The sequence below is a fragment of the Crocuta crocuta genome, unplaced genomic scaffold, assembly GCF_008692635.1.
Source record: "Crocuta crocuta isolate KB4526 unplaced genomic scaffold, BGI_CrCroc_1.0 scaffold299, whole genome shotgun sequence".
Lineage (NCBI taxonomy): Eukaryota > Metazoa > Chordata > Mammalia > Carnivora > Hyaenidae > Crocuta > Crocuta crocuta.
Genome location: NW_027532747.1, coordinates 6,428,812 through 6,490,671, shown reverse-complemented (window position 1 = coordinate 6,490,671; position 61,860 = coordinate 6,428,812). Strand labels below are relative to the sequence as shown.

General features: G+C 49.2%; 1 protein-coding gene and 1 pseudogene across 1 annotated transcript in view; one reads left to right on the top strand and one right to left on the bottom strand.

The window, feature by feature from the left end:
• The window catches only part of TUNAR (transmembrane neural differentiation associated intracellular calcium regulator), a 48,908-nt gene extending 26,515 nt beyond the window's left edge, over positions 1 to 22,393 (top strand). Inside the window, exon 2 of the mRNA XM_077780898.1 lies at positions 19,895 to 22,393. Coding sequence (XP_077637024.1) covers positions 19,895 to 20,080 — 186 coding nt within the window. The 3' untranslated portion in view covers positions 20,081 to 22,393. The remainder of the gene's footprint in view (positions 1 to 19,894) is intronic.
• A 6,154-nt stretch (positions 22,394 to 28,547) lies between these two features.
• Positions 28,548 to 50,163, bottom strand: LOC144245453 (large ribosomal subunit protein eL32 pseudogene; annotated as a pseudogene).
• Positions 50,164 to 61,860: the final 11,697 nt, after the last annotated feature.

Below are 61,860 nucleotides of genomic sequence, written 5' to 3'. Positions count from 1 at the left end.
GTTGTCCGCGTAGCTTATCTCCAACATGGGGCGGAGTGGTGAAAAAAATAATATGCTTTCAGGCTGTGATCAGCCCTTCGATGAGAATAAAGTAGGGCATGTGAATGGAGAATGAAAGGTGTCAGACCTTTATCCACAGGGTGGCCGGCAAGGCTTTTCCTGATGACAGGAGGTCTGAGCCGAGCCTCGGTGCTGTGAGTCAGCACAGAAGTTAGAGCAGTGTGAATGCTGATAGAGGAGATAGCAAGTGCAAAGGCCCTGGGGTGATATTTTTCAAGAAAGGTAGAAGGGGGCTGGTCTAGTAAGTGCAGGAATGACTGACAGAGGAAGGAGGAGGAATCTGGATAGGGAGGCAGGAGCCGCAGGGTGTGTGTTTTTTCAGTGATGACACCTTGTAGCAAAATCCATTTGAAACGATTTTTTTTCCCTCCTGTTTGTTTTGGACAAGTATTGGATCAAAACTGTAACCCTGACTTTTCTCCGTATGTCAGGAGCCATTTCTCCAAAAAAAATGCCATCAATTCAGATGGATGCGGTTTCCAGCCTGGACACAAACACATTTGGGGTGATCTGTATGCAGAGATGAGATTGTTGTATCTCCTCAGTGGGTAAAACCCACCCAGCTGTCTGGTTGTGTCGGAAAAAATCACATTAAAATGCAGATGTTCCTGAGTAAGTGGAATGTTGATGGGTACAGCCCTCCAAAGAAAAATATTCATGAAACACACACTGTTGAGCCCCAGCTAGCCAGCTGGGCCATTTGCTCAGCAAGACGGCATTGCTAAGAAATCTCAATTACAGGAGCTGTTAGGAACCCTAGAATCTCCCCAGAGGCGTTTAGAAGTGGGGGCGCACAGGCACTGGGGAATCATGGGGGGGGCTTCTTGGCAGGACTTTCTGGCCACATCCTTTCCATATTCTATTTGGACCTCTCACCATGGACCTTGGGGGGAAGGACTAAACACCGATGCCTCCCTGGGGCGTGTGGGTGGCTCAGTCAGTTAGGCATCCAACTCTTGATTTCGGCTCAGGTCATGATCTCCCGGTTCGTGGGATCGAGCTCCATGTCGGGCTCTGTGCGGAACAGCATGGAGCCCGTTTGGGATTCTTGGTCTTCCCTCTTCCTGCTGCCACCTGGCTCTTTCTCTCTTTCTTTCAAAAATAAACATTTTTTTTTTTTTTTTTAAAAAGCTGATGCCTCCGTATTGCTCAGGGAGGTCCACCTTCCTTCACACTCATTCAGCTTCTGTTTCTGATCTGATGGAGGTCTTCAAGTGAGATTTCCTGAAAAGGAATTATCTTTTCTCTTGTGGGACTTTGGAAGAAAAAAACAAAACAAAAATAAAGATACATTTCCTTAGTAAATATCCTTTATTTGCAACCATGAGTCATTAAGCGCGCTGAGGAGAAATGTGCATCGGGCACCGTGAAGGTCTCATTGAGCCCACACTGCAGTTATTAGGTAAGTGTTATCACATTTTGCAGACGAGGAAACAGGCCCAGGAATGAAAGAAGGGAGGTTTGTGGCTGCTTGCCAGGAAATCACATACCAGGGGCCATGGGCCCAGTCTGATGTGTGGGTTCGAATCCCTGTTCTTATCCTTGCTGGCTGTGCGACCTGCCGGGGACGGTCGCTCCACCTGGCTGGCCCCACTTCGCTCATTTATAACTGTGAAGATATCACCACCCCCTCTTCATGTGTTGTGAGGATCCATTGCTAGTGGATTTGAAGTGCTCAGAACACTGCCTCACCCCCAGGAAGGGCCGGTAGCCCAGAGGCTCCTCGAACTGCCTTCCCAGCGTCCCAGACTGCTTGGCGAGCAGGGAGGGAGGGAGGGAGGATGGCATAGAGCCCAGCGGGGCCATCCATGTGAGGGACGACCAGCCCTGAAATCCAGAGACTCTGCTCGATTCCAGCGATCTGCAGAAAACTCGGAACTGGCATGCAGTGGCCCTTCCCCCATCCCCCGCCCCCTGTCCCCGTAGACACAAACAGTGACACACAGCGACATTATCCCAGACGTAGCCAGCTCAGTCCAGCTCACACGAGGCTCGTCTGATTCCTCAGAGAATCGTGACCCCCACTTTACAAATGAGAACGTTCGTAATCTATGCTGTTCCCCAAAAGGCCCTGTCTGCCTGCTTATCAGATTTTGCTGGAAGCACTTGCTTCTGCTTAAAGAAGGAAAACCTCTCCTTTGGAATCTTAACCAGAAGCCTCTTTCAGCCAGGGTCCTTTTACCTATTGGTATGTAACAAAACCGATCTGAAACTTAGTGGTTTGAGACGAAAGTCGTTAGTATCTGTCGCGGGTCTGCAGGTGGATGGGCTCAGCTGGGCAGCTCTGACGTGGGTCCATCTTGTGGTGGAGTCAGATGGTGGCCCGGGGCTGGGGCGCACAGGGCCCCCTGCTGGGACGTCTGGTGGCTGGCTGGCCTTTGGCCCCACGCTCCTCTCCAGGGGGCGAGCTTGGGCCTCTTCATAGCAGGCAGTCTTGGGGTCTTTGGACTTCTTACCTGGTGACTGGCTTCCCCCAGAGTGGAGTGCTCTGAGAGACAGGAGGTAGACGTTGCGAGTCTCTTAGGGCTGGGCCCAGCAGCTGCCCAGGCCACCGCCCCTGTGTGCTGTCACCCACGGGGAGGGGACTCAGATGCTTGCCGCTCGATGGGAGAGGATGTCAGAAGATTTGTTCTGATCTATAATCACCACAGCTGGGGAGGAGGGGCTTGGCGGGCTCTGTGGGATCTGAATGTGTTTGAAGGCTCGCTCCCTTGTGACATCGTGTCTGCTTAGTCCCTTAGGAAAAATCTGGAGCTTGGCCTGACATACCTTGAGATGGGCTGCGTGGCCGAGGTGATTGGCTTAGACTCGGGTCTGCCGCTTTGGGGAGCTGGGGAAAGGTCAGTCTGGCACACAAACTGAGACCAGACAAGCCAGTCGCTATTTAGGGTTTGTGGGGCCCCGTGCAGTGGTCACGGCCGTAAGATGCAGAGATCTAAGGGGCAAAGGGGCGGAAGAGGTGAGGTAGACACAGGCAGGGCTCAGGAAGGCAGACAGCCTGACCCTCCCTTCCACTGCACAGCCTCAGGAGCAGAGCAGCCAAGGCTCTAGAGTAGAACACTTGTCCCTGAGGATGGGGAACCGGCACAGAAGTCAACAGCCCAGACCCAGGGTCGCCAAGCAGGCTTCTGGGACAGAGACTCACAGAGCCTGCACAGCCAGAGGCTGGTCCTAAAAAGAAAGCCACAGATGTGTGCTGACCACGCCTGGGTATTAGCTCCCAAATGCAGAATCTGAAGTGACTGGAACACAGGGCCCTAAGCCTCAGCTTNCTCAGGAAGGCAGACAGCCTGACCCTCCCTTCCACTGCACAGCCTCAGGAGCAGAGCAGCCAAGGCTCTAGAGTAGAACACTTGTCCCTGAGGATGGGGAACCGGCACAGAAGTCAACAGCCCAGACCCAGGGTCGCCAAGCAGGCTTCTGGGACAGAGACTCACAGAGCCTGCACAGCCAGAGGCTGGTCCTAAAAAGAAAGCCACAGATGTGTGCTGACCACGCCTGGGTATTAGCTCCCAAATGCAGAATCTGAAGTGACTGGAACACAGGGCCCTTAGACTCAGCTCCTGAGCGAGGCTGCCCTCGGATCCCGATTGCTTCTGAGAACCAGGGTGGGCAGGGTCTGCAGGGGGGGCCGGGAATTGGAGAGAACCCCCACAGGGCCCAACTCTGGACCCCTTCCCTTCAGGACTCCAGTCCCGGCTGAGGACGTTGGGCAGAATGTTCCAGAAGTTCCCTTCAGTTCTGGGGATCTCTCTGTAACCAAGGACCAAGCTGAGGCCTGTGACCAAAGGCCCCTGGAAGCTCTGGGTCAGATCTGAGACCCCTTAGCATCTATCCACCTCCCACCCCCACAGAGCACTCACACTGCAACAAATCCTAAGTAGGGCCCAGCAAAGGCCTGGTGCGTTGGCATGAGTGCTAGTGGAATAACTGAGTGATGAATTTAAGTGTTTCCTCTTTTTTTCTAAACAAACACACCAAGTAAGACTTGAAAGGTATAGAAATGGTTCAGAAGGTTCTCCTCACTGCGCTTGTCCTCAGGTCCTCCGCACGTGTGACCAGAGTGGGGTCAGCGGACCCAGAAAGGGAGCCTTGGACAACATGACCGACCGAGCCACACCCCTTGTTCAGATGTCACCAGGTTTTCCGCTCGTGTCCTTCTCTGCCTCAGGACCCCATTGGGACCCCCCATTGCTTTATTTTTAGCGGGCTCACCTGGTCCCTTCCTGTCTGGAAGGGCTTCTTGTACTTTCCCTGTCTCTCACACCCTTGGTGCTTTTGGAAAAGTGCCCATTAGTTATTTTGTAGAATGCCCCGCAGTTTGGGTTTGTCTGAGGTTTCGTCAGGAGTGGCCCAGAAGTGTGCCTTCGGGGCAAGAACCCCACAGAGGTGATGCTGTACCTTGTTCATGCCTCGTGCTGGGGGTTCACGGTGTCTATGTCCTGTCATGGTGACGATGCCCTTGACTGCTGGCCGACGTGGCGTCTGCCAGGCTCCTCCACCATCAAGTTCCCATCTTTTCTACACAGTCCTTGGGGGAGGTACTTTGAGACTCTGCAAATCCTGTTTCTTCTTAAACTTCCACCTGTTATTTTTATTTTTATTTTTTTTTATCATTTATTTGTTATTGAGAGACAGAGCATGAGCTGGGGAGGGGCAGAGAGAGGGGGAGACACAGAATTCGAAGCAGGCTCCAGGCTCAGAGCTGTCACACAGAGCCCGACGCAGAGTTTGAACTCCCGAACTGCAAGATCATGACCTGAGCCGAAGTCGGATGCTTAGCCGACTGAGCCACCCAGGCGCCCCTACTTTACTTTAGTTTTAGCATCTGTCAGTGGATCTTGTCTCCGGCAGTTACTGCCGTGAAGTTTGCCTAATGGCGATTTTCTTAATTCCTGCTTTCCTCCCGCATTTATTACTTGGAAATTATACCGTAAGAAAGAACTGGTCCTTCTCCCCCATGTGTGTATGCATGCGATTATTTATTTCTATCAGTATAGACTCCTAGGTATTTCATTTCTTCTGTGAATTCCAATCTGATAACAGTGATTATTTTCCAGCTCAGATTGTTTCAGACTTAGCCTAATATTAGGATCTCTTTCAGTTTTGTGCTGCTGTCTCTGGCCAGCCCATGCCCTCTGGTCGTTCTGGGGGCATATTCTTGCTTTCTCGAATCACAAGGTGTTCAAGGCTCATCTTTTGTATTCCTTTCCCCAGCCCTGCAATCAGCCACTTCTCCAAGGAGCCCTGGAGCACTGAAGCGTGGTGCATAGAAACCAAAGCCTGGGAGCTGAGTGTGCTCATTGCTCCTGGGGCATCCCTGCTTCTAGGCCCCTTTAGGGGACAGAGCTGGGATGACATGGACGTGCACCAACATATCATGTGTGTTTCTGCATCTGCCGACCTGAGTGTACATTGAGAACCGGGAGTCAGCTCTGAGCTCTCAAATTCTAGTCCCAACAGCAGCAGCCCCACATTACCCTTCTCCACCTTTCTTATTTGTAACTTCTTTCTCCAATTGGGAGAGACTGTTCTCAGTAGCTAAGATGTATTTTCTTAATTCAAGTACGCATGAGTTCCGAATTGCTAACCCATACCCCTGTGGTAAACACTTTCCCAGTCGGTGACCAGGTGACAGTATCTGTGTTCAGTGTTTTGTCTTTGGCTCTCCACTGTTTGGTCAGGATACTGTTTTCCAAAGTCTCTTTGGAAGTGAGTGTTTTTTCTCCCCCTCCCCTTCTGTGTGGGTAAGCTACGTATTTGTACTGGTTTGGTCCATTCATTGGTATGTGTACTTCGCATTGGGTTTCCCTCACGTCTTGGGTGGTTATAATCATTTTTTGTGTGCTGGGTGTATGAAGGCCACATGGAACAGTACAGTGCTTTGAAGTCAGATCTGTACTGAAAGACCTACTCCAAGGGAGGTCACTCGGATGTCCTCTGCCATCCCGATCCCATCCCCAACCTTCCACCCCTTTATTTCCCTCCCCCCGTAGATCTTCCATATCTGACTCCCGCCCTCTAAAGAGCAGGTTCTGTATTTTGTAACCCTTTCTTATGTGAAGGGTAACATACCATGAGTACTCTTTCACTCTTTGCTTTTCTGACCAGATGGTATATTGTGGAATTCTCTCCACATCTGTTTACATCACGCTTCCTTTCTTTACAGCAGCACAGTGTTCCATTGTGTGTGGGTACCAGAGTTTAGTGAGCCACTCCCCTATGTCTGGGCAGTTAGGTCGCCTCTATTTTTGCGTTTACAAATGATGCTTCGATAAATAAATTTGCAGGTGTATTTTTTGTCGAGCTGGGGGGTTAACTTCATGGTAGAATCCAAGGAGTGGAGCTGCTGTGTTGGCCAGCCAGTGGGTATGGACTTTTGTTAGGTGTTGCTCAGTTGCCTTTCTGGTAAGTTTTTTGCTCAACTGTTGGAAAGCATGTGTTTCTTGTTAGAAGTCAACGGTTCGTGTCCATCCCGAGTCCATTACAGATGAGGACTGGAGGGGGCGGGCCATGTGCTTCAGTGACACGCTCACTGGGGGCCAGTCAGGAACCAAGAGCTAGATGTCTAGAGTCCCAGGCTCCTTCCCTATTTCCTGCTGGTCCTGGATAATGGGGGTGGAGTCTACTGGCAGGTGGGGTCCATGGCCAAGTGGATGCTTGGTAGATGCAATGTTGCTGGTGGGGCTGGTGGGCTATACCACTAGCCTGAGTTCTCGTTTTCACCACTTGGTTTAAGCCAACTCATCGCAGAACTACCTCATGACTTGGGCTCCATGGGGAAGTCTAGGCTTATATAATTAATTTTCCCCAAAACTAAAAAATGTGCTCTCATCTGAGCATGGGAAATAGTGATTAATTTACTTTTAAGTGTTAGTATAGGGAGCTGGTTTTTCTCTTGGTAACCAGTGTTTAAACTTTCCTTACTCCACACACAGTAAACCAAGCCTCTTTAGTGAGGGAAGAAAGAGGTCCGCCGAGGGCCCTTGTACCTTAGCATCTGCTCTCCTTGGTCACATGACCAAACTGAGCCCAGGGAGATGTACCCGGGCTCTTTCCCACATAGGAGCAGAGCGGGAGGGCAGGTTCCACTCTGTCCGGGGCTCTGAGTGTGACCTGCTGGGGCCGGAGTGGCCCCTCTGACCTGGCCTCAGAGCAGAGGACCCCTTCCTTGGTCTCCCCACCAGGAGTCCCCAGTCAGCACCCCCAGCACACACACACTAGCCCAGCCTGCCTACCCTGGCGGACCCCTGCTTGCAGCGCCGGGTAAGAGGGCATGCCCATTTGCCCACAGATTCTTCTCACTGGCCGTCTCTTTCTAGTAAGGGCCAGCTGGCTGGGCTGGACCATCCCTGTCCTCCATTCAGCTGCCTCCCATGACTTTCCCTCCCCCGACCTGAAAGCTGGGCCTCCCCAGGCTCACTTGAGGTCCATCTTTTCATTCACCCAGTACACTGGGCACCATCACTGCTCCAGGCATAGGGGCAGGGGCGGGGGGACAGGGAGATGAATCGGATCCGGGCCTGTCCCTCCTGAGGAACTCACAGTTCAATGGGGAAGACTCCAGATAAAGGGAGAGTTACAGGCTCGAGCAGGAGATGCTCAGATGGAGTCCGCAGCAGGCCTCCTGACATCAAGAGGGGGTCCCTGGAGATGCTTCCAAGCGAGCTGAGCCTGGAAGGATGAGCACAGTTGTCCAAGCCAAGGAGGGAGTGTGAGCAAAGGCACTGTGGCAGGAGCTCGGCATTGGTAGGGGGCGGGGACACAGTAAGATGGGATGCGGGTGCACCTGAGGGCAGGCAGGAGATGGGCAGCTTTGGGCAGCAGAACCAGCTCCTGGGTCTGAACCTGACTCTGTTGTTTGAGTTCTTTGTTTTATTCACTGCAGTATCCCCGCTGCCTATCACAGGGCCTGGCGCCTTGTAGGTGTTGAGTAATTCATTTGAGTCTCAATTCCTTATCTCTGAAATAGGAATACCACTTATTTTTGTCTGCATCCCAATGTTCTAGAAAAGGACCCAGAGTGGAGCAGGTGCTGGATAAAGCTCTGTTGCGTGGGTGGCTGGCCGAACGGCACGGGGCTTGGCCCATGCGGTGTGCTTACTAATTAGCAGCTATGATTGGCATGGCCGTGTGTGGCTGGAGGAGCATCTGCGGGCCACAGCGTGACAGAGACGGGCCTCGTGTGCAAAGGCAGACCCGGGAACATCTTGGCAGTTAATGACGGACAGCGCTCTACTTGCTCAGAAGAAGAAGAAGAATCGTGAACTTTTGTTGAGCTGATTAAATGCTTTACAGATGTTCTTTCTCTTCAGTGACTCTTGGGGACTCGGAGTTAATTTCAGTACCCGGGGCTGTCCTGTCTGCCACTCCATTGAGTGGCCATCCGTGGCCCCCAGGCCATTCTGTGGCCCCCGGGCTGGCATGGGCATATGTGGAGGGATTCACCCTCCCGACACATGCCCAGCCCCTCCAGGACCTCACCTGGGGGAGGGGTTCCTGTCCCTTGGAGAGAGGTTCTTGGCAGATTTCCTGAGGCCCAGGAAGGCAAAGAGCAAGACCTCAAATGGTGGCAGATCTAGGAGCCACTGGATGGAAACGTTCCATCTAGAACGTTCCATCTGACCTGGAAAGCAGGTCACCAGCTTCCACTTAATGTAACCTGATTTTAGGAGCCAAATGGGTTTTTTTAAATTGATGATGAGATATCTCAAGCATCCAAAAGAGTATACATGCATACACGTACCGTTGAGAAAATAAATACGAATTGAACATCACGGATGCATTGCATCTGTTGAATCCCAAAATTCTTTTGCGTCGTTTGCAAGAGACGTCCCATGCTGGCCTCTTCTCCACCTGCAGCCTCAGCTCTTCCCACGCTCACCAGGAAGCCTCATCACCCCGCCGCGCTGCAGCCTTCCACACTTCTGCTTTTCCCCTGAACCTGCTCGTCTCCTGAGTGCACGCCCCTCCTCTGCCCCCATCGCCGAGCTGGTCCCACTGGACTTGCACATGTCCGTTTCAACGCTGCCCATCTTCAGGGACACTTCCTTATGTGCCCTTCCAGGCGGGTGGGGACTCCTGCATTCTTTGTGCCCGCCAGTGCCCGCCGCTAGCATTGCCACAGTGATTTGCCTGTCTTGTCCCCTCTCTGGGCCGTGAGGTTCTTGAACGCCAAAGGCCTCGTCTGTTGGTGTTTCCCTGTGGCTTAGTCCGGAGCTTGGCTCAGCATGGGCGCTCCGGGCATATCTGTTGGAAGCACGGCCCTAGGTTCCCCAGGGGTGCTGTGTTTAGGCAGCCACGGAGATTTCTCTCTGGGGAGAGGTTCCCGCCGCATCCCCTCAATGGGCCACCCCAGTGATTTTGAATTTCCAGGCAGGAGTGGATCAGAGTGACTCTTTTCCTCATCCCAAAATACGGAAATCTTCTCGAGACCGAGAAGCACTTGGAGTGGTGACTGAGCCTGTGTCACACCAGGGAGAACACGGTAGTGAGCTATAGAAAGAATTTGGATGACACGGTACCTCCCCTTGTCTTGACTATGTGGTACCTTTCAGTGCAGATGAAGTTCCCAGACTGGCATCGTTTTGAAAAACAAGTTTCTCCTAGAATTCGATGAAACCAAAGCCGACTCCTTCCTGCAGGTCTCTGCTAAGTTCTGCAAAGGCTGTTGGGAACTTTATCACTTTGCCTTCTCATACACAGCCACCGCCGCCCCCTTTCCAGCTCAGATGCCCACGGCTGCAGCAGAGATGTCCCCTAGCATGCTGCATTGGACAGTTTTTTCTTTTTTGTGTGCTTATTTATTTTGAGAGAGAGAGAGAGGGAGGGAGAGAGAATCCCAAGCAGCCTCCATGTTCCACTTTGAGCCTGATGTGGGGCTTGATCTCACGACCTGAGTCAAAACCAAGAGTCGGACACTTAACCAACTGAGTCACCCAGGCCCCTCCTGGATGCTCTGTTCTTGTCCCTGGGGCGGTGAGGTTTTTCCAAAGATTGTAGGAGAGCAGGAGCATCTGGAATCTTCCTATTTTTATTTACGTAAATGTGTGCTTTGAACGTCAGGAAAGTAAAATAACACCAGTGGCTGCATTCCAGATAATTTCTGGATTTTCTTCCGTACAAGTGAGGTTTTGACAGTAATATTTGCAAACCCTAAGTGGACCTGAATGTTATCCTGGGTTTTTTTTCCCCTTCTCAGAGCGTGGGCATCTTCCTATGTGCTGTGTGGTTTTTGTTACCATCATTTTTAACTGCTGTGCAATGTTCAGTAAGTAGGTCATAATTCCATGATTTTTTTTGTCTATTCCTTTCTTTTAACTTTTTTAAATGTTTATTAATTTTTGAGAGAGACAGACAGAATGTGAATGGGGAAGGGGCAGAGAGAGAAGAAGACACAGAATCCAAAGCAGGCTCCAGGCTCGAAGCTCCAGGCTCCACAGAGCGGAGCTTGAACTCACAAACTGCGAGATCATGACTGGAGCTGAAGTCGGGTGCTCAACCAAGTGAGCCACCCAGGCGCCCCTCATCTGTTTCTTACTGATCATGAAGTAGCTTGTTGAAGGAAGCTCTTTGACTCCTAGTAAGTGTGGCTCTGGGAAGTAGGTGTAGAGAAGTAGCAAATAGGGACCCACAAGCCCACAGAAGGCGCAGAGTGTGCCAGGACCCTGCGTGGATTCCTGAGCTGGGACACCTCTCAGCCATGTCTCTTTCTGGCAAAGTCAGCCACCCAGTGGACCTAGAAGGCCTAGCCGGACTTCACAGCACCTTGTAGAAAAGACGGCGGAATGTGGACAGGAGGAGCAGGCAGACAACGGAGTGACGACATCAGGAGCTTGCTAATTGATGAGTTGGTATTAACTGGATTCTGGGTCAAAAGTGAGGAGGGAGTCAGCCAGACAGAAATACAGACGGTATGTGCACCCAGCTGGTGAAAGGAGGGGATTTTCAGCAGACGTGTTCGGCTAGCAGCCAAGATGAACTAACGGGCTGCCAGGGAGCAGAAGTCACCGGCTGGCTGGCCCAGGGGTCGCTGGGTGGCTCGGCTGGTGAAGCGTCTAACTTCGGCTCAGGTCATGATCTCACAGTTCCTGAGTTTGAGCCCCTTGTCTGGCTCTGTGCTGACAGCCCTGAGCCTGGAGCCTGCTTCTGATTCTGTGCCTCCATCTCTCTCTGCCCTTCCCCTTGCTTATGCCCGTGCTTGCGCTCTCTCTCTCTCTCTCAAAAATGAATAAATAAAAACTTAAAAAAAAAAGTCAGCCCGCTGAAATGTAACATGATCCAAATACACACTCCTGTTCTGGGGTTCAAAACACGCTCCCTTTCGTCCACCAGGAAGGGAGCAAGGTGGCTTTGTAGTGTCGTGAATCCTCAGTGTGGTGTGGTGGCCCCAGGGCCCACGTGCTTCCTGGCAGCCTCAGTGGGTGGGCTGCAGTGGGTTGAGGGGGGGGATGCCCTGTCCCCTTTGGGGTGGGGACCCCTTTCCTGCAGTAACGTTTTCCTGATGTATGCTGGGGTTGTAGAAGGGGCCTTTCCATGACAGGGATGGCGATTGGGAAGGGGGGTGCGTGGCTGGTGGAAAGAAGGCTCGTGGGACCGTGAGATGACATTCTGTCAATTGAGCAGGGCAGTTTACAGGCAGTATCTCTAATCCTACAAGCTAATTATTTACTCCTACTTTACAGATGAGGAAACTGAGTCTCAGAGAGCTGAAGCAGCTTGCCCGAGTCACACATCTAGTGACCCACAGGGTCAGGGCTGATGTATTTGAAGCCATTTCTTCACACTGCTCAGTGTTTCAAAACCTAGGTGTTGCCTTTCAGAAGATGAGGATTTGTTTTTGTTTAGTTACCAGTTATACCCGTGATTCCAGTGGATGTCGGTTACAGCGAAGATGTGCCATTAAAAATTTTTTAAATGTTTGTTTATTTGAGAGAGAGAGAATGAGAATGAGTGGGGAGGGGCAGAGAGAGAGGGAGACACAGAATCAAAGCAGGCTCCAGGCTCTGAGCTGTCCGCACAGAGCCCAATGTGGGGCTCGAACCCACGGGTTGTGAGATCATGACGAGCTGAAGTCAGATGCTTAACCGACTGAGCCACCCAGGCGCCCAGAGGATGTGCCGTTTGAAAGCAAGTGAGAATGTTCCGGACTGAGCTGTGGGCGGGCAGAGTAAGCTGGCCTGACAGTGGTTAGTTCCAGAATGACAGGAGGTATTCAGAAAGCATGTGGAGCTCCTGCAGTGGGGATTCCAAGGTCAGAGGACGAAGCAAACAGAATGCACTTGATGCCTATTCTGTACGAGTGAAAAAGTTCCTTGGTCGTAAGTGGCAGATATGGGTAAGAAACGGGTTCTGACTACCTTCAGCAAAAACAGTATTTCTCGGGGTAGTTCGAGGAGGTCATTCATGGGACAGAGGAGACGGGCCACAGAACCTGAAAAAGGGCAGAAGTCAGGTTGGCTCCAGGCCCCCGGGCGGTGGCCGAGATGACCCAGCATCTACAGCAGACCCGCCCTCGGTGCCCTGCCCGGGTTTGGGCTCCGGGAGCTTCTGATGGGCTCAGCCTGGGTGGAGACGTGACCAAAAGAAGGGCATGGACGCCGAGCAGGCCAGGGGGCCAGCGACCTCAGTGCCTGCTGGCCTTGACGCTCTGCGGCTCCAGGGGACACACGGGGCCCTTGACTTCTGTCCAGGCCCCCCCATGTGTGGCTCTGCACCCCCCATACCCGGGCCACACCCAGCACTCTGTACTCCTGTGGCCTCTCTTCCAAGGCCCTGTGGCCCCACTGGGCCGACTATGAGTGTGATTTTCAGAAGCAGCCCAGAGGCGCTGCTTCTGACGTTTAGCGGAGCACTCATACCCCCAGTCTTTAGACGACCATTGTTCTTGCTGTTGTTATTAATACTTTGTTATCAGTATTGTTTACTGTTAATCAGTTACTCCGCTATAATAATAACGAATTCATTGATTGGTTATTAGATAACAGAAGCATCCTTAGTGTGAAGCATAAAGAATAAACTCCCCTGTACCCACTCTCCAGCTTAGGAAGTATTACCTCTACTTCTGGGGTCCCTGAACACCCTTCCCCGACCCCATCCTCTGCCCCTCACTGCTCACTAGTCCTGGCTGCTTTCTTTGCCTTTGTGTTTGTGATTCTCTCGCGTTTCCTTGTAGTTTGATCACATTTATGTCTCTGGATAATGTACGGTGGTTTCCAAACTTTCTATAAAGGGAAACACTTTTCGTGCGGTCTTTGGCCGCGAGCCTTTTCACACGCCCTGCGTTCGTGATCCACACACGGGCGTGATGGCATTTTCACTGCCGCGTGTCATTTCCGTGCATGAGATGGGACAGCGGGTCGAGGCCGCCGTGGATGGGCGTTTGCGTTGTCTCCTGCATGTTGCTCAGGCTGTCTGTGAGCGTTCCTGGCTGTGTCACTGGGTGCGTAGCTGCAGGTGTATTCAGGGTGGGCGCCCCAAGGGCGATGGCGGGTCATCAGGGTCCGAGTACGTTCGGCTTTACGAGACGATGTCCTGCTTTCCAGAGTGACCGCGTCCAGCTCACACTCCTGTGACTGGAGCCTCAGAACATGTGTTGTCAGTGTTGGGTGGATCTTAACGCTCTTGGGAAGCTGATGACTGTTGGGTAGTAGCTCGTTGTATTTTAACTTGCGTTTCTCTGATTACTGAGGTTTAACTTCTTTATTTGGGGAAGTTCCTGAACATGGTTTTTGCCCAGTTTTGTACTGGAAGTTTATCATCTTCTCACTGACTTGACTATAACATGGTGTGTGTGATATCCAGGGAATATAGGGTATATATAGGGTACATGTACATCCTGGTTTGTGATTTAGTAACGTCACTTTTTTATGGTCTTCTTTTGATAAACATGGAGTTTAATGTGATTGCCTCTATTAGTATCCTCGCTTATAGCTTGAGCCTTTATGTCTTATTAAGATACCCCTACGAAAAGATCATAAAGAAAGTCACATTGTCTTCTTTTTTTAAATTTTTATTAAAATTTTTTTTAAACATTTATTTATTATTGAGAAACAGAGAGAGAGTATGAGCAGGGTAAGGGGCAGAGAGAAGGGAAGACACAGAATCCAAAGCAGATTCCAGGCTCTGAGCTGTCAGCACAGAGTCTTACGCAGAGCTCAAACCCACAAACTGTGAGATCACGACCTGAGCTAAAGTCAGACGCTTAACTAACTGAGCCACCCAGACGCCTCTTATACTGTCTTCTAAAAGTTAAGTTTCCCTTTCACAGCTATCTCTAATCCATTGGGAACTGATGAAATACTGGTTCAACTCTAATCTTCCCCCCTGACCCTAGCTGCTTAGTTATCTAGCACTGCTTATCAAAGGCCCATTCCCTCCCACTGATCAGCACTGCCCATGCACATGTAGCTCTGTTTATGTTCTCTTCGCGTAGATCTCTAAGATTTTGTAACTAAAGCAGCAAAGTACTTCTTGAGGTCTTTTGAAGCAAATCCTCCTCCTCTATTCTTTAGAAAAGATCTTAGCTATTTTAAGATCTTCGCATTTTGATACGTTTTAGAATCAGCCTATCAACTAGCACCAAAAACCCTGAGGAAATTTTGCCTGGAAGTGCAGCAGATCCATAGATCACATGGGGAAGAACTGATGCTTTTGTGATGTGGAATCTTGCACTCCATGAAGATGGTATATCTCCCTTTTTATGTTGGTCTAATTTTAAGTCTCTTAGTAAAGTCTGATAATCCTTTATAAAGATTTTACATGTTAGATTTACTTCTAGGGGCTTTTTCTTTCAGATACAACTACCAATGCTAACCTTTCAAGATAGACTTCTGAGACATCTTTACATTTTAAATATTGTTTTAAGTAAGTCTTCATTAAGATACAGAAGGGGTGTCTGAGTGGCTCAGTTTGTTAAGTGTCTGACTCTTGATTTTCACTCAGGTCACCATCTCCCAGTTCGTGGGATCGAGCCATGCATTGGGCTCTGTGCTGTCAGTGCAGAGCCTGCTTGGAATTCTCTCTCTTTCTCTCTCTCTCTGCCCCCCTCCCTTGCTCAGGCTCGCTCTCTCTCTCACACACACAATAAATAAATAAACTTAAAAAAAAAGATACACTCTATAAACCACAAAATTCACCTATTTAAAGCATACAATTCAGTGGTTTAAGTGTATACACAGAGTTGTGCAGCCATCACCAAAATCTGTTCTAGAACATTTTTCTCACCCCCAAAAGAAGTGGCTTTCTCATCCATCAGGCAGTCACTCCCCAATTCCCCTCCCACCCAGTCCCTGGCAGGGAGAAACGAGTGAATGACGGAGTGAATGAATGAATGTATACATGTGCAGCAAGCTTTATGTTTTGCATTGCTCAGCCCCAGACTTTGCTTTCTGTGTCATTTTGGTTTCGTTCCCCTTCCCACATCTATTACTGCTGTGGCTTTCAAGCCAATCTTCCACTCTTCATCTTGCACACACTGGCCAGGCAGTGTTTTCCAAGGAAAAGAATGTTCCAACCCCTTCTCTCCTAGGAAGCCCTCCATAGCTCCCCTGGGAATCCAGCTACACTTTCAACCTGGTTTCTGCAGAGAAATTCAGGCTGATGAGTCAAGCACTGTAGACAGACTTTGGGGCGTAACTTCGGTGAGGTGGAGAAGGCTTCCGGGGCCTTGGTTGGCTGCAGAGCCCTCAGAAAGCAAACACGGTCGACCTGATTTTTCCCCACCACTTCCTCTGAGCCGGAGTTATCTCGGGTTAACTCAGGGAAGAGGCTAAATTAAGCCTTGAGACCAAGCTGCCTCCTTGACAGGTGCTTTCTTTTGCTTGAGTGACTCTGATGATCGGACTTTGGTTTTAAGGACAGCACTAATTGCACCAACCACGGCGATCCATTCCCTGCCCTGCAGAGACTGGAAGATGCCTGTCCGTGCGCAGCACACACTCATTCATTCCGCACGCCTCTCCCAGCGCCCGGCCCACGCCAGGCACCATGCTTAGAGTGGAATTCAGCAGCTCACCCTCTTGGGGCTCGAAGTCCAGCTAGAGAGACTACGAGAAACAAGAGACCCTCTAAGGAGATGACGGCTACTTACTGGCTAGAGGTCTGTCTAGAGCAGAGAAAGGAGTGGATTTCTAAAGTTCTTGCACCTTCTTGTGACTTGGTGCAGAGCCTGGCCTGTGGAGCCACCAGAAGAAAAGAGGCGATCACTCTAGTATCCACAGACAAGCACGTGGACACAACCCTTTTGAGAAACTACGGAGCACTTTCTAGCAAACCAGAACGCACGCGCACCCTATACCCCATTTCCTCTCCTGGGCGTAGGTAGCCAGTAGGAAATGGCACCCATATGAGTTTTATGTCAAAAGAATTGGAAGCACATATTGAATGCTAGTGAATGCTCGCATGCCGCAGTATTTAAGGGGAAGCGTAATCATATTTGTAGTTTATTTTGAAATACACCCAAAAAGGAAGATGGATGGGTAGACACACAGAAATTCGATAAAGCAAGTATAGTAACCTGTTAAAGGTGGGTTTTGATGGTGTGTGTATGGATGCTCACTGGAAATTTTTTTTTGGTGTATGTTGAAAAATTGTATATGAAACGTTGGGGGAAACGCATGCTTAACGTTTGCCAACAGACGTGTACGAGAATGTTCTGAGCAGCATTAGGGCTTCAAACTGGAAGAAATCCAAATGTCCATCAGCAGTAAATAGAGACATAAATCATAGGTCTGTTTATATAATGGGATACTGTTCTCAGTAAGAATGAATGAGCCCCAGCTACACACAGCACAGGTGAACGTTACCAACGTAGGACTGAGGGGGGGAAACCAGACTCGAAAAAGGACATGTTATGATTCTATTTGTGTAAAATTTACAAACACACGAAACTAACCTAGGCTGTAGAAACCAGGGTAATGATTTTGGGGGGAGGAGAAGGCAGAAAAGATAGTAAATGGAATAGGGTGCCTCAGGGGCCTCCTAGAGTCCTAGAAGGTTCTGTGTCTCAATCTTGCTGCTAGCTAAACAGATGGGAACATTTATCAAGCTGTACATTTAAAGTCTGTGCACTTTTCTGTATGTGTATTATGCATCATTAAAAACTATACTAGGAAAAAGAAGAGAAAAGCAAATAGATCCAATCAGAAACTTTGCCTAGCTGAGCTGAAGTGCAAGGGTAGGAACCCCTCTGAGCCTGTCTGGTCTCCCAAAGCTGTGAACGAAATCAGACTTTGCTTTAGGACATTTGTTCATTCATGTGTGCATGCATTCATGCTGCATTAATTCCCCTGTCTTCACTCAGTGTCTGTCTGTCCTTTATGCAGACGTCTGCTCGCATGTACAGTGCTCCAAATCCAGGGATGCCTGAGTGGCTCAGTCGGTGCAGCGTCCGACTTCGGCTCAGGTCATGATCTCACGGTTCGTGGGTTTGAGCCCCGCGTCAGGCTCTGTGCTGACAGCTAGCTCAGAGCCTGGATCCTGTTTCGGATTCTGTGTCTCCCTCTCTCTTTGCCCCTCCCCCGCTCATGCTCTGTCTCACTGTGTCTCAAAAATAAATAAATGTAAAAAAACCTCACAAAAATCCCCCACAAATCTAGACTTGATCTGCACGGCCTTACCCAGCCCTTTTGGGGGTTCACATGCCCAGAGGAAGAGATGTGCAGATAATTCACTTTGCAGCCACACCCCCCACCTTCCTGGATAGTTGCCCTGAGATGTCTTTTGACCCCTGTATTAGTTCTCCAGAGAAACAGAAACAATAAGAAGGATGATAGATCGATGATAGATAGACAGGTAGGTAGAGATAAAAGGAGACTTGTGAGAATTGGCCCATATCGTTATGAAGGCTGGCGAGTTTCAAGATCTGCAGGGTGAGTCAGCAACCGGGAGGCACAGGAGAGCCAATGGGTTTAGTTTCAGCACGAAAGCAAACGGGCTGAAGACCCAGGAAGAGCCAGTGTTTCCATCTGAATTCAAAGGCAGGGAACGTGATGTCCCAGCTCAAAGGCAGGCAGGCAGGCAGGCAGGCAGGCAGGTGAAATTCCTCCTACTTAGCCCTTTTGTTCTTTTTAGGTCTTCAACTGATTAGATGAGGCCCACCCACTTTAGGAAGAGCCATCGGCTTTACTCAGTCTATCAATTCACATGTTCATCTCATCCAGAAACACCTTCATGGAGACACCCCGAATAATGTTTGACAAATGTCAGGGCACCCCGTGACTCAGGCACATGGACACACAAAATTAACCATTGCCATGCTGGATTGTGAAACACTTGCTGGCTCTAAAGGAGGAAGTGCACCCGGGGTGGGGGTGGGGTGCTGGTCTGAGTCCCATCACTTCAGGTAGACAGGCTGCTACCACCACGCACACCTTGATCATTTAGATAGTGACCAATGGAAAACCAGGCTCCAGCTGCCCCCCGGACCCCCCCTGTAACCATGTGTAGCATCTTAAAAGAAAGAAATGATTTCAGTTACTGCAAAATGCATTATACAGAAACAAAGTCTGAAGCCTATGAATACAGTTCAGAGGATAAGGAGAAAAATGAACACCCAGGTGTCCCCACCCAGCTTAACAAATGGAAAGTGACCAGTGTATTGGAGGCTCTTGGGGCTCCTTCCAAATGGCCTCCCTCATTGTCCTTTCCTGTGAGAAGCCTCTCTCCTGAATTTTGTGTTAATCATTCCCTTCTTTTTCTAAAAACCAAATACGGTAAAACCTCCGATTGCGAGGAGCGTGTTCTGCGAGCGTTCCGCAAGACGATAAAAGGTTGCTGATAAATTTTAAGTGGATAAACGAGCGATGTTTTGCGATATGAATCCTACGTGATGTCAGACGTCACATGATCACACCTGAGCCAGTGGTTCTGGAAATTCGCTTTGATACACAAGTGCTTTGGATTACAGGCATGCTTCTGAGATGAATTTTGCTCAAAAACAAGACTTTGTACCTCACAGGTCTCTAAACCGTATCTTGTTTGTTTTTGCCTGTTCTAAGCCTTGGTGAGTTGACTCCTGCTGTCCAAAGTCTTCTCCATCATGCTGTCACTGTGCATTCCATGTTAGGACTTCCTCCACATTGTCATACGGACCCTCAGCTCGTTCATTTCACTGCTGTATAATATTCCATCGTGTCCGGACTTGTCTAGTGGACGGGCCACCACATGCCCATCTGTTCTCTACGTAGTGCACTTAGTTTGGGTGGCTTCTGGTCCTCTGATGTCACAAACGAAGCTTATAGGAGGGTCCCGCCCACGCCCCCAGGTGCACAGGTGCTCAGCCCAGTTGACAGTATGTGTCCCTTTGCTTCTCTGGGTAATGCCAAGGAACTTTCCAGTTTGTACTCCTGCCAGAGTTTCTTGTGGTAGCCTCGTCACCTTGCCGTCCTCCTGACCCCAGCGAATCACCTGGGTCCCGACCACCCTGCCCACAGGGCAGCCCAAGCTCCTGTAGCGTGTAGGAGGCCTTCTTCGTACACACGCAGCACAGGACATTTCTTGGGTGTGATCTAGTACGTGAACACATGTAAAACCCCTGCCGCCGTGGACACTGTTTGCGTTTTAGTTCAACTGCTACGCAGCGGCTTCTGTTTTCTACTTCGAGGAAGAGGAGAGAGAACAAGCTTGGTAGAAGAGGTGGCACCAGGCTGGAGTCCTGGGCTGAAATCTTCATGCCAGTGTCAGGACAGCCATCCTTGACGTTGACAGGCCGCGCCCTGCCTTTTCTCCGTGACTCAGAGCGGCGTGTCCCTGGGTGGGATCTGTGGGTGAGTTTTCGCTCCCACGCGTGGTCTGGATAAATGATCTTCTTTTGTGCTGCCTCTTCCCATTACAGGTTAGCCTGGGGCGGAAGATAAAGACATTTGCCACCAAGATGGTAATCACGAGTGGAAGTGATGAAGACAGAGGAGGCCAGGAGAGAGAGAGTAAGGAAGAGAGTGTCTTGGCGGTGCTGGGCATAATTGGGACCGTTCTGAACCTGATTGTCATCATATTTGTATACATATACACCACTCTGTGAATGGCGCCGAGGGTGCCGAGGGGCCTCGGCGACGGCCGGATGACGGGAGTCCTGTGTGTCGGCAGGTGAGTGACCGGACGCTGCGCGCAAGCAAAGCAGGCTTGACCTGCACGCGCTGCACAAGCAAAGGCACCTTCGAACTTTAGAAAGCGGTCATAAAAACAAGCCACTCCTGCTACGAAGAGCAGACACTAAAGCACAATGAATCCAACAAAACCCATTCATACAACAAGGAACTTAACGTCTTCGGCCTGGGGCCCGAAAGAACACTCCAGAGGCCAGGCTTTGACACCGTCGGTGAGCAGGTGGGCGCAGAAAGCCAGCGTCGCAGATCTCTGATGGATTTCACGCGTCGGAAAGGAGGAATGGGGCGGGCGAGGCTCGTCGGTGCGTCTCCCGGGTCACGCGCTTCACCTTAATGCGACGACCAGCTGTTGGGGATGAGAAACCACGGGGCAGCCCTTTGCCAGAATTCCATCCATCAAAAGTGTCTAACTATTTGATACTGGGGAGATAACTTATTTTTCTTTTTTTCATTGGCTTGACGTGTGTATCTGTTCATATCAAGGTTTATAAATGATATATTTTTAATAAATGTGCTCTATTTTTTAGCATGAACCAAATACCTGGAGAGGCGCTCCTCGAGTCCTAGAGCTTTCGTTGGTTTTAGCTGCTTTGCCCCGTAGACTGCAGGTGTTGTGTGGTTATAGCCATTTTAGTCCTGCTTCGAACATCCTGAATCTTTTACCTTTCTTCTGTCTCTCCCTCTCTGTCTCTGTCTCTCTCTTTCTCTGGTCTGGAGGACATTTTTCTGTAGTGCCAGCCATGGCCCTGATGGATGCATGTTTTAAGATTGTCCGTTGAGCGGCTTTTTGTTGTTATATGGGAGATCTAAAACGACTGTGGGCATGTGGACCTTAGTTGTACCATATCCTTACCGAGAACTTTGCATGAACAAGGGCTGAGCGATAGATCATCTTCGAAGAAATGTAAAAAGGACTATCTTTGAAGAGGGGAAGGCAGCTCTATTCACAGATCAACTCGAGGACGGAATATTCAGCTTCTTACTGTGGCCGCATTATTATTTCATTCTGGTGACCATTGATCAGAGTTTTACTTCAGTGGCCATGTACCGTGCACGTGAGAGAGAACGAGGGGGAAAGGCCGGCACAGATGCGTAATTCCTTCCTTAGTTAGCCAGCCACCTGGGACCTTTTTCAAAGTAGGTGGGGTGCAAATGGCACGTGGACTCCCAGTGTGAGAGAGAGAGAGAGAGGGCTCACCTGGCTCTTTCAGGCTGAGAAGACACCCACACGACAGGTGACCTTTCAAGGGCACTAGAAGGGGACGGAATGATCACCCTAAAGGTTGCTGTGCTTCTTCAAGCTCCTGGTTTACACCCCGGCGAAGCTACTTCCTCCCTGCTGGGGATGGGTGACTATATGTGAATTTGCCCTGTTCTCTCGGCTCCCCGAGATGGGCATGTGCCTGTCTGTGGGGGCGGCATGCCCTGGCCAGAGAGTCACAGCTCCTTTTACCAGTGCCAATCTTGCCCATGGACGAAACTTGCCTAGTTGGCTTCACATCATGCCCAGGAGGTCTCTACCGCCAGATCTCTCCCTCCCCTTGTTGTAGTGTCTGAAATTCACCATTAGAGAGTCACTTCTTGGACTCCGCTAAGGGACCAGGTTCTTTTATAAAACAAATGCCCCTGAGCACCTGACTCTGACATTATTCATCAGGTGTCTTCTTTTCCCTCCCAGAAGGAAGTAGACATGCATTTAGGGCACACTGTGTGCCAGACACTTTATATTCCTTAGGTCATTGAAGTCCCCCTGTAATCTTGTAATCCCCCTGTGAGATGGGGGGGGGGCTCTTTTCCCACCATTTGTAGAAGAAAGGAGGGTTCAGAGAGATCAGGAAACTTGCCCAAGATCATATGGCAGAATCCCCAATCTGCCCGATTCCTTAGCCTAGTGAGGGCTGCTGGAGAAAGGAGATTCACAGGAGCGGAAGGCACAGGAAAGAAAGGGCCCTCAGAGTCAGTCCCAGACAAACCCGATGGCTTTGCAAAAGGCCAGCTGGGCACACCTCAGTCCCCCTCCTCCATAAAAACTAAATAACCCTTGGGAACTCCTTGGACACTGGCAGAATATCATACAAATAAGGATGAGAGACAAGAGGAGATTGGTTAGGAATAAAATGGGCTGTCAGGGGAGGGAGCCATCTACCAGGTGCTGTGTGATTCTAGAAAGACTGTATGAAAATTCTGAACAGTGAACAGAGTAAACAATAAAGGTGCAATGGATTAAAAAAAAAACTATTGATGTCTTTTTTTAACCCCGTGGTATTTTAAAACCTCACTGTCATTCCTTTGTCTATACTTATTTTTTATTTTATTAAAAAAAAAAAAAGCTGAATGTGATTCTTTTAAACAGAACCTGTTTTGTTTGGGCCGTAGAAGCCCCAGTGATTTTTCAGGTATACAGATTTGAAATGTATTGAGGGGAGAAAACTGCCCGTCCCGCCCTCGGAACAGCCTCCTGGTGGCTCTTCTAGATTTTCTTTTTTAAAAATATTTTATTTCTGAGAGAGAGCGTGAGCTGGGGAGGGTCAGAGAGAAAGGGAGACACAGAATCTGAAACAAGCTCCAGGCTCTGAGCTGTCAGCACACAGCCCGACACAGGGCTCGAACCCACGAACCGTGAGATAATGACCTGAGCCCAAGTCGGATGCTTAACCGACTGAGCCATCCAGGCACCCCTCTTCTAGATTTTCTTAATCCACAGCCTGGAAATAAAGCTGTCCATTCGGTGCCTGCTGGGCCACAGGGCAGCGCGCACTCCCGCGTCACCGGCGTGCGTGGTCTTCCTTGCACTCGCATGTTGCAGGACCCAAGAGCACACACTTGAGCAAACTCATAGCTTCCCGGGGATCTTGGGGCACCTTCAAGGAACAGGAAAGGGAGAGGCTGCCCATGGCCTTGGCTTTCAGTCTCACCAGCATGAGCCCAGCCTGGGGAAACAATGACAATAATCACGACCACACCCAGCACTTTGCGCCCATCCTGCTGGGGTGGGGGGGAGGGCCCCCCACAGCAACCCATGAGTGGTGTGTGCTTCTCCCCGTTTTACAGGATGAAGGCAGAGGCGCTCGAAAAGGCTAATCGATTTTTTCCAAGGTCGCACCACGGTTAGGAAAAGCAGAATCAGACCTTCTGGCTCTGTAGCCATGTGCTGTGAGCACCTCGCGTGGCCTGTTGTGTGTGGGGTGAGCTTGCTGGAATCCGGCCAGTTCCGGCTCCGAGCACCCCGCTTCCCACCAGCCCTGCCTCTCTCTGAGCTCCCTGCAGCTGATCCAGGCCACAGGGCTGAATGGATGCCTTTCACTTTGACCCCTGGGGGCGGGGGTGGGGGGACTCCGAAAGCCCAAGCCCGATCCTGGAAGCAGAGGTTTGGAGCTGCGAGGTGCTTGCCTGTGGCCTGAATCCCATTTCTGGCTCTTATGATCTGGGTGACCGTGGGCAGGCCACACCAGCTCTGTGGTCCCTGGTTTTCCTCGCCTGGAAATGGGGGTGATGACAGCCCCCGAATCCCATCAGGTGGGTGTGTTTACTTCATTTAACAGATGCAGAAAGCGTGACCTGCATGGTGAGTTGACTCGGCAAAGGCGCGAAGACTGTGACATCATGCTGAATTCTGGGGATTTCCATCTTCCCCTCTGCAGCGCAAGAACGGCATGAAGACACCCCCCTAAAGAAAGAGCCCTGGGGGAGCCTGAGGTTCAGTGGAGGGCACAGGAGGCCTCCAAGGCCATCTAAGTTCAGTGAGAGGGACCCAGACCCTGTGAAGGCAGAGGAGGCACTTGGGGTCCCTCTGAATCTTCGGAATGGGGGCAGGGCAGGGCAGAGAGACCCTTTCCCGAAGGTTCCCCCCCTTTTTTTTTAAACCGGTAAACCAACTGAAACCCATCCAGGATCAAGTCCCCTCAAGTCATAGCTCGAGAGTCCAGAGATGTCAAGGGAAGTCTAAAGAAAATTTATATAGAGACCTTTTTTTTCTTTTTAAAAGAGTGTCATGGATACCAAGTGAACCATAAGGCCTTTTCTCACTGCCTGTTTCTGTGATTTCTGTGCGAAGCAAATGGCTTTTCCTCGAACCCTGAGTTCTGCCCCCACCTTATCCAGCATCCTACCCCAAGGAGCACAGTTTTGGGGATCCCTCCTTCATAGCGGGGGCTAAGAGAGACCTCTTTATGCAGCCGCAAAAGGGGCCCAGTTGCACCAGCAGCTCAGTCCTGTATTTCATCCTTGTCTGCCTTTCCATGAATCATACATGCATAGTCCCAGTTGAAAAGAATTAAATTTTTTTTTAAGTTTTTAAAAAATGAAAATAGTTTCCCGAGATCCCCGCCCAGAATCAAGACGATGCTTAGTGTACATGTGAGACACCAGGTGGTCTGCACATCTGTTGGATGAGACCATTTTCCTTGAAATATTAAAATGGTGTCCCTTGTAGGCAAAGCGCAGTCATTTGGTCATTGCCCCCACAGTCCTCGCTATAATGGGCGGCTTTGCTTGTTTCTCATACTGACGGGGTCCGAAGGCGTCCTAGACGGCCATGCTCAGCAGCCGTCCAGATGCTTCCTCATGACGAGGTTGAAATTACAACCCACACACATGGCGCCATGCTATGAACCTTGCTCCCAAATATGGTGTCATTAACGACCTGGAATATGTTTGTGCATCAGCGAATCTTGGGATTCTGTTGTTGAGATGGACCTTCACCCATGTCCCTGTGTTCTTACCTTTGGACCTTTAGGTTGTCAACAGTGTTTGCTATGAACCAACCCCCACTAAGCCCACGCATTGCCCTTCCCTTCCCCCGACCCCTTTGAGTGGTCTCAGTGGCATCCTTAACAGCCACAAGGACAGTATCTGGGGAAGTCACTTTCCCAAGCAAAAGAGATGGTGGGAATCCCCTGTGTGCTCAGGAAGCATACACCCCCTCTCAGATCCCAGCTCCAGAGTGGAGTCTGGCCTGAGTCTTTACAAGGACTCGCCGGTGATCAGGCATATTTGGAGGCGGTGAGGCACGCGGAACCCAGGAGGCTGACCTGTGCCAGGAGCGTGGATGCAGGTGGTGGTGCTGGTCTCATCTCTTCAGCGGGGTTCCCTCATCTATCCAAGGCTGACGATAACACCCCGATCCCAGGTCATGAGGAAAAGCAAATGAGACCGTGCAGATACAGCTCCCAGCAGAATGCCTGGGAGAACAAGCACACTGTCTTGGCGCCAACTGTATACTACTTCACAGGAAGTCTTTCAGTTAGAGTGTCTCTCACTGTTGTCCTTTCCCCTTCTGCCCCTCTCTCTCCCTATTTCTCTTCCTCTCTCTTGTGTTCCTCTCTTCTTTCCTCCCTCGCCTCTAAGCACCTGGCCTCATCCCACTTTCCTGTGAACGCTGCCATCAGCCATGCTTAGTCTTAGGGCTCTCTCTTCCAGCCAGCTGCCCGCAGAGCATCAGGAAGCCCACTGGCCTTCTTATTTCCTGGTTCTCTGTGGAAACAATCCCATCCACCATGTAAGCACTTTCCTGATAGCTGCTTCAGGAGCCCAGACTGTCTTCAATACCGCTTGGGAAGAGAAAGTTCCAGAGGCCAAATTCCTGATTCCTCCTCTGACAGTGCTCTCCTAGAAGACTGTGTGGCTTTCACCTCCTTAAAGGAAGAATTTCTATTGTGAGACATCCCCAGAAAGACCCCCTTTGTGAGCGGTGGGGTGGGTGCTGTCTGACATCACTACATAATGACCTCTCTGTCATGGGAAGCAGATGGAATGAACAGACTGCTGATATTTTCCATCGTTCATAAACAAGTTACACAAAATTGCACCCACCCCTGGCAGAAGGGCCACATTGTTGCTATGAGAAACAAGATCACAAAATATCTGTAAACTTTTCCCTACGAGACCCCTTGTTAAGTGGCATACTTGTTAGACAATAATGAGGGAACTTTGCAAAATAAGAGATCAGATACTCCCACAGCAGGGTCATCAAGGGTTAGTACACCCCCCTGTCTGGGACTGCAGCCTGCCAAGTACGTAGACTTGGCCTTAAAGCCTGGGCTTTCAACCCTGTTGTCTGTCTTGGTCACTGGGAAGACAGCACCACTCAATGCCCTGTTCTGACAATAGGAGCATCTCACCTCTTAGCCAAGGGCAGGAAGCTACGAATAACGGCTGAACAGTCCTAAGCATTGCAGTTGGTAAACACATAAAAGAACAATGTCTTTAACTAGCATCTATCTTATTGGGACTAAAGGAATCAAAGTTAGAACGCGCAGAGAGTTGGGTCAGCCTTAATTCTGGCAAGATCCAAAGATCACTCCTCAAATCTTCCCTACCCATGAGCCGCCATCTTTCTCTTAATCAGAATGGGGGCCTGTCATGAAAGGCCAAAGGCACAGAGTGATGATGATCCATCGATGGGGACCAACCACAAATCAAAGCTGCTGAGATGCCTGTAGGTCACTTAACCTGTGGGAAATCCAGCCCAGGAAAGGTCACCTTCAAGTACTTCCTCGCATCCCTTCCTGCATATTCCAGATTACGCTTGTAGGTACCACTGGAGTCCATACATGGTTGGCTTACCCAACCCGAGTCAGCTCCCAAAGAGACTCGCAATTATAATTATTGGAACAGAGGTCCAGCAACGTCCCACAAAGTGGTTGTCCTTTCTGTGGTGGTTATCACCCTCCCTGCTTCTCGCCTTCTGAGCCCCTGTTGTCCCAACCAAGGTCGTTATCTGACCTTGGTTGGCCATGTTTTTTCTTTGGTAGCTTTGCTTTTAGTTCTGAGGAGCCCACGTGAGTGTTTTTAGTTCTGATGACTCTGCTGTAGAACTTTGGGTTCTGAAGTTCTAAGACTCTGCCTCAATATTAAAGAGATGTGTGAACTCAGCTTCATTGAGGCCTTCTGGTGTGATGTTGTCTAGGCCACCATAACTGGGCAATAGCTCTTTCTTATCTTACTTCTCTCTGGAAAACTCAGTGGGTAAGTCCATTGCTTTGGGTATTTGAACAATAAGCATGTGCAGAAAGCTGATTGCTCACGCCTCACCAATGACCACCCCCTGGCTTTACCTGAGAGCCAGGAAGTCATCCAGAAATGAAGGTAGGGTTCAGAACCTGACAAATCTGTGTTCAAGTCCCAAACATGCTACTGATCAATCATAGGTCTTGGACCAGAATCTTGATGTTTTTGAACGTTGATTTTCTTGTCATGAATTTAATAAATCTGTTCTCTCAGTGTAATTGTGTAGATTACAGTGTTTATGTAATAAAAGGTACTTGAGACAAATGACTTGTTGGGGCACATTTTTTAGAGGGGGCAATGTTACCTGAATAGAATCTTCAGGAATAGATAGTGGCACACCAAGATTTACTGTTGGTAGCCCATTCGCATTAGCTAGTTCCCATGCGACATAGATGAGTGCATATTTTATTTTTTTTAATGTTTTATTTATTTCTGAGAGAGGGAAAAAAAGTGTGAGCAGGGGAGGGGCAGAGAGAGAGGGAGATACAGAATCTGAAAACAGGCTCCAGGCTCTGAGCTGGCTGTCAGCACACAGCTCGACGCGGGGCTCGAACCCACGAACCACGAGATCATGACCTGAGCCAAAGTCGGACGCTAAACCGGATGAGTTGGTATTTTAAATATCACTTTGCCTCCATCTGTTGCCTTAGCTCTAAGCTCTCCACGAAGGACCAGTATACTCCACTCTTTGCTTTGTGCTCCACCACTATGCCCCCATCAGCACTCCTCATACTTCCTCGCAGGTGGAAGAATCTTTGAGAAAAGTCTGCTGCAGACATTAACCAATTATTACCCAGCATTGGTTCCCTATCACAGGATATGCCAGTCATGGTGTCAACTGTGCCCAGCTTCCCCTTCTAGCCGAGGCTGCCTCCCCAATATTACTGTGTGATGTAGAGAGGGCTGGGAAAAACTTAGGGACCATATACACGGCCTGAAGCCTTGAATACAGTGATCAGAACAGGCCAATGAAACATATGGACAGTGTGGTAGAGTGTGGACACAGAAGAGAATATACTCTGGGTATCTGCTGCCATTGCATCCTGGGTCTGAAAATGAACCTCCGAGATCAGTTTCTCCGGCCAGCCTGTAGCCAGAGCTACCCTTGTAAACCTGAAGACACTGATGAGAAATATGATATTACTGCTGAACAGCACTGAGCTTCCATGCTAATACAGGCTGAGCAAGGTGGATACGCCATGGCAGGGAGAAGCTTCTATTTCTGACCCTTCCGACTTGGAGTCTTCCTGAACCTGGCAGTGCGCTTATTCCTCCTCTTGGGTTTTCATGGAGCTCTTTTTTTGTATGTGTGCAATAAACTCTTTTTTAAAGGGTTTTATTAACACAAATACAACATGCACATAAGCTGCCTGTCTATTCATTTGCTTTGCTGCGCAGCCTGGCATCAGGATTGTTGACTCTGACAGCCAACTGGGCTGCTCTATCCGCAATGGCTTTGCGGTCCTTGGAGGAGGCACTGTGAGAAGTCTCTGCACGGTAAGATTTGTTGCACATCAGTAGCACTTCAAGCTCCTTGATGTTGTGGACTAGAAACTTCTGGAAGCCACTGGGTGGCATGTGCTTTGTTTTCCTGTAGCTCCTGTAACCAATGATGTTGGGCATCAAGATCTGGCCCTTGAACTTCTGCACACCCTATTGTCAGTGCTTCTGGGTTTCTGCCAGTTGCACTTAATTTTGACATATCAGTCTCACTGGTGCCACATGAACTTCTTGATCCTCTTTTTAATGACCTTGAGCCTCACCAGAGGTCTGAGGGTGGCCGTGATGCCAAGTAAGAGATGGCTACCACTTCTGCAGGCAATGCCAAGGAGGAGAGTATAAACTCTTATTTTCATTCAAGAAAATAGTCTTTTAAAAAAAATGTTTTATTTTTGAAAGAGAGAGAGCATGCATGTGCAAGAATGGGGGAGGGGCAGAGAGAGTAGGGCAGAGGATCCAAAGCAGGCTTTGCACTGACAATAGAGAGCCTGATGCAGGTCTCAAACTCACAAACCATGAGATCATGACCTGAGCCGAAGTCGGGTGCTTAACCAACAGAGCCACCCAGGCTCCCCAAGAAAATAGTCTTATGAGAGACAGATTCAGTTTTGAGAGTCTGCAGTTTCTATACTGCAGGACCCTCCTTTAGAAAAATAACACAGAATTACAAAGGCAAAATCAGGGGCTACAGTGAACCCTTATTTATAATGAAAAAACATCCCAACAAATTACTGGATTTTAAAAATTTGAGCAAACTTCCTACTTCTGGCCAGATGGAGTAACTGATATCAGACCAGCCTTCTTGCCATAAACAACTAAAAACTAGACAAAATATATAAGCCTGTTGTCTTCAACATCATCAAGCAACAAGCGACGCTCGGCTGATCCCTAAGAGAAGGGAAATACAGAGGATGGGCCCCTACCCACTATTACCTCTCGTAAACATAGATGCAAAAATCTTTCTAAAATTATCAAATCACATACAGCAGGATATGAAAAAAATAACATACTATGACAAAGTAAAGGTTTTTTTCAGAAACGCAAGGTTGGTTTAACATTTAAAAATCAATCAATGTAGTTCATTAATGGAATAAAGGAGGAAAAACATGATCATCTCAATAGATGCAGAAAATGCAGTTGGCAAAATTCAACACACGTTCATAATTTTTTTTAGAAAAAGTATTGGAAAATTAGGAATACAAGCAAACTTTCTTAATGTGTTAATGATGTGTATAATAAAAAACTATAAAATTATAAATAATGGTCAAAAACTGAATGTTTCTTCCTAAAATTAGGAGAAAGTGCCAGTGCAAAAAAATCTGAAGCAATTAAGACTAAATTTAAAGCTAAGGTCAACATCTGCTCATTGAAATTATGGAGTTATGCTAAGAGACATCTAACTAAATGGAGATATTCCACATACATGGATTCAAAAACTAACATTGGTAAGATTTCAGTTTTCCCTAGATTTGACATACTCATTCTCACAATCCTTATCAAAGTTCAGCAGCCTTTTTTGGTGGTAATGGACAAACTGATTCTAAAATGTATATGGAAATTCAAAGGACATATAAAAGCCAAAATAATTTTTAAAAAGAAGAACAATTCTTAGGATTTAAACTAGTTAACTTCAAGACTGCTCAAAATGGCAGTTAACAAGATGTTGTGGTTTTGGTATAGAGTGAGACAAAGGGATCAACAGAAGAGACTAGAAAATCAGAAATAAACTCATACTTAATAGGCCAACCGATTATTTAGAGAGAGAGAGCATGAGCAGGGGAGAAGCAGAGAGAGAGGGAGAGAGAATCTCAAGCACAGAGCCTGACATCGACTGGAACCCACAAATCACAAGATCATGACCTTAGTCAAAACCAAGAATTGGATGACTAATCAACTGAGCCACCCATGTGCCCTCAGGTGAACTGATTTTTGACAAAAGTACCAAAGCAGTTTCATGGGGAAATTAAAATCTTTTCATCAAGTACTTCTCTATCAATTGAAAATCCACATTGGCTGTTGATGAGAATGTAAACTGGTGCAGCCACTCTGGAAAACAGTATGAAAATTCCTCAAAAAATTAAAAATAGAACTACCTGATGACCCAGCAATTGCACTATTGGGTATATAGCCAATGGATACAAAAATGCTGATTCAGAGGGGCACATACACCCCAATGTTTATAGCAACACTATCAACAATAGCCAAATTGTGGGAAGAGCCCAAATGTCCATCAACTGATGAATGGATAAAGATGTGGTATGTATGTAGATGTATATACATCTAGATATATACACAATGGAATACTATTTGGCGATAAAAGAATGAAATCATGTCATTTGCAACAACCTGGATGGAATTAGAATGTATCATATGTAGAATTTAAGAAACAACAGATGAACGTAGGGGAAGGGAAGGAAAAATATGATAAAAAAAGAGAGGGAGACAAACTATAAGAGAATCTTTACAGAGAACAAACTGAGGATTGCTGGGGGGGGGGTGGATGGGCTTAATGGGTGATGGGTATTAAGGAGGGCACTTGTTGGGATGAGCACTCGGTGTCATATGTAAGTGATGAATCACTGGGTTCTCCTCCTGAAACCAATACTACACATATGTTAACTAACTTGAATTTAAATTTAAAAAAATAAATAAAATCCATATCAGAAAAAATTGAAATTTGACTCCCTAGCTCATACAAATAATACAAAATTCATTTGGAATGAGTCAAAGGCCAATGTAAAGACTAAATCTATAAAGTTTCTATAAGAAAGCATGGGGACTATCTACTCAACCTTAGAATAAGCAAAGATTTCCCAGAGAGGACACAGAATGCACTTATTAGAAAACAGTAAATTGATAAATTATACTTCATAAAATTTAAAACTTTTATTTATGAAAAAACATTATTAGAAAATGATAGTCAAGACACAGAGTAAAAGAAAATATTCAAGATACATTTATGTGGCAAAGGACTTGCAGTCAGAACATATGAAGACCTTAAACAACTCAATAATAAAAAAAGACAACCCATTTTTAAAAAATAAGCAAAAGGCTTGAACAAACATCTCACAAAGGAAGACCTACAAATCACCAGTCATCATAGGAAAACTTCATTAATCATCAGGGAAATAAGAACTTAAAATAACAACTGTTGACCCATATTTTGGACAAAGCTTTTGCATCTTGTTTGTGTCCTCTGAGCCTCCAAAATGTTCACCAGGTCGACATGTCACCCACAGTGCAAAGGTGGATTTTTATCATGTGTGCTTGAAACCATCCAACTATGGGGCGCCTGGGTGGCTCAGTCAGTTGAACATCTGATTTTTGGTTTGGGCTCAGGTCATGATCTTGCAGTTTGTGGGTTCAAGCCCCACATCAGGCTCTGCACTGACAGCTTGGTTTGCCTGGGTTTCTCTCTCTCCTCTCTTTCTGTCCTTCCCCTGCTTGTGCTCTCTCTTTCTCTCAAAATAAATAAATAAACTTTAAAAAAGAAAGAAAGAAGAAAGAAGCCATCCCATTATGAGACTCTGAAAGCTTGAAAGGGTCAGAAATTTTGCAGATACGCTCCTTTCTTGTATATTTCAAACCTTATTTCTACTCCGTTAGCCATATACTTCCGGTGCTGGTGCCACAGATCATGTTCACATCAGGAATCCATCTGTGGCCTTGCACTTTGGGTCATAACGCCAGTTACATCAGTTAAATGAGTGGCAATTTTCCTCTCCTTACATCCTTACATTTTACTTTCCTTACTCATCAGTTAAATGAGTGGCAAGCTTTCCTCAAAGCTCTTCCTGCACTGGGCGAGCTATCTATGGAATCTAACTATATATGGAAATAACTGTGAATGGCATACATTTATTTCACAAAACTAAAAATAAATCTGTCCCTAACTCAACATCCTTGTAGCCAGATACCAAAAATGTTCACAGCCACTCCAGTGTCACCTCTTGCAGAGACGAGTGTGACAGATGAGAAGTCAGATTGGCAAGAGACAGCAGTGTTAACCCATTGTGGTTAAAATACTTTACTTTTATAAAGTACATATGACCCTGTGGAAACATTGTTAGCACCTTGCCAAGGGCCTGTATGAAGCCCGTTCTGGTCTGAGAGGTCCTGAAATGTTGGCTTTGTTAGTTTCTGGTGAATCTGCTCCTGGATCTCATAGCAGATGCCTACAGTGTTGGATGCAAACACAGACTTGTTCTCAACAGGACTCTTCTCCTACTTGATGTGGTTCTAGAAGGACCTACCATCTTCTTCCTGACCTCACCTCTCTGCACTCCCTCTTCCTCTTGATTGGCTCCTGGGTGAGCCAGTCAGAGCAACCTCCCACATGCCCAGCATTAAATGGCCCAAGGATAGTCACTTGACCCAAGCAGGGGCAATTAGAACTAAAGACTGGGAAGCGTATCAGTCCCTTCAATGCAAAGCTGTGAGATGACAGCAAACATCATTGTCGTCATCATCATCATCACCAAAATTTACTAACCACTCCATAGTATTTGCAATACTATTTGTAGTTTATGCGGTGAGCTCCAATATTATCCCCATTATACAGGTGGGAACACTGAGGCTTGAAGAGGTTAACAGACGTGCTAATGGAACAGAGCTAGTAAGTAGAAACGCTGCAACTTGAGCCTGGGGAAAATTGACATGAGGGTTCCCATGGTTACCCTCTACTCTACATTGCCCATTTGATTTCTGCTGTGGGAGGAAGCTGATCTGAGAGAGTGGGGCCCATATGCAATAAGACACAAAGATGAGTAGGAAGTCTTCAGTCTCAGATGCATCATTCCCTTCCTGGGCTGTGGTTGGGAACTTAGAAAAAAATTTATGTTACCATAACTAGCAATCAAATCTCTTCCCATGATCTGTCAGGGTCTATATGCAGTAGGACAGGAGGAGGAAAAGATATGAGCCTATCCTCAGATCCTGATAACCCAAGCATTACCTTCCCTCCCAACCATGTTACACTTGACACATCTGATTACAAAATGCTGATTTCCATTTTGCTGGCATCCTGTGGACTTTCCTCAGCATCTGAACCCTTCACTGCCCAACCTGCATGGACCCATGAATTGACAATCATACATCCCTAGGGGACCTTCAGCAGCCTCTAGTCCAGCCCTTCTATTTTACAGGTGGGGAGACAAGCTCAGGCAGGGGAAATGACTAGCCCAGAGTCGCATTCTGTGTAGGTGGCATGACCAGATGTCGTAGCTCCCCAGTGACACCAGGTGGAAGGGCCAGGCTTGGTGTGGTTCCTACCGTGCGGGCTGCTTTGGGCTATAGGCTGGCTACATCTGAAGAGGACAGCTGGTGGAAAGAAGACACAACCCATTTTTCTGATGTCACTTGGAAATGTGGCACTCCTTCCTGCCAAGTAATGTGAAATATTTATCTTCTTAGTTAACAGCTGGCCACTAGGTTTTATGCCCTGGAATCCGTGTCTCAGTGAATAAATATTGGCTTTCTAAGTCTGGCATGCACACTGTCAGTTATATAAAGAACCAGATTTGTTCCAAAACCAGATTTGTGCAAACTCCTCTAAATGTCCATCCATGGGCTATAACTCCCAAGTTTTTTGGCACAATCAACCTCACAGGGCTATGTTGCTTGTCAAGCTACAATGAAGATAGAACTGGGTGTAGAAAATATGGCATGGAGGACTGGACAAAGCCGGGTGACCTCAATTCAAGGGGCAGGCAAATGGAGCTGTGACTGATTAGGAGATTGTAGAGGACAGTGAGACCAAGGTCTTGGAGTTCAACTCTTTGGTTCAGATCCTGTATTTACTACTTACTAACCAGAAAACCTTGGCAAATTACTGAACCTCTTTGTGCTTTAATGATCTTGCTTGTGAAGAGGGAGTATTAACAATAGAGCCTGCTATATAGGCATATTGTGAGAACCACATGAGTTTTCCTATGTGTCAATAACCAAGAACAGTGATTCACTGCTATGATCAAGGACCTGCCATGGCAGGTGCAACTCACAGCCTCCTTGAATCTTGATCACACTTCATGAAGTGTTTCTGAAGTCATATTGATGAGAAAACAAGATCTCAGGGATGAGGTGCCCTTGCCCCTAATCCCATGGGCAGACCTTCCAAATCTGCATCATTCACTACTATCCTTTCTAAGGTATCTCAGCTCTGAGATCACGCTATCTTACAGTTGGCTTCCATTTCCAACTTTCCTCTATACACAAAAATTATATAATGGGATGTCTAATAGCTTTGACTGAGGCACCAAGGTGCAACCGATTTTAGATGTCAAAGTGGGTGCTGGAGATAGTTCCTTGGTCACACTGGGGAATGAAAGGGTCAAGCATGGAGTTTGGGAGATAGTGTTCAGGGAGTATGTCTTTGGAAAGGACAAGGGGCAGTGAATCCCGCTTGTCTGGAGAATGGGCAGTGTCTCCCCCTTCACTTCACTTCTAAAGACAGGCTTCAAGGAGGTGACTCAGATAGTAAGCAAGGGCTCTAGCAAGTTGTAAGTGGGTCACACAAAGGGCTGATATCTCAGGGACAGGGGTTTAACTGACTGACCATTAGCACACACCAACAGAGTATGGCTACGTTAGGACTGGCTGCACTTAGACTTTGTCAAAACATAGGAAACACAGAACATGGGAACATAGGAAACGCCAGGGGAGCCCATTTCCAATCCTGCCCAAGAAGACCACTTGGAGGGGCAGTGGACTTCTAAGAAGGGAGCCCTGTGCAGGACACCGCTAAAAAATAGAGGCTGGGGACAGCTGAAGGAAGGTGCTCTGGTCCAGAGAATGAGAGATAAGCGGGCCTTCGTTCTGGAATGGGATGGAGTCTCTGAAGAATTCATAGAAGTGCCTCCTGCGAGGAAGAACCAGCTTTAGGTATCTTTCAGGCTCAGCAAGCATGAACCAGTTCTTTCGAAGGTCTGGGCCAGTTAAGAGAAACAAAACAGAATGGGGCAGTAGCTCAGGGCTAGCAAGAGTGAAGAGCTATTACTCCTGCTAAAACTGAAAGCACACAGGAGGGAGGAGTCTCCAGACCCCGGATGGAGTAGCTGCAGTGGGGGGATGTTGACAGGAGCTGTGGGGACTCGGCCAACCCAGGCAGTACGGCCGGGAGGGAGCTGGTGGGGAGGGGAGAGGCATCTCCTCTTGACTCCTCTCCCGCTCCCTGGCCTCCTGCTGGAACTTCCCATCGGGTGGACCAATTGGAAACCAGAGGCAGAAGACAAGGACACCTGTTGATGGTCCATGCAGGTCAGTGAGGGAGGTGGCTGGAGGACGGATCTAAGGGGCCAGTGGAAGATTCCAGCACACACAGCATCACCCTTGGCCTGGAGCTCCTTGGGCCCATCATTCTACCACCTCTGACCATAGCAGGTTTTGAAGGTCCTTGACTGAAACAGAAGCACCAGAAAAGCAGAGACTTTATTTTTTTTTTATTTAAAAAAGAATCTTTTTTTACAAATAGTTTATTGTCAAGTTGGTTTCCATATAACACCCAGTGCTCATCCCCACAAGTGCCCTCCTCCATGCCCATCGCTTCCCTTCNCTGATGAGGAGGGATGCTGAGCATCGTTTCATGTGTCTGTTGGCCATGTGGATGGGATGTCCTCTTTGGAGAGGTGTCTGTTCATGTCTTCTGCCCACTTCTTCACTGGGTTGTTTGTTTTTCGGGTGCGAAGTTTGGTGAGTTCCTTATAGATTCTGGATATCAACCCTTTATCTGATGAAAAGCAGAGACTTTAAATGTCTGGTGTATACTGTGTCCCCAGCATCAGGAACAGTGTTTAGCATATAGTAACCATTGATTGATTGAGGGAGTGAGTGACAGATTGAATATTCTCCCTCATATATGGAAAATACCTCCCAAGCTGAGGGGATATGGAATCTACTGCAAATAATATCCATTAATAAAGAACATGCTTTGTCATTTCAGGAGAGAGGAGGGCCATTATGGTGCTTCTGGGGGATAAAATATTCAACAAGCACTTGCCAATCACAAGAGGACAGAAGTTTGGCTAAAAGGAGCCAGAACAGGGATGGATGTCCCATCAGAGCTTATAGGAAGCTCTTTACATAGAGTATCACCTTCTTTTGGTAACTATTGTCTCTTCAATTCAACAAATACTTGCACAGCCCCATTTGGCCCTGCCAAGCACTGGAGATAGAGTAATGAACAAGGTAGTGCAGAATCTGGGTCCTCTGGGAAGCAGGTGCCAAAGTCAAGTTAGGAATTTAAAAGGCTTATTGGGGTGGAATGTCATGAAAGGTAGAGGAGAGGAAGCAGGAATGGGCAGGGAGAGCCTTGGACCCAGTACAGATCTGAACATCAGCAGTGGGCTCCCGCGCAGGCTGCCCACTGGGGGAGCTCCTGGGTGGGTAGGAAAGGCAAGACCCGAGTACCCTTGCCGAGTTCCGTCACAGGCTGTGTCTCAGATCAAAAGCTGAGGTGGAGCCTAAAGGCACTGGAGCAGGAGGCTGTCAGTTTCCTGCACCCCTCCCCAACCCCCCACCTCCCTGCAGTGGAATGAGAGCTCTGTCCTACAGAGTGATGCAAATGGCACCCCTCCATGGCTTTCCCAAACAGACCTGGCACCACCCTCATGTTCTGGTTTGTACTCCACTTCACAGAGCTGGCCATGGGGTCCTTGGAAGAGCAAGGGCCATGCCTTTTCCTCCTTTGCGGTCTTCCATGCTAATTCTACAGTACCTAGATAGCCTTGAATCAGTGACTCACAAACTCCTTCTTTCATTCATTCACTCACTCACTCAATGCACGTTTCCTGGACACACACCCTGTGATGGATATAGGTTGGGCTTTGGGATTGGATACAAAGACCACACAGATTTAACTCTGCCCTCAAGGTGAGGGCATTCAGCCAGGAATGACAGAAAGGATGTATTAAAATAACCGTAAGAAGGGATGTCTGGGTGGCTCAGTCGGCTAAGCCTCTGACTTCTGCTCAGGTCATGATCTCACAGTTCGTGGGTTTGAGCCCCGCATCTGTGCTGGCAGCTAGCTCAGAGCTTGGAGCCTGCTTCTGATTCTGTGTCTCCCTCTCTCTCTGACCCTTCCCTGCTCACGCTGTGTCTCTCTCTCAGAAATAAATAAAACATTAAAAAACAAAATAAAAATAAAATAATAGTAAGAAGTAAAGAGAGAAGCAATGATGATGATTGATGGTGCTGCTGCTGTGGTGGTGATTGTCTAAATCACTTCAAACTGCTGTAACTGAGCGCTTAACTAAGAGAAATTTATTTTTCACAGTTCTGGAGGTTGGGAAATCCAAGACCAGGCGTTGGCAGATTTGATGTCTGGTAAGAGCCCGCATCCTATTTTTAAGACTGCGTCCTCTGGGGGATGAAGAAAGCCAGGGATGTCCCAGGGGCCTTTATTTATAAGGCACTAATCCTAACACCAAGACTCCACCCTCATGACCTAATTACCTTCCAAAAGCACCACATCCAGATACTGTCATATTGGGGGTCAGGTGACAATAGACATTTTCTGGGGGACAAAGGAATTCAGATGATAGTGGTGGTGGTGACGCTGGCGGTGGCGTGTGAGTCACAGGGAGCGACACAGAACCACTTGATAGGGCCAGAAGAGGGCAAGGTGACTTCTGTTTCTAACTCTTAGATAGTGGTTTCTTGAAGACCAAGTTGCTCTGAGAATCCCGTGAAGAGCAGAACAGGGAGACACAATTCTCCAGAGCACTGGGTGAGCGAGAAATTAGTGCGAAGCAAGGGAAATAGGAGCCAGGGGTCAGCAAGAGTGGAATGCCATCTTAGGGGGCCTGGGCTCAGCTCAGCTGGGATCATGGAGCCATGGATGGATTTTAAGCACAGAATAGTGGCTTGGTTTGAGTTGTGCTCTGGGAACATAATTCTTGCTGGAATTGTGGAGATGGGTTGAGGTGGTAGGAATCAGGCCCAGGGAGGTAATGCAGTCTGGGACTTGGTTGAGGTCAAAGGCACTGGGGACGTAGACCAGGTACAGAGCAATGAGAATGAAACACACTGAGGGAAGAGTGAGAGACATGTAATAGCCTGTTGACCGGCTCTCCGGTAATTCTTAGACAGCCCTCCGCACACTGTCCGAGTGTGTAGCAACAGTAGCGTGCAGAGTCCTGCACTTGATGTTCCTGACTTCAGGTAAAACAGCCTGAAGAGGGAAAGAGGAAACCTTATTCGTTGTTGAATATGTGCCCAGTATATTGGCATATATAACACCATTTAAACCTTGCAGTAGCCCAGAGGGCTAGGAATGGTCAGCCTGATGTTACAGACCAGGAAACAGGGCACAAAGAGAGCGAGTCAGTTACCAAGTGAGCGACAAGGCTGGAACTTGAACCAGAATTGTCTGATACCAAAGGCTTTGGGGCTTCAGGCACTTTGGCTTCATGTTGCTAAAAGGTTCCACTAGTTGAAATGAAGACTAGGGCCAGACTGAGCCCCTGGGACTGGAATCATATGCACGTTCCAGGAAAGAGCCCAGTTGCTCAGTGCACATATCTCTTGCATTACTTTTTGCCTTTTTTAGACACTTGGAATTCTGGCAGGTGCCCCACTACCCCCCGTGGCCCCCGCAGAACAAACACAGCAGTGTTCAGTGGGATTTCTTTTTTTTTTTTTATGTTTTATTTATTTCTAGGAGAGAGAGAGAGAGACAGCGTGAGCAGGGGAGGGTCAGAGAGAGAGGGAGTCACAGACTCTGAAACAGGCTCCAGGCTCTGAGCTGGCAGTCAGCACAGAGCCCGACGCGGGGCTCGAACCCACGAACCGCGAGATCGTGACCTAAGCGAAAGTCGGATGCTTAACTGACTAAGCCACCCAGGCGCCCCTTAAGTTTTTCTTTTAAGTAAGCTATATACCCAATGTGGGGCTTGAGCTCACCACTCCAAGATCAAGAGTCCCACGCTCTACCATCAGGTGCCCCGATGATCTTACAATTCTGTACATTATATTATGCTCCCCACGATAAATCTAGTGACCACTGTCCCCATACAATGTTATTCCAATGTTATTGACTATGTTTGCTATGCTGTATATATTTTTTTTATCTCCGTGACTTATTTATTTTATAACCGGAAGTCTGTACCTCTTAATCCTCTTCACCTATTTGCTCCATCCCCTCACCTCTGGCCATCACCAGTTTGTTCTTTGTTTTTAATGTCAAAATTTTCTCAAAGCTTGGGCTTTTAAGTTCCAGGCTTTCCAGAGTCCATGTTCGATGGTCTGAGTGAGCTACCTTCAGATGCCATCCTTGTTCATAAATGTGCCACCATCTTGACAGTCAGCCTCAACTTCTAAAACATTTATGAAACATGCAATAGGCCCTTATCCACCCTCTCAAATACTTAACAGCCAAAGGTGAAGCAGACCTACGAAGGGTGGGCTATAGCCCTGGGCTCAGACTGGCTCCATTCTGCACCAAGACACTCTTGAAATCAGCTATTTTGTTAGAAATCAAACATTCATGTGAATGGCGAAAAATTTATTATTGAGGCTGAGTCCCTGAGAAACTCAGTAGAAATCCCTAAGAGGAGCTTTTGGTGTCCCAGTGACTATAGACCCAACTCTTTCTACCAAGTTCAGAGTGAGAGGCATTGGGTCGAAGCATGGGCCCCAGCGCCAGGCTGCCCGGAGCTGCCCACTAGCTCCCTCACGGACCAGCAGTGCTGAATACCTCCCATTTGCTTCTCTAAACCACCCTCTATCCTTCCCCATTCTGCTCTGTGTTCCAAGAGGCTGAGCTCCATGGACAACAGGTGCCCTTGACCTCCGGCTTCCAGTTGGGGTCAGCCAATAGGGAGCCCCAGTGGAGAATGGAGGAATTGAGGAGGGGCAGGTTCAGGAATCGACTCCTTCAGCTCCTCCCTGATGGATCACTATGGGGTCATGGGAAGGCCACATCTTCTCTAGGGCAGCTTCTCTAGAAGCCCTCTCCAGGCCATGGTACCCACTCTCTCCTCTTGCTTCTTCAGATGGTGGTTACTACTCCTTGAGATGTACGGCACCATCCCTCGTTATTGCCTTAAACTCTGCTCTTAGATTTGTGTTTGGTTTAATCTTATAAAATTACCATTTTGAAGATCAAAAATGGTCAAATACTGGCAATCTCATATGTGTCAACCTAATAAATTGTTTGTATTAAACCTGCCTCAATATACCAAGGTGTATGTGCTATTTCCTACCATAACCCTGGCTGAAACAGAAGATATATGACCTTTTGCTAATTACTTAACCTTTGCGTGCCTCAGTTTCCTCATCTGTCAGATGAAGACAACTCTAGTACTAGTACCTACTTCAGAGAGTTGTTCTAAGAATCAAATAAGCTAATGTACATCAGGGAGTAAAACAGTACTTGGCAAGTAATATCTCTGTTCAGTAGATGTTGAGGAAGGCAATACCCATTCTACGGATATTAATTGCATGAGACAGAAGAGTCAGAAGAATGGACTCATGACTATCTGAGCAGGAAGGGGATAGGATCTTTGTAATCTTCAGTGGAGAAGCATGGAAATAAGTTAGGTTTATGTGGTTGCCATCACTGGAAACTACATTCATTGATTAGCTTCTTTAGCTAATCAATTGAAAATCTATTGAGGGTCTGCAATATGGCTGCCAGGCGCCATGGGAATACAACAGGGAGCACATCAGGGACCCTTATCCTTCCCCAAGACATCTCCTGAGAGGGACCCAGACAAGGAAGCCAAAAACTACATTGCAGGGTACTTAGAAATGAAATAAGTAGGGAGTTCAGGGACAACATAGAACCCTAGGGAGCCTGGCGCCCGATTTAGGAAGTCAGAGCATTGCTTCCGACAGAAGGAACCATCTGATCCCTGACCCAAAGGAAGAGTACGAGACATCCAAGCCAAAGATCCAGGCAGTGAAGGAACAGCATTCCCACAGACAGAACACGATGTCAGAAACCCCAAAAATGAGAAACCATGGTGTCTATATAGGGGAGTAAAGAAAAAAAAGTTCAGTGAGGCTGGAGCGTGTCCTTGGTGCCTAGGTCAGTCCCTGGTACACAGCAGGGACTTAACAATTAATGCAGAAACACGGGGTACAGCCAAGTCTCTAATACATTGATACATGGAGGAGAATATTCTCCAGTATACTACTTTCTCTGCCAGCTTACTGAGCGCTGGTGTTCATCTCTGTGAAGACAGCTCACTGTGCCCCTTGAAAACCCCCTTCTCGGGGTGCCTGGGTGGCTCAGTTGGTTAAGTGTCCAACTTCGGCTCAGGTCAGATCTCATGGTTCGTGGGTTCGAGCTCCGCATCAGGCTCTGTGCTGACAGCTCAGAGCCTGGAGCCTGCTTCCGACTCTGTGTCTCCCTCTCTCTCTGCCCCTCTCCCCGCTCGTGCTCTGTCTCTCTCTGTCTCAAAAATAAATAAACTATATATAAAAAAAAAAGAAAACCGCCTTCTCCCTGTTCACTCACTCTTTATCAGAATGTCAGAAACAAAGAGTCAAGATCTCTGCAACTCAGAGAGCAGGGGAAGGAGGTGGCAAGTGGCCGGGAGCCAAGCTGTTGGGAAAGTGCCTTTGAAGGCAATTCAATGTATGTCAACATCTCAAAACAAAGGAAGATTTTTCTTTTCTCATCCCAGCTACCTCTTGCTACAAAACATAGGCCCTCCCTGGTCGGTTTGCTTCAATCGTACTCCGTTGTGTTTCACTTCCCTCCAACACACTGCTGCTGTCGATGCCCGAATCAATCCATTGAGGAGTTGGAACAAAATATAAATTCCTGTGCGTGAGTATTGAATGTGATGTATATCACACACACGAATGCTGCTGCACTAGTAAATGTATGTGATGCGCAAATCAGTTGTACATGTGTCAGACACAAAGAAAGGGGACCCAACACTTGGGGACTCCGAGTAAGGGGCTCTGGACCCAGGCAGTCTGAGTTCTGTTCCCACGGCTGCCGTGTACTTGACCAAGTTGTTGAATCTCTCTGCGCATTTGTTCATCCATAAAACAGCAATAATAAATGTCACCACACACAGGGGTGCTATGAGAGTTAGATGATTGTAGAAATGTGAAACACGTAGGGTGGAATTTGAAACATAATAAGTGGTCTGTATTTGTTCCTTTTACTATTATATAGTCCATGCATGGGCTGCAGGGGGTGACAAGTAGTTTAGGTTTTTGGGGTTATTCCTTTCCCTGAAATACCGTTTCTAACCCCTTCTTGGATGCTAGGCATCCTCTCCTCCAGGAAGCCTTCCTTTCCTGCCCCTGCCCTGCCCAGTGGACATGCACAGCCCCACACCCACCCCGTAGTGGGCTTGCCCGTGTCTGGATTACCAGCACCTTCTCCTAACTGACAGCTGACCTTGGGACAGTCAGGGCCTTTCCAGGATGCATAGTGAAGGTTCCTGGCACTGGATGCTTTCAGTACGTGAGCATTAAAAGGAACTGAATTTATCTGAATTAGAAACAAAACTGCTTTCAAATCCAAAGCAATTTACGAGCACAGCCCATGTGCCTAGGGAGGGAACTTTTGCCAGCCACACAGAAAGAAAATGAGCAAGATGTACCCCACCCCCCACCTCCATTCCCTCCGGAAGAGGCAATGGAGATTCTTCTCTCTAAAGAGAAATTAATTCTACCCAGAAATAAATCCCCAATGAGCCTCCCAAGGAGGCCATTAGCGAATCACAGTTATCCGCTGGCAGGAGTCTCTTCCTGTGCAAGTCCCACTGAGTCACCGCCGAATTCGCTTCTGCTAGCAGCTGGCCCGAGCCTGAGGGATGGCCAACAATTACAGGAGAGTAAATATTTCAGCACCATGGAGTGAGGTTCTCAGCGACCAACAGGAAGCTGTTTCTCTTTCCTTTAAACCGTTTATTAAAACCCAAGGTTAACTCCAGCAAGGCAATACATTTTTCTGCTTCCTCCTCCAATTAGCTAGCCCCTTCAGAGCTGAGGGATTTTTGTTTGTTTGTTTGTTTTTGCTTTAGCAAGGCCTGTGCATGAACTGCAGGTAGAGCGCTTTCCCCCTCGGGGGGCCTCGGGCCTTCCAGACTTGCAATCAGATTCAGATCCCATCTCTCCCAGGAACCAGCTCTGCGACCTTAAGGCAAATCACTGTGCAGCCTCCTGGGCTCCAAGTCCAAGAATATGGGGGTAGAAACACCTACCAGCATGTTGCAGAGAGGGTTCGTGATTTAAAGAATATGGCAGGGGTGCCTGGGTGGCTTAGTCGGTTAAGCGTCCGACTTTCGCTTAGGTCATGGTCTCGCGGTTCGTGGGTTCGAGCCCCGCGTCAGGCTCTCTGTGCTGACTGCCAGCTCAGNAAGGCGGAGGCCAGCTCCAGGGCTGGCACACTGAAGGCAACCAGCAAACCTGATATCTACCCAAGAGCCACTCCCCTCTTCTCTGTTAACAAAGCTCCCATTTGTTAAATGGATAAAAGAAGCTATAGCCTTCCCAGCCTGGGATGGGGTATTCCTATCCCCTTTCCACGACTGGTTTAAGAAAGACTCAGACGCAACACATTGGTCAATGAGACAGGAAGGGGAGACGTGCTGGGGGGAGGGCCTCCTGGCAAACATATCTTCACTTCCAAAAGGGATACTTTAGGGAGTGACATCGGCAAGAAGGGCGATCACCAATTTCCCGCCTCCGCAACAACAATTTGGCAGCCTCTGTGGGAGCTCTGCGGGGGTCCAGGGAGGAGACTGCGCAACCCTGGTGGAGCCCAAGACCAGGAAGGGCTATGCTGCAAAGACAGACTCACTGACGGTGGTCCTGGCTATAGACCCGCTGCGGCTCAATTGGTCTTGGTCTTGCCGCCACCATCCACCAAAGGGCCCTGTGGTAGTGACGCCTGCCTGTGCCCCATGTAATAGTCCTGCTGAACTCAGTCCTGGCTGTGGGCCTTGAAGCAGCCCATGACCTGGCTCTAGCCCCTCTTAGTCACCAGGCCTGCCCACCTGGTGACAAGACAGGAGACACACCCATCCATGCCCCTAAGATAGGCACAGATCCATGGTCTGACACAGATCCTGAAACGACTGTATAATCTGGCTCTAACCCTTCTTCACTGTGGGTGAGGAACACTCCTGCCTGCTGAGGGACCCGCTGGGAGATGTGACCTTCTATGCCCCCCAGACACAGACCTGCAGGCCATCATCCCAGCTTGGGCCCTGAATCGGCCCTGTGACTCGGCTCCAACTCTTCTTGGCCATCATCCAGGACCATTCTGCCTGCCTAGGGACCTTCTCAGTGACCTACCAGGAGCCCTCCCAGGGTCCCAGGGGGAGCCATACCCATGTGTGTACCTAGAACAGGTCCGCAGTCTATAGACCCTGAAATAGACCGTGTCCCAGTGCAAACCCTACTTATCAATGTCCCGAAGCCTGGCCATTCCATTCACTGAGGGATCAGACAGAATACATGTTCACTTAAGCCGCTGGTGACAGGCCTACCAACCACAGACCCCACTGCAGACCCAGTCGCAGCTGTGTGAGCCGGGTCCACCTCCAGTCAACTGCAATCCCAGAGACAAGGCCATCAGCCTGAGGACCTGACACGAGACGTCTTTACCTCATGAAACCAGTCTATAAATATTGGAAGCGATGTTTACTCCTTCAAGTGCAGACACCAGTGCCAGGCTACGCGGAACATGATGAATCAAAAAAACAAAGACATGACAGAAGGAAACTCACAAAACGCCAGGAACCAACCCCCAAGAAATGGAGGTCCACAAATTGCCTGACAATTCAAAATAATCATCTTCAAGAAGCTCAATGACATGCAAGAGAACACAGATACACAACTAAATGAGATCAGGAACAAGGCTTGAACAAAATGAGTTGAATAAAGAAAGAGAAACCCTAGAGAAGAACCCAACAGCATCCCTGGAACTGAAGACCATGGAGACAGACACAGACTCAGCAGAGGGCTTCCACAGCAGACCTGAACATGCAGGAGAAAGAAACTGCTATGGTTTTGTCAAATTAACATTGGGTACATGGAGCTCAGGGTGCCAGATGATGATTCGTGGTTCCACAAAAGGCCTCAGGAGAAATTGAAATAGAGAATTTATTACACTCAGGTCCTGGAGGAAGCACACGACCTTCCTTCCGAGACCACACAGGACATCGAGTTAGAGTGCAGGCAGACAGAGAGTAATGGGGCCCCGGGCCATGCCTTCTAGGGTCTGTGGGTGAAGAACTTTGGGGTTCCCAGGCTAAGTCTGGACTGGTCAAGTCAAACGAAAAAGAGCAGGATTTTGGTAAACTCCAGGGAGGTCTTATCTAAGGGATGCACGGAGGGAAGTAGGGGGAGACAGTTTAGCACAAGTGCTGCTGGGAAGTCATATCAGGTACTTCCATTTACTTGTGACTCTGCAACTGTTATCAAGGACATGTGCTTGCATGAGGGGCTGGTGTCGCTTTAAGGTCCCTGCAGGCTGCCCAGCCAAGCAAAATGGATGTCAAGACAGCAATACCATGGGGTGGCTTGGCTAAACTCAGGAGCAAAAAGAAGAAAGAATGAAAAAAGAGTGAAAGCATGCAGGCAGGATCTATGCGACATCAGCAATGAACTAACCTAGCACACATGAGGAGAAAAGGGAGGGACAGAAAGCTTACTTAAGCAAATAATGGCTGAAAATGTCTCAACTCCTGGGAGGGATAGGGACATCCAGATATGTGACGTTCAAAGGACCCCATGTAAGATCAACCCAAAGAAGATTACCATAGACACATTCTGATCAAATTGTCAAAAGGTAAAAAAGATACCTCAGAAGGAAATATATAAATTAATCAGTAGGTGTTTTGCATTGTCAGAGGTTGGTGTCTAATTGTGATGTCTGGAAGTGCTGCAGCCATTTTGTGACTGTGAGCTGAGGAGCTTGAAAACAAAAGTGACCACACAGAGGTACAGAGTAGAGGTTGGGAGGCCATGATGCTATCATTGAGCCTCTCAATTAAGCAGTGCTGACTCTACCCTTTTTCTGGCCATTCTAATTTCAGATTACTGCCGAAACAGATTACTACTGAACGGGATTACTGTCCTTATTGTTTAGGCAACTTTTAATGGCATCATCTATTGAGTTGTGTCCCTCACATGCAGTTGAAATGATGCTAATAAGAAAACCCACCCAGAATAAAAGTGGTAGATTTCATCATGGAAACTTTATCACTCTACTCACTAGCCAGCAGCCAGCCAAGCATTAATGAGCACCTACTGTGCATATATAACTTGCGATCTCAAAGTCTGCAATTGTCATATAAAGTTAAGGAAAAAAATACCAAGACATTTTTTCTCTTGAGTCATCTTAAATCCAAAATGTAAATCATAGCCATGGTGGTGATGATGATATCTGTGCTGATTAGCATTTTTTAAAAATTATGTTTATTTATTTTTGAGAGAGAGAGAGACAGAGCATGATCAGGGGAGGGGTAGAAAGAGAGGGAGACAGAATCTGAAGCAGGCTCCAGGCTCTGAGCTGTTAGCACAGAGCCTGACGTGAGGCTCGAACCCCAGAACTGTGAGATCATGACCTGAGCTGAAGCTGGATGCTTAACCGACTGAAACACCCAGGTGCCCTTGATTAGGATTTTTAGTGGCAGACAGTAGGGCCCAATCTAGCTAGTGTAGATGGAAGCAGAATTTATGATAGTTGTTAGGAGCTCACACAATCTCCAGGAGAGCCAGAGACAGGGCCTGGAGGTAACAAGTCCAGGAACAGCATCCAAATCACCCTGTGCACTGTTCCCAGCGCTCTCAGAACTCACAGCCTCTGGGTACAGGCCCCCCAGATGCTGCTCACAGGACAGAGCTGCTAATGTCCTTGGGCCCGGCTGGCTCTGAGATCTTGAAGCTCCCCCATCCTCACCGGGAAAGGAGTCCATGTGGGCTCTGTTTCCGATGCTTCTTTTTTTTCAAATCAAAGCCTTGCATGGAGGCTTCTGATGGTCTGACGGTGGCCCGCATTCTCAGCCTCAAGAAAGCCTAGGAATTGATGTCTTGTCTCCACTCGGGAAAGGGGGACTCAAAATGTGGCAGTTTCTGCAAATACAGATAAAGTGTCCCTAAGTGAGAAGCGACATGACAGAAGTCCATTATACCATCTGTTCAGAGCTTTGGTTTCTTTAGAAAACTCTTTTTGGACAAGCTAACAGTTGGGGAGGCTTACGTGACAACTTTGGGGATAATAATGGTTGGGTTCCTTGACTGGAAATCGAAAGACCTGGGTTCGTGTCTTCGCTTCAACACCAGTCTGCTGGGATAAGTAACTTCCCAGACTGTTAATGAGGATCTGGTGAGCACCTTCCACCCCGAGACTTCTGCATCTGGAGCCTCAGACCCTCATGCTTCCTTGTTGAGGGCTCAGAGTCAAGGAGGCTGGGTTTTAGTCTTGGGTTGGCTGCTAACTGGCTTGGTGACCTTGAGAATGTCATAGAGCCCTTTGTGGCCTCAGTGTCCATGCTCTGTGATGGTGAGTCAGACCAGCTGGTGTCTAGATGTCTTTCCTGTCCTATCCCATGCCCCTAAAAGCGTGTTGTCACATCCAACAACTCTTTAAGATAATTGTAGTTTCTGTCCATTTTGCAGGAATCACCAAAAAAGCAACTTCCCCAAGGAAATCTGATGTCCAAGCATTAGTAAACTTGCTTCAAATATCTCCCGAGTTAAAAGTGACCAAGGAGTGTTTTGCAAACAGAGCACCACGTCAACACCTTCTAATAATACAACAATCTCTCCCCAAAGACGGGCCACCAAGCCCAGCTGCCCAGCTGACTCATCCACATTGGGAAGACAGACGGCTTGGCCTTGAACGCCAGCCTCTGCCAGCCCCTGTGGTCCCTGCTGGCCTACGTGCAACACTCCACTCCACTTTCCTCCAACAAGCCCACAGACTGCTGTGTACACCAGCTCCCTGCAAAGGAGTGACTTCCTTATCTCTCACCCCTGAAAACTCACGCACTGTAAACACAGCGGTCTGGATCCCTGGAGACCCGGTCCAGCAGCCTGTCATGCGTATACCACACTCACACCTCTGCTCACTCCTGCAGGCGAGGCCCCAGTCTTCCTAGAGTGTGGGAGTTACCACTGACATGCCTCTTTGTGGACAAGCCGCTGGGTCTCTTCCCAAACTAGCTCTCTGTCTCCATCCTGAAAACCGGAGCCAAAACTACCCGCCACAAAGAATTAGCAAGTGATTGCGTGCAAAAATCGTAGCCAGTGACGGGCACTTAGGAACTCAGTATAAGCTCCCTTTCTTCCTTCAACGCCCACTTATTACCTGGATCCCCCCGATCTTTTTTCCAGGGGGCTCCCAAATGAGTCCCCATCCCTCCCTTCAGACCTGCCTCCCGGAGCCTTTGGGGGTCCTTCTCACACCAGCGTTCCCAGAATCGTGCTTTACCCTCACACCTGTCTTCTGTTCTGACTGCCTCCCCCTCTCCCCGCTCCAAGAAGCCTCACCCTGCCTGAAACCATAGCAGCGACCTGCTTAAATGAACTAAAAGGACGGTCCAGTCTGATAACTAGTTATGGCAGTGTGAACGACATACAGAACCAATCACAACAACTTGTGTTAGAAAACCTGAACCGGAGAGAGATGGCGCCGCAGGTGCTGTAACCAGGCTTCTTGGGCTAATCGTTCCCGTTGTTCAGCCCCATCCCCGGTTGGGAGCTCCCAGAGAGCTGGTGCTGTGTCCCTTGTGCTCTTGTTATACCTGTGACTGAAGCTGGGCTCCCTGTGGGTGAGGGTCTGGGTGCACCGGACGTGGGAGGCGGCGCTCTACTGTGTGCCGGGAGTCACACTGCCACCCGGAGAGCCCAGAGGCCACTGGCCTGCCCTAACTTGTGTGACATCATGGGGAATCACCCCTCCTCTTAGCTTCCCTCCCTGCTCCTCTGAAATGAGTGTGTTTGGTAAAATGGCTGATGGGTGTTGAGCGCGAGCTTTGGGTCAGATGCCCCAGCAGATGCTCCGGCGGGTTCTACACACATTAGCACATTCAGTCGTTGCTACAGCCCTATGGAAGGGTTCATGACCATCCCCACTGAGTGGAGAGGAAACTGAGGTGTGGTCCCAGGTCACATAACTGCTAAGTGGTAGGGAGGGGCAGGATTTGACCTTCAGAGCCTGTGCACTGCCCACCCTGCTGATCCCGCCCCTCCGCACCACGAGGTGACCTCACGAACTCTGGGAGAAGAGGACGCTCCCGGCGCTCCAGTCCAGGAAGCAAAAGTCTTCACGTGTCACGGGTCCAGGGACACCCCCAAAAGAGAGGAGAGGAGTCGCTGTGGCTTGCCTTCACCTTTGCCGGGTTATGCCATGGTGACGTGGCAGAAGGTATAAGTCACAGGCTCTGTAGCCAGATGGACCCGAGTGCCGACCCTACTCTGTTGCTGTGCTGTGCGAGGGTGCGGGCACTCACTGTCTCTGCAGCTCAGTCTCCCCACCTGTAAAGTGGGCCTGATCCTCTACCTCGATGGCAACCATGGTGAGGCCTGAATGAATCACGCGCGTGAAGGGCCAAGCGAGAAGCCCGCCACACAGAGCTGTTGGGGAACCGCTATGATTGTGGAAAATGACTATTGCCTTCCGATCGTAAAATAAGTTCAGCTGCTCTTCTTAAAAGCCACTGAGTTTCCACACAGGCTCAAAGGTGAGTTCTGTCCCCACCCTAACTCTCCCTGGTTTGTCCCCCCTTCCCCATTACCTCTCCTCCTCTATCTCTCTTGCAGAAATAAAGCTGGTCATTTAAAACAAGAAGGGGGAAACAAGCTGCTTGGCATCCTGTCTTCCTTTCCCACCAGCTGCTGTTACCATGGTAACCCACAGGCATCTGCATGTTTGTGTCTCAGCTGTGCCTCCCTGGCCCTCTGGGTGTGTGGCCACTCTTTCCCCTGCCCTGGGAGGCTCCAGAAAGTCACACCCGGGGCTCCCTGTTTGTCCCTAAATGCCCCAGCCAGCACCCCATCCTTGCTGCTTTCTCTGTGCCTTACACTCAAGAGGCAGGAAGGGCTGTTCCAAACATCTGCCCCCTAACTGGTGACAGCCTTCATTCATCCATCCACAGATGTGTACAGCTGGCCTGCTGAGTGGGGGCACGGTGCCAAATAGAAATCTGCCGGCTCCGAAATGGACGAAGAGGACCCTTCCCTTCTACCAGTGGGGAAACTGAGGCCCAGAAAGAGGAGGAGACTGCCAGGTCCGATCGACGGCAGCCATGCCTGTCTCAGAACCTGGTGTTCTGAACCCAGGTGAGTACCGCGCTTTCATTCCCATTGGCCTTTGCCGTCAGCCAGCCACACGCAGGCCCACGCTTTCCATCTGCAAGGGCAATGGCACCTTGGAGCCATCGGTGACGGGCAGAGCCGGCCAGTCTTCGCAAGGCTCCACCTCCAGCTGCAGCTGGCAGGGTTAGTTAGTGCCCTGACCTCCTTGGGAATGTCCTCCTGGCACGGCCAAGGCAGGCCTTCCCCGCCGTGGCCTGTCCACCGCAGCAGACTTCCAGGTGTGCGTGGAACCTCTCCTGCACACCTGGCTCTATACCATGGGCACAGCTGGAGCAGTTGTGGCCACAGCCAGCTCTGCTCCACTTACCTGTCAGCTCCATCTGTGAACTGACGTCACCCGAGCTGTACGCGATTCCCCCCGACGGGCTCTGCTCATGAAAATGCACACGCCATCCTTCTTTCTGGCACCATAGAGAACTGTGCCCGGCAGTACAGATGCAGCCCGCTCTGGAAAGGGAGGGCATCCACGGAGTCTAAAAATGAATGTGCAGTGAAACATCAGCACCGGCTCCCCATTAGGTGACTGGTTTCAGGGGCAGATGGCTACTCAAGGGCTCTGATCACTTTATAAGGAATCCTTAAAAGCGAGCATCCCTTGCTGAGTGCTCCCCCTTCAAGGAAGGGTGGGCAAATAGTAAGTGAAGGCCTCCAAGGGTCAGGGAGCCAGTGCGGGAATCCACGTCATTGTCATCATGCTCACGACGCAGTGAGCACTCCCTGTGTGCCAGGTGCCTGACCAGGCTTCCCGCTCCTAGCTTTCCGTCACACATGCTTCCAGCCGAGGCACCTGTTCTGCCTTCTCTGCTGCCCCGCTCCTTGGGGGCACCCGCTTCCAATTCCCTCCGCTGCTCCATTACACATTCATGTCCACAGGGACATGCTTGGTTTCGGGCACCGTCTATTCACTTTCTGCTATGGCACGTGGCTCTCTTTTACCACCTCCCACACTGTCCCCCAGCCCCCGGCCCCCGTACACACTTCCTGCCTTCATCCTCTCTACATGGCTTGTTCATCGTCTCATTTAGAGCAGCAGCCAGTTTTGCGTTATTATGATTATGTGGAGGCAAAACCAAGCCGAGCCAAGCAGTGCGTTTTGTTTTCCTGGGCGTGGCGGCCACAGAAACGCACTGTCTGATCTCTTGCTGAGGGAGTTTGCTTTAGGCGCTGCCCCTCTGGGCCCATTACCACGTTCGCTCCAGGCCACATTCCTACAGCCCAGGAACTGAGCACAGGCTTGCTCTTGCAAAACTCAAAGCTCTTCCAATGTGCATCATCAGCTGGAGAACTTTCCATCCTTCCAGACGCCCCTTTGAGGGAACTGCACCAGAGACCAGATTCTCTGGTCAGCCCTGCATGCGGTCTGAGGGCTGAGGGCTCTCCTGACTCCTCTTCACCCTTTGTCATTCACGGCGTCGCCCGGTCAATCTCTTGAACATCTCATTCCATGTCTGTGTCCTTCTCCTCAAACCTGGACTGTCAGCCACTGTTTCTCACCCACACCCTTTGTCTAGATCTTTCATGTGCTCATCGCTGATTCAACCCTGGACTGTCCTGGTATGTCACTCTCTCCTGATGTGTCCCAACACACCAGGTGATCGATCGCTTTCATCACGAAGTAGCCCCTCCTGGAGTCTCTCTCGTGCCCACAGCTGGACTGACCTCCCTCCACCTCTTAGGGTGTCCCTTAACCTGTCCCTTTACCAGCATCCTGGGGATCCCACTCCCCTCTCCCTTTTGTTCGCCCTCCTCCCCCAATCTGCATGCCCTGCTCTCCCATGACTTACCCACTCCTGTGGTGCTCCACATTCTGCAGAAGCTTCCCAAGGACGGGTGCAAGGGCCGCACACTGTACGACTGTCTTTAGTCCAGCCTCGCAGTACGATGAGGGTCTGGCCAGGCTCACCATTCTGGGTGGGGCTCCTTCTGGAAGGCTTCACTCCACGGTCCCCTCACATCCAGTGCGGGCGTTCGGAAGTCTGAAGTCACTGCAATTCCTCGTTCTCCATGTGACATTGGTCCCCCTCTGAAAGCCTGCCAGATTCCTCCTCGACCACCGCTTTCTACAACCTCCCGCCCCGTGCCTTAGTGTGGGCAGGTCTATTTCCTCCATTGGCTTGGGCCTCAGTGGGTCTCTAAAGGTAAGAAATTCCGTTCCTTCAAACCTAGGAAAGGAACCTGGATTTTTAATTTTTTTATGGATGACTTCCTCCCGTCTGTTTCCTTTTCCTTCTTTGCAACTGTTTTTGTCTAGATATCGGACCTCCTACACCAGTCCTCACATTTCTTACCATTGAACCTACTCTGCTTTCTAGATTTTTCACTTTTACCATGCTACCCCAGAATGGAATCTTTATTTCTGCAATCATATCTTTTAATTTCTGAGAGTTCCCTCTCGGTCTTGGAATGGTCCTTTCGACAGCATTTTCTTCTGTTTAAAGCGTTCTTCGCCGCAAGAGAAGATGTTAATGATACTAATTGTTAAGGCCAGGGAGGATAATTTATTTGAAGTTTACTTGTCTCTGATGGCTTCTGTTTCTTCCAAGTGACTTTGGTTCATTTGTTTTGATAGCTTTTATATAGTAAGCATGTCTTCAGATTTTCTTGGCTGATTGGTAGTATTTACAAGTAGTCATTAAAAAGCTAACTGGAAGTCCGGCTAAGGTAGTGGGTGAGTTCTTGATGGTGCTCATACTGGGTAACCCGGCTGGGTATTTTCCTTAGAGAATCCCAGATTTTGGTATATGTGGTTCTTTCCTATCAGGCTGGTTAAATTTCCCAGACAGACTCCTGATATCCTTCTGGATGCCAGTGGAGGAAGATAACCATTGTTTTCAATCGTGTTAGCAGAACCATACCCAGCCTATTTCCAGACATATTGTATTTATGACCCCCTCCTCTATAGGAAAAATTATTTTCAGTAATAATCATGTAAACGTTCCAATTTCTCTACATCCTTGCCAGCACTTAATATTTTCTGTTGGTTTTCTTTTTTTTTTTTTTACAACAGCCATCCTAACGTATGTAAGGTACACCAACTTTTAATCAGTTTTATCATTTTTGTGAGGTTCTCTACAGATGATGTGTGTCCTTCTTGCCCATACCCAAGGCAGACCCTTCCACTGCCTGTTCTTATACTTGGTAGACTTCGAGCATGTAGCGTTCTCCAGCAAATCCACCCATCTTCCAACACAGCGCCCTGGACATCCTAAACCCAGAGCCCCACATTTAACCTCCCCAGAGAATAAGGCTGGAATGGGACAGGGGCATGCCCAGTGAGGCAGCAGGAGGAAGCTGGAGATCTAACCACTTTTTGAACTTTCAACCAATTCTCCTGTTTCTAGCCCCAAATCGCCCCTACTTCCAGCACACCACTTCCGGTCTTTGGGGGTTCTGCCATGTCATCTGTTGTTTCCCAGGTCCAGATGGCTCAGGATTTCACGCCTCTGGGCTGCTCAGCCATTTCCTCTCACCCACCTTCTTTCCAGCTCAACATTCCAGTTTCAAATGTGCTGTCTCCTCTCCTTCCTTCTTTGGCCTCGAGAGGTTAAGGCTTCTTAAAAACCCCTTTGCTGTGATTTTGATGAGATTTCAGAAGGGAGCAAAGCCGAACCCATCTGTTCCATCTGCCATTGCTAACTAGCCTTTATCGGGCCTTACTAGGCATTATTTAATTTAAATTTTACTAGTAAAGATGAGGAAACAGACTCACAGCCAAAGAACAGTAAGAAAGAAGACAGGGATTCAAAACCGAGTCAGGACTCTGTCCCCTGTGCCATACTGTCTGGGATCCACAGCTGAGAGGGAGTTCTGGCAGCCAAGCCATGCCCTGAAGGTCATGGGCATATGGCTGCATGAAGGATGAGGCCAGACGGGCCAGCTGGGATCAAAACAGCCAGATGAGGGCTTGCGGCAGTCAGGGTCCAGAGCCCAGGAGTTCGGGGAGAAAAATACCATGATCATGTGTTCAATCGCTTAGAGTCGAGGCTTTTTGGCTCCTGCTACCATCCAGTAGTGGTCGCCCGGGGCCGTAATGATTTCAGTGGCCAAGAAGGAGACCCACAGCTTCACATCCTGTCCTGTGCAGACAGTGCCGAAAGCCATTGCACCCCAGGTAACAGAGGCCCCCATACAGCCACAGCTTCCTCGGCTCTGCCCTTGCCCATCTCCCACTGAATGTATTGGCCTAACTCTGCCTTGGGGGAGGAGAGGACTCCTCTCTGCTTCCCTCTGACCTCCACTCACTGAGCCCACTAGGCCTACCCTTTCAGGGTCCCTCGGGCTCTGCTAAGAATTTTTCCTGTTTGCACACGCATGTATTCACCACTGCTCTACGCTCAGTTACCTCTTTTTCTTTGTTTCTAATTCCCAGGTTCCTTCACTTGCTCAGCAAATACTTACTGAACACCTATTATGCTCCGAGTCCTAAGGGGACCCCAGGGATGCTGCCCGCAGGAGCTGACAGTCCCTGGAAGAGAGGCAGGTAAACAGTCTCCGGGCAGTGTGGTCCGAGCTGGGATGGAAGGGAAGGGGGAATCTGGAAGTCCAGGAAGCACGTCTAATGCAGAAAAAGAGGTTGTTGAAAGCCCTCCCTACGAGGAAGCATGTGAACTGAATCATAAAGGGGGAGCAAGAGTTTGATTCCACTGATCAGTGCTCGGCACTGAGGACTGAGTGCCATGAAGTTTGAATGTGCTTATTCATCCGTTGATCCAAATTAACATCTAGGAGCCCCCACTGTATGCCGGTCCCCACATAAGCGCTGGTGAGTCTCTGTCACGTCACTTCCGCCCGGGGATCCTCCCTTGTGGTCTTGGGCCTCTGAAACTGCCCCACCGAGAACTCACTTGCTTTTGCTTTCTGAGGCCAGCCTCAGACCCTGATGAAGTTTCCGTCTGCACCCCCTCACTCCACTTCCAAATCCTGTGACTCTCCCGGACCCATCCAGATGATCTGTGTGTAACAGCACCACAACTCGACCTCCATAAAATCACTGGGAGGTCCCCCCTTCCCCCACTGAGTGTGGAAGGTTTCACAAGGTCACACAGAAGATGCTCTGATGAAATAGGTGAGATTGTGCAGAATTCACCGTTGATGACAGCCATGCCAGGAACAGATAATCCTGGAGGAAGCCTCAGAGCTGACTTGGATCTCTGCCCACAGAGAGGGGATCCAGAATTCAGCATGACCTTGAACAGAACTCCAACCTGCTCCGGAACTGAGCACCGACTCTGCATAATCAATCGGAAGTGCTGTCCTTATGAGTGACAGTCTGGCCGCGATTAATTGTCTTAATGTTTGCTCGGGGTTCTGAGGGCATGCAAAGTGATTAAGGAGGGGTTTGGAAACACGGACTTGTTTGTTACCGTCCCCTAATTGTTTGCCAAATGATATGCGGTAATTACACGGAACATCTCCATGCCTCTCCAGGTAATCCATGCAGAATATAGAAGCAAAACTGAAATTCCTTAGGCACAGACACAGTAGGGGTGAGGAGTGGGCTGAGAAATTCCAGAAGACATCACTCGTGTGACCGGCCAATCCAGAGCCCCCGCCTCATGTCCTGCCCCCATTCGTAGACTAAGGTGAGAAGGGCTCCCACGGGGCTCTGGAGCTGGACTGTCTGACCGCGGGTTATCCACGGGTGGCTAAGCTGGTGGCATGTGACAGGAGGTGGAGCAGTGAGTTAACTTCATCCCACTGGAGAACGAGGTTCTAAACCTGGTGTTGCCGTATTGTCTCTGAGTATAGGAAAAGAACCGGAGACAGACAGGGTCCAGCTGAGCCACCATGGGTCTCATGGACCCAGGTGTTCTGACCCATTCCCCAGGCCCCACAGCTGTAGAAGCCCAGGCTAAGGTGCACAAAGAGGGGGATTGAGTCCTGGACCAGCTCTTCTCTTCTGATAGGCAGGTGAAGCCACACCACAGCCAGCCCATCTCCACAGGGCTCACAAGAGGTCAGTTGGTTGGGGTGGGGAGAAACAGAGAACATCTTAGATGCTTAGACACTGGGGCTCCCCAATCCCCAGAAACCCCCCTTCCCAATTCCAGTGTTCTTTACTCATCAGACCATGGACAGCGACAGTTATTTCTGGTTGCAGAAAACCAAAATCAAAGACTCAAGAGATACTAGATGTGAGACGGTCTGCAAGGTCATGGGGTCCAGGCTGTCTGCTTGCACATGAGGACTCTGAGGCCCAGGGACAGGGGTTGGGGTACCGGCATCCAGCTTGGATCAGCCACTTGGGACCAGCAGACCTGGCTGCTCCTGCTGCATGCCACGCCTGGGTGTCTGTCCATTGGCCTGGACCCAGGTTCCCTGAAGGCGGGAGCTTCACTTCACTCATCTGTATCCCCAGGAGCCAGCACAGGCCGACCACAGAGGAGGGGCTCAGTGGACACAGTCTCGACTTCTGCCAATGCAAACCCCTCCCTGCCGCCGCCCGAGCATATCCCCATAGGCCCAGCCATGGTCAATCAGCCTATGCTTAGAGCTGGCATCCTCATGCTTCTGTGTGCTATCGTGGCTTTTCTCCAGCTATGTAAGTTGTCTCCACAATAAAACTGGGAATTATGATTTCACAGTCTCTGAATCCTTAATAATATCTGTCACAGATGGATAGGTTATCCATGTGAAACGCTGGGGGTGGAGAAAAAGAAGAGGAGAGGAGAGGCGAGGCAAGGCAAGAAGAGAAGACAGAAGAGAGGAAAGGAAGGGAGACGAGAGGAAAGGGAGGGAAGGGGAGAGGAGGGAAGGGAAAGGAGAAGGAAAGGGAGAGGAGGGGAGTGGAGGAGGGGAAGGGAAGGGAGGAGGGGAGGGGAGGGAAGGAAGGGAGGGGAAACAGAGAGGAGGGAAGGAGGTGGAGGAGGGAAGGGGAGGGAAGGGGAAGGAAGGGAAAGGGAGGGAAGGGGAGGAGAAGAAAATGGAGGGAGGGAATTGGGGGAAGGGAAGGGGGGAGGGGAGGGGAAGGAGAGGGAAAAGGAAGGAAGGGGAGGAGAAGGAAAGGGAGGGGAGAGGAGTGGAGGAAGGGAAGGGAAAGGAGGAGGGGAGGGGAGGGAAGGGGATGGAGGATGGAAGAGGAGGGGAGGGGGAGGGGAGAGGAGGGAAGGGAAGGGAAGGGAAGGGAAGGGAAAGCAGAGATAGAGAAGGAAACAGCTGGAGGCACAGAAACTTAGCGACACAGATGCCAGGAAGAAAGCAAGAACACTCTGTGTCACTCAGTCATCACTACAATTCAATGGCCCCACAAGCAAAGGAGGGGCCCTCAGAGCAGGCGGGCTCAGCGGCCTGAATCCAGACTGTGCCTTATGTAGTCTGAGCAGAAGGTGAGAGTAAACACCATGACTCACTGTTGCTTTACAATCAGCTCCCCCACCTAGCCCCCAAATGCCGGACGAATATTGATTCTATTCATCTTCCCTCCGGCGTGTGCTCTGGGCAACATCTCTGCGTCCACACATTAGTCACCAGCTGTCACCGACTCTGTGGAGGGACACGCTGCTACGTCAAGCTTCACAGCAGGCAGCTTCGTATTGGGCTTGCGGAAGCATCCATGTGAGTCACAGCCCGGGGGCCCGGGCTCTTCTGGGGACAGGCTACTTTGTGGACACGTGTACGAGCCAACCAGCCAAAGGGCAGTGAAGTCGGAGAGACAGGCCTCCCCTCACCCTCAGGAGAGCCCTGCCCGGAGGGCTGAATAAGACTCTCTGGCTCCGAAGAGGAAGTGTGGTTTGTAAGGGCGCTATCTGATCGTACCTGGGTACCACCGAAACCACCGCGGCTCCGCCCACCTCGCCAGCTGGGCACCGAGGTCTGGTCATCCATGCTCCAGACTTGCCTTCTAACCCCCGTCCTTCGCTCCAGCTCCACCAGGCTGCTCAGCTAAGCACCATGTGGCCCTTTCAAACCTCTAACTTTGCCTCTGTGCCTCTCTACCTTTCCCTGCCCGTCAGCTGGGGACCCCCGGTCATCTTTCAGGGTCGCAGGCTGAGTCACCCATCACTTCCTCTGCACCCTGGAGGTGAGCCTTGTGTGTCCCTCCACTAGCTCCTGTATCAGATGATGGGCTTACTCCCTCCATTAAGCCGTGAGTCCTGAGGATGGAGAGCCTGTGTGATGGGCACTGATGGCCCAGTATTTCCCCACTCCATCGCCCCACTGCAGAGCAGAATGAAAATTGAGGAACTGATCCCGGTGTGAGGGTGACCATGCAGTAGTCCAAGCTCTTGAAGTAACCTCATCCTTATCAATGGTGATTGTCAAGCACGCAGGGCTGAGCCAGTCAGTGCGTGGCATTTCGGTTGAGTTGGTTGCTGGGTCAGGTGCAGGTGTGAGATCTGGTCCAGCCAGAGGAAGCCAAGAGCTTTGCCTGTAGAATGGTGAAAAAGATTTCTCTCTCTCTCTCCCTCTCTCTGTCTCTTCCTCCCTCCTACTTCCCCCCACTGGCCATGAATGAAGAAGAACATTGGCCCAATGGTTCCTTGACCACGAGGAAAACCAGCCTCCATGCGGATCTAGCCTTGAGCATGCCAGAAGAGAGAGATGGGACATCTCTATGTCCCAGTGACACCTCGGACCCTTTGGGTCCTCCATCCATGTTCTGGTTTCCATGTCTGCCAGCACAGCATTTCCCTTCTGTGCGAGCCAGTCTGGGTTGGGCCCTCTGTCTCTCACATGTGAAATCCCTGCACCGATACCATAGCACCTCTGTATCCCAGTGGCCAGCACCTTGCAGGAAACATGAGAGCTGCTCAGAAATGGAAGTGTCAGCACTGGGTGTTCAAGTCCCATCTGATGAAGGAATGTAATGTGTGAGGACGAAGACAGAAATCAGCTGAGTATGGGGGGGTCCCTCACCCACCAGGTTGGGATAGACCAAGGGCAGATAATATCAATGATCACACACAGCTGTAACGGGGGAGCCGGCAGGCACCCTGGGTCTCCCTGGCTCCACCCCCCACCCCCCACTCTTCTCTCCCATCCATCCTGCCTGGTGGCACAGACCCCATGGGGGGCATTCTTAGGTCACACCATGTACTCCATACTCAAGGTGTTTTATCAGGAACTGCTTTAAAGGTGCATTTTCACAGTGGCCTAGAAAATATTATTTCATATCTTCTTTGTGCATCAGCATTGCATAAAAATATAAAATTCTGTTTTCTTAACGAAACCACCAGTCATATCTCTCCATGGCCTCCACTGATCATTATCAATATGTCAGCATTGTTTTTATGTTTTTGTAATCAATATCTCTTCCCGCTTCGTACAGTTTTTCACTTAACTCCTTCAGTGACCACCAGGTCTCTCATCGTCGGCATAATCATTACATTGATCACGTTAAATGACTGCATCCCCTCCTACCACGGGGGGTAGCTGGGCTCTGCAGCCTCCGATGGCTGGGTGTGTGGATGGCCTCTGGGTTTTCACTGGAATAATCCAGCTGTATTGATTGAATAGCTACTCAGGATGCTAACTGGACAGTACTTTTTTTTTTTTTTTTTTTTTAAGTAACTGCCAGAGGGTAGAAAGAGAAACGGTGATCCTGGGTCCCTACAACCCATTGGCTTCAATCAGGGTGCATTTATTTGCAAGGGCTGAAACTGTTTAGTGTAGTGACAGAGGAGAACATTTGGGGACCTAGAGACAATCAGCCACAGGGAGAAGTTAGGGATGATCTTTATCATTTTTTCTGTTCTATGTCTCTCTCTCTCTCTCTCTCTCCCCCCACCCCCTTCTTCTCTTCTCCTCCCCTTCTCCTCTCTCTGCCTATCTGTCTTTGTCTATCTCTCTCTTCTCTCTGTCTGCCTATCTCTTTCTGTATCTGTCTCTGTTTCTCTCTGTCTCTGCTTGTCTCTCGACAAGTCTCCACTACCAACGGGTCCCAAATCCACACCGTACTTCTGGTCCAGTGCCCATCATTAGTTGCCTCTGGGCTGAAATTCCCAGGGCACTTGAGCTCATGTGTGACCAGATGGGGGATGTCAGAGGGTGTCATGTATTGCAACCCTACCTACTGACTTCTGTCTCATCAATCAGGACAAAAGTCAGGGCATGTCCTTCAAAAGCAGGTCTCCCAGATTTGAACTTGGGTCCAGCACCCAATGTTCTCTGACTCTGGGTAAATGGTGCCTTCATAGTGAGCTTCCTGTCACAGGATATATTCAAGCTGGAAAATGTGGACTCCTCACTGTACTTAGCTGACACTAATCGAGCATTTACTCTATGCCAAGCATTGTATAAGCACTTTATAGAAGTTAACTTGTGAGACTTCACAACCTCCTAAGATGAGGAAACTGAGACACAAAAGGTCAAGTCCATCTCCGGACCAGACAGCCAGCGATCAGTTGTCAAGGAAATGCACATCACAAGGAACTAGCACTCTGCATCCGTCAGAGCAGCAAAAAGAAAACATTGGTTTCTGCAAGCGCGAGCCCGGATGTGAGCCAAGTGGGGTCTCATGCAGTGCAGATGCCCATGGACTTGGAGGAGCCTTTCAGCCAGAGGGTGCCTGTGCTGGGTATGTTTGTACTTAACGACCAGCAGCTCCCCCTTCAGGCTCAGGCCCCCGAGAAGTTCTCACCACTGCCCTGAGGAGACAAATTCAAAGACATTCATCGAACGGTAATTTACATAGTGCTTCGTTCACACAGCAGCAAACACGGGAAGGAGCCTAGGCCTCCACCAGCAGGGGTGTGGGTGTGGGTGTGGGTGTGGAAAGGGATGTGTACACAACCAGATAGCTGTCAGCTTGCTTTCTAACCCAAACGTGGAGTGGAAAACGTGAAGCAAGTGGAAGATAATCTATTACCCATTTTATAAATGATGCGCACATATTCCCCAAATGATGCGGTACATTTCCTGGAGACACCCAGGTAAGGACATGTCCGGAGGACACACC